Source organism: Lethenteron reissneri, chromosome 72, assembly GCF_015708825.2.
Source record: "Lethenteron reissneri isolate LAM-NWPU_2019-01 chromosome 72, ASM1570882v1, whole genome shotgun sequence".
Taxonomy (NCBI): domain Eukaryota; kingdom Metazoa; phylum Chordata; class Hyperoartia; order Petromyzontiformes; family Petromyzontidae; genus Lethenteron; species Lethenteron reissneri.
The window spans coordinates 3804428-3876516 of NC_083850.1; the positions used below are offsets into that span (position 1 = coordinate 3804428).

Consider the following 72089-nt stretch of genomic DNA (forward strand, 5'->3'; position numbering starts at 1 on the left):
ATAATATAGGTTTTTGGGTCAGATCGCGTTATTTATAAATGTGTCATAACCCTCCACCACCTGACACGGCCAAACAGTAAAAAATGTGTCACCTTATTCAAAATCCTATGTGCTAAATTATCCATTTTGTTATGGAAACCGATTCATTTATTTGAGCATTATTCTTTATAAATCAGTGCTGAAATGTAGAAATAACTATCTGTAATTAATAGCCAGTATACGTTTATTATGAACGATGTAAGCTGCCGGGCCAGATTCGTTGAATGGAAATAATGTGACTCAGCAGAACGTTCCATCAGTGGAAACTGTTTTACAGTTATTGTACCTTTTTTATAACAAGGAAATAAAATAAACCATTTGAGACATATTACACAATGCCTGTTTTGCAAAGGCGACCTGAGTAACATCAAAAACAATTAAAGTACACGAAAATATATATTTTACAAATTCATAATAAACGTTTTTGGGTTAGATCGCGTTATTTATAAATGTGTCGTAACCCTCCACCACCCGACACGGCCAATCAGCAAAACAGTGTCACGTTGACAAAAGAAAAATAGTTTACTGCTTTAGCCCACTGGTGTGTTGAAGAGTTAAACCACAACATTTACAATTTTTTAGTACGACGTTTCGCTGGTCATTACATCCAGCATCATCGGGCAATTTGCCAGAATGTTGAGACTCTGCTCTTGCTCCCGGTCTTAAATAGAGCTAAAATAGTGTTAAACTATTCAACAAATATAGACTAAGTTTAACCATATAGAGTACAATGTCAATAAGGCAAGCAAAAAGGTCACTTGCACTTAAAATGTAAAAATATTTTAAGAATGTAATATAGGTTTAGTAAAGTTTTGCATTAAACAATGTTCTACTAAAGTTTATATCAAGACTCTTCATTTATTCTAGATTTGAAGTTTTCGTGACTGCAAGGATTCATACTCTTAGGCTTTTTCGGTAAAGTCACGTAGGTAAAAAATAAAATGAATAATAAATAATAGAAATAATCATCTTGGTTCTTTCGGTAAAGTCACGTAGAAGGGAAGTAATAAAATAATAAAAATAAAACATAATAAAATAATTCTCACGACGTTTCGGCCACAACGCAAGCAGCCGTCCTCAGGTGAAGAATGAAACACCACCAAGCTTGGAGCGTATATTTAAGCTGGGTTGGAGAGGGGAAAAAGAGCGCCTTGACAAAAGATTTTGCATATCAAGATGAATTTAGCGTATTTATGGGAAATGCGTAGGAGGTGGGCGGGGGGTTTCAAAGTCATATTATGCCCGTGCATTATGCAGGATTAGCAGCATCAAAGGGAGGGGATGGGGGTAGCATTAACAAAGGGAAGGAATGTTAATAGTATGTAGCTGCAGTTACTAAACAACCACGTAACAAACTAAAGTATACACTACATAGTATCATCGGTATACTAAATATACTCTCCAATAAGCTGAGCTACTAACAGTAATACATTACAATTCTACATCGCAAAAAATATAATATGCTTCCAGCTAAACTTTTTTCTCTTACATCACACGGGTCTACCCCGTACTATATACTACCATAGACAAACCCAACATTAAATTACATACTGTATTACTATACACCACTCTATACCTTCGACTATAATATTACCCTAAGTATGATTCTACCCACCCTACTGTATACCACACTGCTGTATATTCACTATACATTTACGATACTGTATATTATATTATACATTATATTAAACATTACAATTTTATACTATTTATACAATCTGTTATACACTATACCAATGACCATCGCGTGAAAGATACTAAGAGGAAGCAACAAAATATGTCAATGGAAGAGTGGTGAAAGGAGACTTGCAGCGGAGCAAAGAATCCATTCCCTGTGGAGAATACAAGATATATAGTCAATGCCAGTGAGTGGACTCGCAGTCAGGGCTGCTTCAATCTGGAGTGGAACTCGTCATTACCGTCGTCGTTGTGACTCAATTTATCACTCGGCCTTAAGATTTGCATTGAACTGCCCATATAGGACCCGCCACTGCGATCTCTACATTGGGTTAAACTTAACTTATCTTATTGATCGACGGCTTGTGCATTAGATCATATTTATTCACGATGTACTTACAAAAAAATCAAAAGACTACCTGCTGGATCTCCTCACTGTTTCGAAGAACAAATGTGACCTAAGGTCTTCGCTTATTTACCAGCCTCACATTCCTTATTACCGTAAACATATTGGAGGAAGGGCCTTCCTATTGATGCCCCCAGAGTCTGGAATGCTATCGCCAATAAACTACAACTTGGATCACTACCAGTGAGATCTTCACTCAAAAACTGCTCTAGAGGAGTAGTACACCCCTAGCTGCAACTGCTATTCAGAATGGCCTGAAATCAAATGTATCTTTCCGGAATGACCGCTGCAAAGTATGGTCTTGAGTTTTGATTATAGTGTGCTGATCATTAAAGGTATATTGAAAATTTTAGATTCTGCTACTGATACTCTAGCTGTCATGGAGTGACTCATGCAGACAACTATGGCTGCAAAGTTTGGTCGTACATGTTATGTATATCGTTTATTGTTAAATTTGAATCACAGTTCCTATGATCACTGTTACATCGTTTTAATAGCTTTATTTTGGTGATTTTGAAAATGTTTTGGTTTAGCCATATTAGTTTTTTTGTAGTACAGAGTTAGCCTGATAACTTTAATCTACATTGTCTTATGGTTGTTATTATTTGACTTGCATCCCACTGGGATTTTTTGCACACAGCGTTGAAATATGGTGTTTTTTTCTGGAAGATTTTGCTGTTTTTTCCAGGATTTTTCTGTTGCGTGTAGTCACTTTAAGATGTTTCTTGTTCATGTTTTTGTTTTGTTGTGGTTGCACCCGAGTCAAGAGCCGCATGGCTCACAGGGTTATACCTAATAAATGAAAATTATCGTCTTTTCTCCATTGCCCCGAGCAGGCACCCTGGCTGTCAGGCCAGTGGCTGTTTTGCTATTTTTTTCCCAACCGGCATGGAGTTCAGCCGGGGTGCCGAGACAAGCAAGGACGATCAACCCCCGTCGATGACTGCTGAGGCGGAAACGGTCATGACTCGTCAACCGGGATGACGGAGATCAGTGCAGGAGGGCGATGCGGCGCAGGTGTCAACCTCGACGGGGAGGAGGCGGGCTGCGGAGGACGCTTGGAGGCAATGGACAAGGAGAGTTGAGGTACCAGCGTGGAGTGAGGTGGTTTCTGCCAGACCGAGCGAGGATGCTGTGGAAACTGGGGCCTTTTACTGGCCAGCAGGCGCAAGGCGATCTGAGCGAGACCATCAAGGCAGGTGCTGGACCTATAAGGGCAGGACGACACCAGGGACGTGTAGAACGGTGGCACGTTGGACCGGGGGTGAGTTTCACGCCGGTCCATGCCAGGAGGCACAACTGCATCCGGGTGGCCTTTAAAGATGATGTACCAGAGGAAGTATCCATGGACCGCCCGAGTTTTGTACGGACAGTGGTGGTCGGGATGCTAGAAGTTGAGCCAATGGACCTGTTTTATTTAATAGCCTTGCCGGGCGACAGGGCTTTCGATGTTAGCTTTAAGACAAGCAACTTATTGCAGCGTTTTCTGACTCATTTTGAGGATAAGGCAGGCGAGAGGCCTCTGTCGCTGCTTAAACTGCACGTATTATCAGAGCTAGACACGGAAATGGTGACGGTTTTTCTGTATAATTAGGCACTACTGGATCATGATGTGGAGGTGTGGTTGCGACAGCACTGCCACTTGTTGTCGGGTTGCAAGAGGGTCCAAGACTCGCTAGGTATTTTGACAGGTGCCAGGCCGTGGCAGGTGAGGTTGAGAGTGGCGGACCGGGCCCTGCAGCATATCCTAAGTGCCCTTAATTTTGGCGGTAGTATAGGCTACGTCGTTTATGAAGGACAACCCAAACTCTGCCGGAGATGCGGGGGAAGAGGCCACCTGGCAGCGGCATGTGATTCGCGAATGTGCTACCGCTGCAAAGCGCTGGACCACGTAGTGGAAGAATGCAGAGTCCCTGCGTTATGTAATCTGTGTGGAAGTGAGCTCCATCTATACCGGACTTGCCCAGAATCATACGCTAATATGGTCCGGGCACACGAGATCCAGACGGCTGAAGGAGAGGACAGAGGGACGACTGAGGCCGGGTCGGAGCATGCACCGATCGACCGGGCAACTGGTGGCATGAGTGGAGAGTAGACAGGACGGAAAACACCACCGCAGGACGAGAAGGAGGAGGGAGAGGCAACGTCCGAGGATGGGGAAACATCCGCGCGCCGGCGAAGAGATGACCCCGAAGCCACGGAGATGGAGGAGGCGGCGCCTGAACCATCCATGGTTGATTGGGCGGAAGAGGTGGAGGCGGGAGAAGACGAGGTGGTGAAATGGAAGAAAGGCGAAAAGAGGGAGTCGTCTGAGAGGACAACACAGAGGAAGCAGAGGACACCGGGCGCCCCCTCGAGATCGGTCCCCTTGCGTCAGATTCTTCAACAGACCCGGTGACATCTGAAGAGGTTAAAACAGCAAAGATGTGCCAAGGGAGGGGGTTTTCCCCGAAACCCAGGAGTGCAGAAAGTCTTCTGGACCTGGTCGACAGGAACTGTTATGCATTGCTGGAGGACGTCTCTGAGCCGGACTAGGCACTCTTGATCATGGAGCTCTCTGTTGCGTCGGTCAATGTGAGAGGGATCTGGGGTGCGGCCAGGCGGGGAGTAATGGAGCATTATTTTCGAACCTTAAAGAAAGACATTTACTTCTTGCAGGAGTGCCACCTGCCGTACTCTCTCGGCCGGGCAAAGCTGTTTGAGTCCTGGGATGAGCACTGCTTCTGGTCAGGGAGTAACGCCAATAAAACACTGGGGTAGTCATCATCCTGGGACGTAAAAGCGTCGTGGTACAGGAGACCCAAGAAGTGGTCCCTGGCCGTCTCCAATATGTGGACGCCACATATGATGAAACAACTTTTCGTCTCATTAATGGTTATGCCCCCACGTGCATACTGAGCGTCTAGAACTGCCTACTCTGCCTATCGGACATGCTGCCTGCATATGGGTGTCGGAGGATTGACCCCTCTTCCAGGGAACTTGGTGGCTTGGTTAAAGACTTTGATTTAATTCACACTTTTCGGTTGATGAACCCAACACGCCCGGGTTTTATTTGGACTAATTGTTTGGATTCTTTACATTCAAGAATATATTTTATTTTTGTCTTCGCTATAATTAAAGCAGAGTACGTGGAGATTGAACTTTATTTTTCGGACCACAAGCTGATTGCTGCGAGGTTCCAGGTGGACTGAGGTTGGGGAAAGGGATATGCAGGATGAACACGAGTATTTTAGCAGATGAAACGGTGATGAGGGTTTTATCAAATGTTATGCAGAATGGAGGACCCTGCGGTGCTGTTTTGTCACCATGGCAGAGTGGTGGGAAATTATCAAGAACCTTATCAATATTTTTTTCAGGCACACAATAACCGGAAGAGTGTCAGAAATGAGTTGAGGGGTTTGAACAATCAGTTAGAGATAATGTATATGTTGCTGGAGTTAGGTTTCTCGGTGATGAATGAGGTAAGGCGGCTGAAGGACAAAATATCTTTGTTGCTGGAAAAGCGGGCTGCACAGCTCATCTTCAGGGCATAGGTTAGGGCAGTGGAAGTGGGGGAAAAGTGCAAGAGTTATTTTTTTCAGAAAGTGCAGGAAGGCTGAAAGTACAATCCAAGAGCTGGTCAGCCCGACCTTGGGCAGACTGACGCAGACGTAGAATATAGGTGAGGCTGCGCGGGAATATTACGCAGAACTGTATGGAAGTAAGACGCCAGAGGCGGGGGCCCGAGACCTCTTCTTTAGGGAGGTTAAGCAGAAAATTAAGGATCCTGAGGAAATGAATAAACAAATTCAGATGGAGGAGCTGGGCGAGGCAGTGAGAGGACTACGTCGGCACAGGGCACCGGGGCAGGATGGAATACTGGCTGAGTTCAATGACACATTCTGGGACACCATCAAGCACGACTTGCTGCATTTGTATAGAGAGATCTTGGAAGAGGGTCCAGTGCTAGAGTCCATGATATATAAGGGGAATTGGGCTCGCAGCAAAATTGGGAGCTGGCGCCCAATTACGCTGTTGAACACGGACTACAAGATCCTAGCGAAATGCATCACAGCACGTTTAGGGAAAGTGGTAGGGGAGATAATACAAATGGACCAGACATGTGTGGTCCTGGGCAGACGCATTTCAGATAAATTTATCCTGCTGAGAGAGGTTATAGAATCCACAATAGAGGGGCGGGCGCTCTTGGGACTCCTTAGTTTGGACTAGGAGAAAGCATTCGATCTCATTTCACATGACTATTTGTTTTCAGTGCTGACACATATGGGGGTAGGTGAACTTTTAGCAGGGTGGGTAAAGAAACTATACCATAGGCTCTTGAAAAGACTTCTGATAAACGGGACTCTTTCGGAGGTAGTCCCAGTTAGGTCGGGGGTGAGACAAGGATGCCCCATGTCACCGGTTTTGTTTGTCATATGCATTGAGCCCTTTGCCCAGATGATCAGAGCTAACCAGAGGATCTGAAGGGTCACCATCACGGGGTGTAGCGACCAGGAAAAAATTGCCATGTACATGGACGACATCGTGGTTTTTTGCAGAGAGGTATCCTCGGTGTGGGAGGTGCTGGAGCTCGCAAGGCTTGTTTTATCTGGGCTCCGACTCCAGGGTTAACTTAAGAGCATGATGATGATCCTCGGGGATCCCAGGCTTCTTGAAGGACGCCCAAAAGAGCTAAGAATACTGACAGAAGGGATTAAAATCCTGGGCGTCACCTTCTCACTGGGATGGATCGACAAAAAATAACTGGCAAGAAAAGATAAAGACGGTGAAGGGCAGGCTGGCCAGGTGGACAGCAAAAAGCCTTACTATGGATGGGAGAATTTTAGTTTTGAAGGCGGAAATGCTACCTGCACTTAATTATTTGGCATATCTTTCCGCCGGGCGCGTGTATGATGCACAAGTTGGGAGCACTGTTTATCAAGTTGATCTGGGGAGGAGGGATTGACTGGGTAAAGAGGGAGACTGTGTTGATTTGAACCACCTCGATGGGGAGGGTTTCCACACATCTGTTAGAGCTTTTAACAGATAACGAGAAAAGAATGCTCACATGATCGAGTCTCTTACCTTTCAGAAGAGATGCCGCGACAACAAGGTAATACCAACCACATTTACACTCATATCTGCTTCTGTCACTTCTCCGAACTCTAAACGGATCTTATTCAGAGCTAGCCTATCTCTAATCTCAGAGAGGATAAAACTACCCCGTCTTGAACTTGATAATTTAGACAAATGTCTCCTACAATCACACCTAACATTAACAGAAAAAAATGTCCATATCTGTTTGGAACCTTGTAGATAACATGACTGCTTCTTCTGCCGCAACAATGCCTTCAAAATGCAAGGTTAACCTTATTGCTGAATTCAACAACTTGTCAAAAAAGAAACTCGTGCCACACATTAGAGAGCTAGAAGTTAACAAGACTGTTATCAATCAGAGTAACAGCACAATCTCAGATAGCCTAAAATCGGTACTAGCTAGAGGGCTAAATTGTACTGTCACCCCCAAACACATGCCAGTGGATAATATAATTGCCGAGGTAGATGTAGCCCTCAAAGGCTTGGGACACATCCCAGCAGACGTGGCAAGATTTGAAATTGCCACTATCCTTAAAAATGCTAAGAAACCCATTAGTAACATCAGCAAAGACGAGCGCTCTGAACTCGCCAAATTGAAAAAAGAGAGAGGACATAGTCATCCTCTTAGCCGACAAGGGCAATGCTGCTGTCATCATGGATAAAACCACATAAACAACAAAATCCAGGATCTTCTTAATGATTGCAATTACACCAAAATTAACAAAGATCCTACCAACCGCCTGACTACAAAAAACAACAAACCTTCGGCTGCTAGACCACCCAGATTTTATGGCCTTCCAAAATCCACAAAGTAGGTACCCAGCTCCATCCTATCATCTCCACCATTAACTCACCCACCAACAAACTGGCCCAATTTCTGTCTGAGACCCTGCTTCCTTTCACGGGCAAGACCACCTCAGCTGTACTTAACTCAGCTCACTTGAATTTCGATTTAAAGTTTTGGTGACTGCAGGGATTAATCTTCTTGGTTCTTTGGGTAAAGTCACGTAGAAGGAAAATAATAAGAAAATACAAATAAAACATAATCAAATAAAATTATCACGACGTTTCGGCCACAACAAAAGCAGCCGTCCTCAGGTGAAGAAACAGAGCTGTCGGAAAGACAGGGCTCCAATGAACACTGCTAAGCTTGGCAGCGTATTTAAGCTGGGTGGGAGGAGCAGAGCGCCTTGAAAAAGGGAGTTACATATCAACAGAATAATTTAGCATAGAAGTAGTTATGATAATGTGAGAGATTTGCATGATGTTAAAGTGAGAAATTAACCGGCTACCTTCACAGATTTGTTCATGAAGCCATCCAGATATATAAACACAGACACAACTGCAACCGAGAAGATGGGTACAAACTGAACAATCATTGGAAGGACGTTATTAACCAGGTAAAGTCTTAACTGACTGTGATGTTTCTATCCTACCTGCCTATATCAGCTGTTATTTCCGATTCTATATGTCTCTCTCTCTATGCCTCTCTCTTAGATCTCTCATATGTCCTTTGGATTGCACTCTCATGCTCACATGCCCTTTGGATTGCACTCTCATGCTCACATGTCCTTTGGATTGCACTCTCATGCTCACATGTCCTTTGGATTACACCTCTCAGGCTCACATGCCCGTGGGATTGCACTCTCATGTTCACGTCCTTTGGATTGCACTCTCATGGTGCTAATCTCTCATTAACACTGCTGTTGTGTGCATATTCGGGCATGATATTCTTACACGGCGACAGAGGCTCATTCATGCTAATCCCCCTCCCGAATCCCTCTCTCCCTAATCTCCCCCATTAACACAACTGACGTGCTTACGTCCGTGGATGGAATTCCCTTCCAGCTCAGACCCCGCTTGCTTGCCCATCGCCACATATATAACCTTTTGTTAACTGCTCTTTCGCTGATAATTGTTTTTTTACCCTTCGATCTGGCAACAAAACTGACACCTTTTTACAAGGAGTCATGTTTGCATAGACCGCAATACCTGCAGTCATAATACAAACAAAAGACATAACTCTGATAATGTGCACTGTCCTTGAAGTTTATTGGTCCACACCCGAGACAGCTTCCTTAGAGCCTAGTCTCACATGGGTTGGACCAGATGACGCCAAAAGGCGCATAACTCAAAGGCAATGCACCATCAGAGTATGAGAGCTCGGGGTAAGCCTTTACACTATGGGAACCTCATTTGCCAGTAAAAATATGATAATTGTTTTTTTACCCTTCTATCTGGCAACAAAACTGACACCTTTTTACAAGGAGTCATGTTTGCATAGACCGCTGCGTCGGCGGGGTCGTCCGTTGTCACATGGCACATTGATGGGGTGGAGGTGCGGGTACTGATCGACACGGGAGCTTCAGCGACTATCATTTCCGATTTGATTTATAATATCCTGCCCGTTCAGAGTCGCCCGTTGCTCCCCGTCGACATACCATGTTACGCTGCAAACGGGGGCTCGTTAGGTATTATCGGCCAAATTCGAGCGCAAATTTCTATCGGGGACATTAAACTATCTGGCCCGGTGTTGGTCTCCTCCTTGCTGGCAATTCCGTGCCTGTTGGGGACAGACTTTTTGGCCAAATTGCCTATCAAAATTTTGATTGACCAGGGATGCATCGAGCTTCCATCGGGCCGACGTATAACGTTCCTGCCTTCCACCGCTGCCTTGCGTACTGCCTGTGCAACGGTACAGGCGCTCGTTGCTCGAATGGTGCGCGTACCCCCGGGGGCACAGATGCTTGTGCCCCTGCGGTTGCGTCGACCGTTCGCTAAAGGGGTCTCAGACCGGGGCATTATGCTGGGGCCGTCTAGGGCCGGGGTGAATGGGCCAGATTTGGTGACGGCCCAGACTATTGTTAAAGGGGATGAGGACCCGTTTATCGCGGTCCTCAATGTCGGGACACGGACGGCGGTGGTTTCGCAGGGAACCGTGTTCGCACATGCGGTTCCGGTACCTGCGGAAACGCCGATCATTGGCCAGGTGGCCACCGATTCTCAGTCGCGACTGCCCTCAGACATTGACGAGGGTTGGCTGGAGGAGTCACCTGACCTGTCCGACTCACAACGTGCTAAATTGCGCACCCTTTTGCGAGAATTTTCCGACGTCTTTAGTAAACACAAATACGATATCGGATGTACCAATTTGCTGCGCCACCATATTGACACCGGTGACAACGCTCCTATCCGCCAAAATCCTTTTCGGTTAAGTCCCGCCGAAAAGGATCATGTCAAATCGGCTGCAGATGACATGCTGGCTTCTGACATTATTTCTCCCTCGACCAGCCCTTGGGGTGCACCCATAGTATTGGTTAAAAAGCAAGATGGGTCCCTAAGGTTCTGCGTTGATTTCCGGCGGTTAAATAAGATCTCGGTGGCCGATACTTACCCGCTTCCTCGAATGGACGAATCTCTGGATGCCCTAGCAGGATCACGATTCTTCTCCACCTTGGATTTGCTCTCAGGGTTTTGGCAACTTCCCTTGGACGACGAATTTTAGTATGCCTTTCTCCTAATTTTCAAGCTTGCGTGCCGTGCCACGCCGTGATCTTACTTGCAGCAGCAGCACGTTGCCGTCCACTCATTGATATGCTAATTTTCTCTGCCCCCTCCCTCTCTCCGTCCCCGCCCCCCCCTCTCTATATTTAAGGCACCGTCACAGAAACGACCCCTCTCTTTGTGCCGATATGTGTCCTCTCTCTGTGTGTCCTTGTGATGTCTGTCTGCTTGTATGTCTGTCTATAGTTTTCTAGTTAGATTTTTGTTGCTATTTCTTTTATGCCTGATGATGATTGCTTGTGTTGCAATCGAAACGTCGTAATATGCTATTATTTTAATTTATTATTTTTTCATTAGACGTGACTTAACCGAAAGAACCAAATAATAATTCCTGCAGTCAAGAAAGCTCCAAAATTAAGATTAAACCACTTCTACGGGGAAGTTTTAAGCTTACCTTTTTTCTCTCTCTGGCTATTTGTTATCTCTGCATGTGTCCTCTCTTTGGAATTTTCACACTTAAATTCTAACTTTGCAATCTTTGAAATACGTAATCAACCAGGCTATGCGTTAATTGTGTGTTGACCGACTCTCTGTGTTGCATTACATCACATTTCGATATTTTGCTAGGTTATTTAATTTTAGTGTGCCTTTCTCCTAATTTTCAAGCTTGCGTGCCGTGCCACGTCGTCATCTTACTTGCAGCAGCAGCAGCACGTTGCCGTCCACTCATTGATATGCTAATTTTCTCTTCCCCCTCCCTCTCTCCGTCCCCGCCCCCCTCTCTATATTTAAGGGACCGTCACAGAAACGACCCCTCTCTTTGTGCCGATATGTGTCCTCTCTCTGTGTGTCCTTGTGATGTCTGTCTGCTTGTATGTCTGTCTATAGTTTTCTAGTTAGATTTTTGTTGCTATTTCTTTTATGCCTGATGATGATTGCTTGTGTTGCAATCGAAACGTCGTAATATGCTATTATTTTAATTTATTATTTTATCTTTAGACGTGACTTAACCGAAAGAACCAAAGAATAATTCCTGCAGTCACGAAAGCTCCAAAATTAGGATATTGGAAGTCGTCACCTCTTGTGAGTGGCTGTCTGAGGTGCCATCTGTCTAGGAATTAATGAAGGTGATCCAGAGTCTGAGACCAGGACAGTGCCGGGCACAGATGATCTGCTAAGTGAACTGCTGAGGGAGGGTGGCGTTTGTTTTGCAGATTGCCTCATATAATATCATTATAATCGTGTGGACCACTGGATTCGTTCAACAAGATTGGAAGGATGCCCTGGATTGCCCCCCTCTTTACAAGGGAGACCGCACAGACTTAAAAAAAAACTACTACCTGGGCATCTCCTTCCTCACTGTGTGGGAAAGGTCCTGCCAATGATTATTCAACATCATCTTTCCAGGCATGCTGATGAGAGGCTTGCAGAGCCCCATTGTGGTTTCAAGCCAGGGCAGCACTGCACAGATGCCATATTTTCGGTCTGTCTGCTACAGCAGAGGTGTGGGGAATTCCAACACGACCTGCATCTCTGCTTCATTGACCTGGTCAAGATCTATTATACCTTCAATAGACATGGGCTATGGAATGTTTTTCGTGCATTCGGAGTCCCTAACTCTCTGCTCACAAACATTAATGACCATTACCTAGGTGGGCAGGTCTGACGTCACCACCACTTAGTGGCGATGGCATTTGTTGTTGTGTCCCTGTCTTTGTGTGTATCTCAGTGTCTGTGTGTATCCTGGTCATTGTGTATGTCTCTATCTTTGTGTATCTAGCGTGTGTTTTTTTCTGGCTCTGTTATGTCATGATTAATAGGAGTGCTGCCCATGCAATTGATTTAAATATAGCCCCTTATATTTATAATATATTTTAAAAAGTGTGGATTGGTCGGAGATGAAAGAATACTTTTTCCATGCAACTCCTGTTATCCATCGAAACGATGATCTTGGATAATAGGAATAATTGAACCCACAGATAATATAAGTTTTCACGGACTCTACAGCTATGGGCAATTGGCGGGGGGGGGGGGGGGCACGGGGAGGCATCACCACTCCAAACTGGACACCTTAATGAATTTTTTTTCAGTAGTTTACAGTTAAGGTAAATAATAAAGTAATTATATACAGCCACGATTCCAAATGTGAGGTACAGAGCGAACCGGAACCCAACTGCGCTTCCATTCCGCGGTAATTTCATATAGTGATGCAAAATATGCAACCGCATTCTTGTTCAAGTTCGACAGTAGCCTTCATGAAGAGAGTAGACACTCAAGTGTAAGTGATAATCTATGATGAGCCGTGCAGTAGGACGATAAACTAGGACGTAAGGCCGTGAAGTAGCTTCGTTTAATTTATCTAAGAATGTTTTTTGCAAATGTTGATGAGTGATAGCTGGAAAACATGTCAAATAATTAGGTTACAACAAAAAAATAAGGGTGATGAAATGATGGTCCTTATTCACAACGCGATTTTCGAACAGGAGTTTTGTGTTTCGGGCCCAATGTGAATAGGGGCCAATGAACGTAAACTATATTTGTGATTTCAAGTACAGTCTAACACTGTACACTAACTATAGCCAGTAACAAGCTGTAAATTCGGTAGCTAGAACTACACATTTTGAGTAAATTCCAGTGTTTCCCCTATCATTCTCCTGGCCAGGTAGCAAACCTGGCCTACTGATTATAAAAAAAAAGTGCTCGTGTGTAGTTTTTAAATGCTGTTTTACGATCGCAAAGACAAGGTAATGATACACAAAGTAAAAAGCAGAGAAAATCCCACTGCCTCCCTAAATATAAAAGTCAAACTTCGCCTATGCCTACAGCTGTCATGGACAATACAAGTCATAGGTAATAAGGGTCTTTTATGTAATGTGTGAACGTCTGAACTTTATGTCAAACTTGACGTAAAAAAATATGAATGTATTATATGCAAATTAATTAAAAATGTTGCGTGATTACAACTCACAGGGGCCAGTCAGGGTTATGCTGTTAATTTGCTTCACGGTAGATGTTTGCAGCACATGCTCTTTGAATTTTTTTGCAGCGTCTAAAAATGCAGGTCTAAGTTTATCATCAGCCACATTTTCCAGATTTTTTAAATTCTCCTCATCCACAGGTCTCTGGAACACAATACACTGGCGATTCTGTGAAAAGGACAAAAAAGTGCAAATAAATTATTTACAACTATATGCCACAAACGTGCCATTTTTTTTTTACAACGGAGCAAACGTAACATGAGCAGAGCGTTATTACATATGTAAATGTCCCAGATGATGAAAAAATATATATCCGGCACAAAATTGAATACATATTTAAAAGCATTAAACCTTATTTTGGCAACAGACATGAACAATAACTTTAAATCAAATAATAGCAATAACCATACGGGCATAAAAAAGAGTTTTTAAAACTAAACATGCATTGTCTCTGTAATGGATGAAACGTATGATTCCAATAAAACATGAAATGGCTTGTTCGGGTTTATGTTTTAAGCTGACCTTACAGTGTAAAATAATTCGGTAATAGAAAAAATATTGACTCCCATCTGTCACATATTACAAGACAGCACCATGTCATATTGTGTGTAAGGTCTGAAAGTGATTCTAGAATAAGTTCTGGGCTGCGAACTTCTGGAGAGCATTACTGACATTTCCAACGTTATATATTGTTAACATTTCTTACCTTCAAGTAGGTGCATAGCTTTTCTCGCTGCTTTCTCAGTTCCTCGTTTTTTGGCGGTTTCAGGGAGTGCTCCATGTACTCATCAGCTGTGCAGGACGTTTCATTTAGCTCAAGTTCCAGTGTGAAGTCCCGTAAGCACACGATGAAATTTGGGAAGTAGTTATGAACTTCCAATTCCTGTTCATTTTCTGCTTGTGTATTTTTTGTCTGCACATGCTCAGTGATGTTGGTTATAAAGCTGCAAGAAGGTGTAGTTAAGAAACGACTCTTAAATAATCGCCTTAATCCATGCTAGCCATTTATACAATGCAAACTATAAGTATTAGTTGCCATAATGTTGGTTTAATTTCAGTGAGACTTTAACACAGTTCATCATCGTTCACGATATCTACACTGCTAGATGAAGGTAAACCCAATCCACCACGACTTTTTGTGCACGGTTAGCTATGTATGGTACGAAAGAAGTTCAACATAGGCGTGCAATTTTAGATACATCTACCAATGTGTCCTGCCAAAGCCCACTTAATGTTGATAACAGTTTGAATGTGTATTATCTAATCCACGTGTTCCTCTTTCTGTCTCTCCATGCAATTCCAAGCATGAGTCTCTCCAAGTTTGATTGCACACTTTTCTTTTTTGTTCTATAAGTTTAGTTAATGACCATATTTCTGAACCATGTGTCAAAGCAGGGTTGTACCTGCTGATTAAAAATGTTTTTCCTTTGGTACATTGGTAGGTTGCCATCATAATCAATTTCAGCCTTTCAAAAGCACTTCAACCTGCTGTCCACTTTATTCCATCATGTTATCCTGGTCACATCCAACAGTTGTCCCAGATGCCCATTCTTGGCTCTGCTTTATAGTTTTATCCCTTTGACAAACCGCCATTGGTTTAGCAGACTTGTTGGATGAGACTTTGGCTTTGCTCATATCTACACTGAACCCAACTTCTCAGGCTTATTTATTAATGTATTATACTGCTCGGGGCTCCGAGAGAGAAGGATGGCTACCAAGTGCGTATGTGGTGCTGTGTAGAATTTATAATAATGTCCGTACCCAAAAATCACCGCAGATGGACTCCCTTCACAAACCCCTTACGTAAATTTAGCGATACATTGCACAATGTACAGTGATACTAAAATGTATTTACATTTTACTTTGTTATGTGGTTTGCTACAAAAAAACTGTGCAATTTGCTGAGAAAATATTTTTACTTATTGGCAAAATTGGCAGAAAAATTAAATGTACTGAAGTCTCGTCTGTTATTTATAGCCATGCCTTTTTCTGTCTATTTATGTCTCAGCCCAGTCATTTTAGCATAGTTTTGTTCTGAGATCCGTGCAGTGTCCCTTAGACAAATTGATTCCCTGCTCATATGAGCATTGAGGTGGTGCTCATGTCATGATTACAGCCTTTAGCCTGTGGTTAAAGTCCCACATTCCTATTCCAGGGATGAGAATCGGACAACCAACTGTTGACTTCACCGCATACTGGTATTTGCTTTATCTACTGCACAGGAATTATGGAATGAGTCAACCCTCAAAGAAGATTTAAACTCTCAATACTCATTAAAGAGTCACTCCATGATGTTTTATATGGGTAAGCAATTGTATTATTCATAAACGCATATATAGACACAAACAACATTTGTTCCGCAACTGAGAAAGATACTTGAGTTGCTCTAAGCTGTGATGATCAAGGGCCCCCATGATGTTCCACACCAGCGTGGTGCTCATCAGGACAGCCATGACAAAAATCCACATGTCATGGTGTTCATCTCCCTGCATGACAACACGTGTAAAATGTACAACCCCTCTGTTATGATTGTTACATCAGCGGTAGGTTGAGTAGTTACATGGCAGTTATCTCAATGCACTCTGAACTTGGCTCCTGAGTTTTATTCCATACTACAGTGTCAACTCAAACTTTAATTGGTACTTGGTGCAGTGTGTGAACATAATTTGAGAGATAAAGGCAGGGGGCATGGATCTGACCATACCACTCCATGGACCTCAATTTCGTCCTTCATATACAGTATGCTCACTAATACTGTGTATAATTGTCTAAATGAAATATATGCTCATGAAATACAACGGTTAGTCCTCATAGACAATCTATGGTATTATAATTTAGTAATATATATTTACAGCCTTTTGAAAAGCATCTATCTCCTGTCCCTTAGGTTCCAGGATGATGGCAATAAATGCCAGTTCTGGTGGGTCTTCACTTTGCTCCAGAGACCAATAGACAGCACTTCCACATTGGATGCTGCAAAGGAATGGAATCATGTGCAGTGCAGCAGGTGTGGTGTTATGGATGAGGAGGGTGTACACAAGACCAGAATGCTGTTGTCGTGTATATTTTAAAAAAACAAGCATGAGCAACAGACATGAAGAACACGGTGAGACAACAATTTATCATAAAGCTATATATGCGAGACAGCACATCAACACTCGAGGTGTGCACACACTCCTGCAAGTCCACGGTGACGCGAATTGTTTGGAAAATTCAATTATCAGAGCATTGTCTTTGTATCGAGGGCGTAGCTGGGTCTTCAGACGTTTCAAGCTGCTTTAGCACATCATTTTAATTACTTTAAATAATGTTTTCAAGTGCGCCGTCAGTGCACACTTAACAGCATAAAACGGCTACTGAATAATTGCTTCAGTGACCTTTGTGTTCACACGATCAAAGACCATTTTTGGTGGCATATGGAGACATTATCAGAAGAGGCACATAGTGCTTCTTCAAGCATCACAGTGAAGTCTAGACCGAAAAAGCTGGAAGCAAAGAACGCACAATTACTTCACCCCAATTTGACACTGATCCTGCCAGTGATGCCAATATGGGATTGGATTATGTTGATCAATTTATGGCGGCATACTTCCTGAAGGTCTCTGGTTCCAAAAACCATGTGCATAGTAGTCAGTTGAACAAGAAAGCTACAATGGGATTCAGAGTACTGTTGGTCAGAAGAATCCGTGCAAGAATCTTGCCAGCAAAAATGTCAAAGAAAACTACAATAGTTTCCGCAGATGCTCTTTGAAGATTTGTGTTCGTATATGGTGATGTTTGTATAAACAATTTGCATAATAATTTATCGAAGCCAAAGATGTGAAAAATAAAGAACTTTGTACTGCTCTTTGTCTGGCTCCTAAACGTTGACCTGTTGGGTTTTGACCCTACCAGGAGCTAAAGCTCGCGCTGCCATATCTCTCCAGGTCATTGAAGTACACAAGCTCCACCTTGGTAAGGAAAAAGTCTAGGGAGGAGCATACATCCACTTCTGCATGACAGCATCTGCACACCGTAAAGATAAGGGTTGTTTTTTTTTTATACTTCATTAAGTTGGTCCTTGTGGCTCGATGTAATTTCCTACATTAATTTCTTAAAAGGGACGCTATACATGTGTAGTGACTGACTCAGAGACACTAAGAGTAGGAGGCACCCTATTTATTAACCTGACCTGACAGTAACACTTACTAACTACAGGTCCCAGTCAGGACAGCTGGTAGACTGCCTGACTGGCAACACCGAGATGGTGAAGACGGAGACGGCAGTGAAGACTTTAGCAGCACGAAGGGGATTCCACTCCACAAAACAGCCTCGAGGTCCCCTCCCGGGGTCACTACACATGTGTAGTGACATAGAATCGCCAGACAGCAGTTGGCTGTCTTGGTCGGCACCGTCGGTGCAAGTAGTGGCGTGAACTCCCTAACAATAAAAGGGGAGGACGGTGCCTCCTGCTGTTGTATATGTCGGTGTTATGAAATTTTGATACAAATTCTAAAATCTTAAACAACTACGCTGGTTTGGTCGTCTGCGTGCGTATCTGGACGTTAATTTATTTACGGACCCGCCCAAACAGCTCGCTCTGATTCGATGAAAATAAAACAGCCGGCAAAAAGCCACAGCTCACTTTGATTCGATAAAAATAAATAATTAACACGCCCGGAAGAGAGCGACAGCATAGGTTTGGCAAGGTCTGCGCCGCAGTGGTGCAGTGAACTGTGGGCGCAGACCCTGCGCTGTGTGAGTGTGGTGTGTATGCAAGTGTGCGAATGGTAGTTACGCTAATATTACGTTTATTTATGTAAAAAATGGGTGCTGCGTGCTGCGATTAGTGGAGTCCCCAAACAATTTTACCTTACGAGTAGGCAGGGGTCGCTATACAGTGAGTCTTAGCGGACTGAGCTGCCAGCTTCACCTGCCGGGACCACGGCCAGTTGCGTAGCGCCCCCTACAGTTTCGCCCATGGGTCAATACTCCCATGGGGCAACCCAGCTGACTGTTTGATGGGTACAATGGGTACTATCCGGCTTATTACCATTATTATGTATTGACGTTCATCACGTCTCCATGGACGGCATGCTGCTGCTGGTAAGGGCATGTGTTGAATAATATGCAGCATGTGTCCGCGTATCATGTTTGCCACGGATGCAGTTGGCGTTACTGTACATTTATCATGTTTTGGAGTGCCAATCCCATGCACTTTGAAATGTAATAAGCTGTCTACAAAGGTTGCAGCCCGGCCCCCGCCGCTGTCACTCTCTGGCCGTTGCACAAGCCATATTGGAATTTGCGACATGCTAAGACAATGAGTACAGTGCGACACCACCCGGGTAACTCCCGGGATCAAAATGGCCATTGGAAAGTTATCGCTTTTTTTAGATGATTATGGTACTACCACAGGGTATTGTGAACGGTTCAGGAGGAGAGGTCTGGATTTGTAAGTCTCACAGTACCGGTAAGAAGCGCCGGGTGGGGGATGACCTCCACTGGGGTACAAATTCTGTCATTATTAGTATACGATCATGCAATGTTTCTATCTGCAAGCTGTCATAACTGAAACGATCCCCGTTATTGTTCGATTGAGAAATGGAGTGACCCACACCTCTGATACCATATGTGAGGAACCCAAAAATCGGATGCATGCGTAAAACACCCACAATGGTAATACGTAAACTTAAAAACACCAACTAAATATTTTTTCATAAGAAAACAATAGGTGGCCCCATAACGGATTTGTCTGTGTGTGTACATACAGACGGAGAATGCAGGGGCCAACCTGTGTGCGATCGGAACGGTGCAATTGCTGACCAATGTCACTGTGGATGGTGCACACGCTGACGCACACCGGAGCTGTGTCTTTGTGATGCAAGGGCATGGTGGATGGTGGAGTGCATATGGATGATGCGTTACGAATAAAATAAAACAAAACAAACCGCTGGAAGCAGCCATGCGAGCAGGCTACCTTGAGAGCGATCGCGAATAGGTTGCGTGTCTGGAAGAAGCCTCGCTCTTTCAGATGCCGTACCAGCTTCGTCAACTCTTCGCTACCATTCTGCTGTATTCCATGCCAGCAGATACGAAGGCTCTCTGGGATAAATTCTACGACGAATTGGCTCGCGATTACGAGTACCAGTACCGCCAGCTGACCAACAAAGAAGAAATGGTAAATCTTCTTGGTTCTTTCGGTAAAGTCACGTAGAAGGGAAGTAATAAAATAATAAAAATAAAACAACATAAGATAATTCTCACGACGTTTCGGCCACAACGCAAGCAGCCGTCCTCAGGTGAAAACCAGGTCTGTCGAGGCGACAGCGTCTGAATGAAACAGCACACGTGCTTGGAGCATATATATAAGCTGGGATGGAAGGGTGGGAAAGGGCGCCTTGACAAAATAATTTGCATATCAAGAGGAATTTAGCATATTTATGGGAAATGCAGGTATGTGATTACTGCTACTTATGCCCGTGCATTATGCAGGATTAGCAGCATCAATGGGAGGGGATATGGGAAATGCAGGTATGTGATTTGTACTACTTTTGCCCGTGCATTATGCACGATTAGCAGCATCAAAGGGAGGGGATATGGGAAATGCAGGTATGTGATTAGTACTACTTATACCCGTGCATTATGCAGGATTAGCAGCATCAAATAAAATAAAAGAAATGGTAAAGTTCAAGACCCTTCACAGCCTCCACGAGTTCCTCACGGCAGGTGGGATGGCTCTGTCGGACTTTGACGACCTCCCGCAGCTTTCCGAGTACCCACACTTGGTCTTGGACTCGCTGCTTGAGAACAACCATATCTGCCGCGAATTGGAAGGATATGATGGAAACGAGCTACAAGACATCCTAGAACGTACTGACAGACTCAACACGAACCAGAGAGAAATCTACGACGAAATTGTTGGCTCAGTCGATGACAGTCAACCCGATCAAAATCTGTTCTTCATCGATGGTCCGGGCGGCACGGGGAAGTCCATGCTGCTCAACCATGTGCTGGCGAAGATACGTCTTCAAGGCAAGATTGCGATTGCTGTTGCTTCCAGCGGCATTGCCTCGCTGCTGCTTCCAGGCGGCCGTACCGCCATTCCACGTTCAAGATCCCGTTGAAACCGACGAACATATCCATATGCTTCATTCGCAAACAGTCCAAGCTCTAAGCATTTATCAAGGAGGCAAGTCTTATCGTTTGGGATGAAGCCCCAATGATGCACCGGTTTGCCTTTAAAGCGGTGGATCGCACGCCTCGCGATATTTTGGACAATCTGCATGAACCGTTGAGGCAAAGTGGTTGTCCTGTCCGGTGACTTTCGACAGATTCTGCCAGTTGTCAAGAAAGGAACACCAGATGATACTGTGGATGCGTATTTCAAGTCGTCCTACCTGTGGTCCCACTTCAAGCAATTTCATCTGACTGTGAACATGAGAGTCCAGTGCGCAGAAAACCAAGAATCAGCCGCAGAACTTGCTGCCTTTTCAGAATTTTTTTTGGAAGTCGGAGAGGGTAGGCATGAAGTTGATCCAGACCTCGGTCCGGATTGCATGAAGATTCCGCGTGCCATGGTGATCGACAATCCTCAATACAACCCAGACATCGACGGAGATGAGGACGGCAGTCATCTGCCCGTTCCACTCGGGTTGAAGAGGATTGTCGATGTCATGTACAGTGTAGATGAAGTGAATTACCCTTTGGTGGCAAAGAACGACTACTTCGCTCGCCGCACTATTCTAACACCGACCAACGCCGCTGTGCAGCGAGTGAATGAGGCTGTCGCGGATCGCCTCAGAGAAGCGTCACAAGTGTACCTGTCTACAGATTCGGTTGAGGACGACGAGAGAGCAAGGTCAGCATTCTTTGAGACAGAGGTCCTCAACTCAGTGAACATCAACAGGGTTCCGCCACACAAGTTGATCCTCAACAAAGGCATCCCAGTGATGATGATGCGCAACTTGAACCCGGACGCTGGCCTGTGCAACGGAACACGGCTTCGCATCGTGGAAATGAAGCCACACGTCATTCGCGAGACATTCATGACAGGAACCCATAACGGTAAGGAGGTGTTGATCCCTCAGATCATCTTCATCAGCGACGACGACACGAAGGACTTCCCATTTTGACTTCGGCGCAAGCAGTTCCCCATTGTCCCAGCCTTCGCGATGACCATCAACAAGGCGCAAGGGCAAACTGTTCACAACCTGGGATTATATCTACCAACGCCATGCTTCTCGCACGGCCAACTGTACGTGGCACTATCGCGAGTCACGGCAAGATCCAACATCAAGGCGCTTATTGAGGGACCTGACGACGAGGAGGAAGACGGTGTGTACACGAAGAATATCGTGTATCGCCAGATATTTGAATAAGTTGCATTCTATATTTCAATTACTTGCATTCTTGAATATTGTCGATTGAGCGTCTCGTAAAAATACATATAACCTCACAAAAATAAACATTGAACAATCACCAAAACATGTCTATTGTGTACAGCCACTTTCAACTCCCCACCAACTAAGTATATACACACCGCCCGCGAAGCGGGCGGCAACTGCTAGTCTTAAACAACTACGCTGGTTTGGTCGTCTGCGTGCGTATCTGGACGTTAATTTATTTACGGACCCGCCCAAACAGCTCGCTCTGATTCGATGAAAATAAAACAGCCGGCAAAAAGCCACAGCTCACTTTGATTCGATAAAAATAAATAATTAACACGCCCGGAAGAGAGCGATAGCATAGGTTTGGCAAGGTCTGCGCCGCAGTGCTGCAGTGCACTGTGGGCGCAGACCCTGCGCTGTGTGAGTGTGGTGTGTATGCAAGTGTGCGAATGGTAGTTACGCTAATATTACGTATATTTATGTAAAAAATGGGTGCTGCGTGCTGCGATTAGTGGAGTCCCCAAACAACTTTACCTTACGAGTAGGCAGGGGTCGCTATACCGTAAGTCTTAGTGGACTGAGCTGGCAGCTTCACCTGCCGGGACCACGGCCAGTTGCGTAGCGCCCCCTACAGTTTCGCCCATGGGTCAATACCCCCATGGGGCAACCGAGCTGACTGTTTGATGGGTACAATGGGTACTATCCGGCTTATTACCATTATTATGTATTGACGTTGATCACGTCTCCATGAACGGCTTGCTGTCTACTTCGGTTGTCTAATTCAGATGTTGTGCATGCTGCTGGTGGTAAGGGCATGTGTTGCATAATATGCAGCATGTGTCTGCGTATCATGTTTGGCACTGATGCAGTTGGCGTTACTGTACATTTATGATGTTTTGGAGTGCCAATCCCATGCACTTTGAAATGTAATAAACTGTCTAAAAAGGTTGCAGCCCGGCCCCCGCCGCTGTCACTCTCTGGCCGTTGCACAAGCCATATCGGAATTTGCGACATGCTAAAACAATGAGTACAGTGTGACACCACCCCGGTAACTCCCGGGATCAAAATGGCCATAGGAAAGTGATCGCTTTTTTGAGATGATTATGGTACTGCCACAGGGTATTGTCAACGGTTCAGGAGGAGGAGAGGTCTGGATTTGTAAGTCTCACAGTACCGGTAAGAAGCGCCGGGTGGGGGATGCCCTCCACTGGGGTACAAATTCTGTCATTATTAATATACGATCATGCAATGTTTCTATCTGCAAGCTGTCATAACTCAAACGATCCCCGTTATTGTTCGATTGAGAAATGGAGTGACCCACACCTCTGATACCATATGTGAGGAACCCAAAAATCTGATGCATGCGTAAAACACCCACAATGGGAATACGTAAACGTAAACACACCAACAAAATACATTTTAACATAAGAAAAAAATAGGTGGCCCCATAGCGCATCTGTCTGTGTGTGTACATACAGACGGAGGATGCAGGGGCTAACCTGTGTGCGATCGGAACGGTGCGATTGCTGACCAATGTCACTGTGGATGGCGCACACGCTGACGCACACCGCAGCTGTGTCTTTGCCATGCAAGGGCATGGTGGATGGTGGAGCGCATATGGATGGTGCGTTACGATTAAAATTAAACAAAACAAACCGCTGAAAGCAGCCATGCGAGCAGGCTACCTTGAGAGCGATCGCGAATGGGTTGCGTGTCTGGAAGAAGCCTCGCTCTTTCAGATGCCGTACCAGCTTCGTCTACTCTTCGCTACGATTCTGCTGTATTCCATGCCAGCAGATACGAAGGCTCTCTGGGATAAATTCTACGACGAATTGGCTCGCGATTACGAGTACCAGTACCGCCAGCTGACCAACAAAGAAGAAATGGTAAATCTTCTTGGTTCTTTCGGTAAAGTCACGTAGAAGGGAAGTAATAAAATAATAAAAATAAAACAAAATAAAATAATTCTCACGACGTTTTGGCCACAACGCAAGCAGCCGTCCTGAGGTGAAAACCAGGTCTGTCGAGGCGACAGCGTTTGAATGAAACAGCACACGTGCTTGGAGCACATATATAAGCTGGGATGGAAGGGGGGGGAAGGGCGCCTTGAAAAAAAACATGTGCATATCAAGAGGAATTTAGCATATTTATGGGAAATGCAGATATGTGATTTGTACTACCTATGCCCGTGCATTATGCATGATTAGCAGCATCAAAGGGAGGGGATATGGGAAATGCAGGTATGTGATTAGTACTACCTATGCCCGTGCATTATGCAGTATTAGCAGCATCAAAGGGAGGGGATATGGGAAATGCAGGTATGTGATTAGTACTACTTATACCCGTGCATTATGCAGGATTAGCAGCATCAAAGAAAATAAAATAAATGGTAAAGTTCAAGACCCTTCACAGCCTCCACGAGTTCCTCACGGCAGGTGCGATGGCTCTGTCGGACTTTGATGACCTCCCGCAGCTTTCCGAGTACCCACACTTGGTCTTGGACTCGCTGCTTGAGAACAACAATATCCGCCGCGAATTGGACACGAAGGACTTCCCATTTCGATTTCGGCGCAAACAGTTCCCCATTGTCCCAGCCTTCGCGATGACCATCAACAAGGCGCAAGGCCAAACTGTTCACAACCTGGGATTATATCTACCAACGCCATGCTTCTCGCACGGCCAACTGTACGTGGCACTATTGCGAGTCACGGCAAGATCCAACATCAAGGCGCTTATTGAGGGACCTGACGACGAGGAGGAAGACGGAGTGTACACGAAGAATATCGTGTATCGCCAGATATTTCAATAAGTTGCATTCTATATTTGAATAAGTTGCATTCTTTAAATTGTCGATTGAGCGTCTCATAAAAATTCATATAACCTCACAAAAATAAACATAAAACAATCACCAAAACATATCTATTGTGTCCAGCCACTTTCAACCCCCCACCATCCAAGCATATACACACCGCCCGCGAAGCGGGCGGCGACTGCTAGTTAAATAAGAATTGGAAAAAAGTGCGTAAAGCGCGAATATTATGTTAATGTATGTTATTATATGCATAAATTATGATAATCATGGAGATAATCGTATTCATTTATGCGAATGTTTGCGATTATGTTAATGTGGGCAGTTATGATAATTAGGCTTAGCTTCGTAATCCAGAGTGGTATCAATCGGGATAAAACAATTATCTTTGATTAAACATTTATTGATTATCTTAGTGTGTTTATGTCATGTTAGATCTCCAAATTCATATCTCAACGCAGGATACAGTTCTTATAATTAAGACGGTTATGCATGTGTAGTGGTGGTGTTGACGTGCGCCGACAGTGATGGATCACGGGGCGGCACGGGGTGCGGGGTTGGGCACGCGATGTGGGCGTGGTGTGGACGCGCGCGCCGGGGGTGAGGGATTACGGGGCGGCGCGACTGGGGTCGTGAGACGCGCTGACACGAGGTGGGAAAAGAGGATCGTAGCCAGCGCCCAGTGATTGGTCAAATGGAATGGGTGCTCTCAGCGACGTCCGCAGGAGGTGCATAAAGGGTGACGCGCGAGAGCACTCGGGGTTGTTGTTAACCAGTTGAAGATCGAAGACGGAGTTGAGGAGGTAGTGGCCCGAGACCCCTAGTCCCGCTGTCCTTGTCAGGACCGGGGCCCTGTGTGGCTCGGAGGAGAGACTGTGGGACCCGTGGTCCGACGCCCATGTGGGTCGGGACTGTGGGATCCAGAGTCGAGACGGACACCCCGGCCGGGTGTGTTCCGAGAGGCTACGGGGCGTAAGAGCCCGTGTTGGTGTAGCCAGGAGAACCGTGTGGGTTAGGCTGGTGTTAGCCACCCGTGTAACTAAGTGGGTGTTAGTCACCCGTGTAACCATAGTTGGTGAAATAAAAGAGTGTGCTACCTGTGAAGTCGTCTCCCGCCGAGTTATTACATTACAACTGGCGTCAGAAGTAAACCTGTCTTCAAGAAGAATGGATACTAGGAAGACTACCCGTACCCACGAACGAGATCGGGAAGACGATGGCGTACCGGAGACACCAACCTCGGGAGGAGAGGACGAGGAGTTGCCGCCGATGCAGCACTTCGCGGCGATGGCCGACGCTCCGCTTGCCTCCGACACCAGCCTACAGGACGCACACTCCCGCCTGGCGGAGTTGCTGCTCGCCGCCGCTGCAATTTTGGCGGAAATCTCCGTTCCAGCGGGCGGAGGGACGGCTTTGGGGTTGGAGGAGGGAGCGCGGCTGGAGGGATCCCGCCAGAAGGCGCTTCGCGCCAAAAGTTTTGAAGTTGGCGCCGTTTTTGAGGGTCCGCCACCAATTGGCGGGAAGCGCGGACACCACGTGGCCGGAGATCTCCACTCAGCGCAGCCCGCGTCATCGGCGCGCGCCGGAGCTCTCCATTATGCGCCTGCAGACGGAGCCGACATTTTCTACAACCACAGCGGCGCGCGGGAAAATCGTTCCGACGACGACGACGACCGGGTCCTCCAGCAACGATTGCCCGCGCTGTCGGCGTTCAAGGCAGACGGGGGCGACTGGGGAGCCTTCCAACGAAGGTTCCTCGCACATCAAGAAATGTCGGGGTGGTCCAACACCACTGCCCTGCGCGCGCTGCCAGCGATGCTCGACGACGACGCGCTTGCAGCCTTCACATCTGCCCCAAGGTCGTCCCGCTCAACGCTCCAGGCCGCGCTACACTTAATGACTAAGGTGTTCGGGCCGCCCTCGACCTGTCGCCACCATTTCTACGATCGGCGAAAGGTGGTTGGAGAAACAACGCTCGCCTATCGCACGGCGCTGCTCGCCCTGGCGGACGCAGCTTTTTCCCGCATGGACAAGGAGGGGAAGGACGCCATGGTGACGGAGCAGCTGCTGGCGTTGGCTCACGACTTGGGAGTCCCCATCAATACGGCGGACGAAATGGACATCTGCTCCCTGGGGATCGCCACGAGTATTCACGCATACGAAGTCCTCAAGCGCAAGCCGATGGTCATCTGCGCATCGGCGGGGAACGGGGCACCGGCCGCCACGGTCGCCGGGCCTCAGCCTGCTGCGGCTCGGGAGGAGGCCTTCACCGTATCGAGACCGGGGGAGTGGAGAACGGGAGGTCGTTCGCCCACACGTTCATCCCGCAAGCTGGAGCAACCGAAACCTACGACGTCCCTCGTCGTCTGCTACAACTGCGGCCTTCGGGGTCACGTCGCGTCCGGGTTTCGGGCTCCGCGTCAGCGTGCCACGGGACCACGTCCGGACGACGACCAGGGCCACAAGTCATCCCAGCTAAACCCGGCAAGTCGCGGCACCTCACACGCTCGGTCCACATACACGGCACGTTCGGGTCGCCGCTTGGTGGTGGGGGGACCGCGTATGGGCACCGGGGGTTCGGTTCGGCGAGGGGGGTTCGTACACGGCCCGAAAGCAGTCGAATGGTCCGAATTGGCCCACAGGATAGTGGCTGCGTCGGCCGGGTCGTCCGTGGTAAAAAGGTTTATTGACGGGGTTGAGGTCCGGGTGCTTGTGGACACGGGTGCGTCGGCCACTATCATTTCGGACCTTATTTATAATATTCTTCCCGTCCAATGTCGACCCCTTCTGCCGGTGGACGTACCATTTTACGCGGCGAACGGGGGATCCTTGGGAATCATTGGCCAGATTCGGGCGACTATTTGTATTGGCGATATCAAATTGGCGGGTCCTATTTTTGTATCATCATCGCTGGCCGTTCCTTGTTTACTAGGTACGGACTTTCTGTCTAAAATGCCCATCAAAATTCTCATAGATCAGACCTGCATTGAGCTTCCATCGGGACGGCGGGTTGTGTTTTTGACGAGTCCTACTAAAATACGCACGGTTTGTGCGACGGTGCAGGCGCTGGCAACTCAGACTGTACGGGTGCCCCTGGGATCGCAAATGTTGGTACCCCTTCGGTTGAGAAAACCCCTCGGGGTGGATGCGGGGGCACAGGGAGTTCTGTTGGGGCCGTCTAACAGAGCCAAAGGGGGCCTCGACTTAGCGGTAGCTCAGACCATGGTGAGGGGGGACAGTGAGCCGTTCGTTATGGTCCTGAATACGGGGTCGCGGCCGGCCGTAATTACACAGGGAACGGTGCTGGCTCACGCCGCGCCGCTACCCGTCGAGGAACAGCTCGTTGCTCACGCGGATTCGAGTGTCGATACGCATCCTCAAAGTGAGGAGGGGACAGGGTGGTTGGACTCGTTGTGTGCCGGGTCTAGTAACTTGTCCAGTGTGCAGTTGGGAGCATTGAGGGGCTTGCTACTCGAGTTCGCTGACGTGTTTAGCAGACACAAGTACGATATTGGCTGCACAGACCTGTTGCGCCACCACATAGCTACAGGGGACGCGGCCCCTATTCGACAGAATCCCTTCCGGCTCAGCCCAGCCGAGAAGGAGCATGTGCAGTCGGCGGTTAATGACATGTTGGCGGCCGACATCATTTCGCCCTCTTCCAGTCCATGGGGTGCTCCTATCGTCCTGGTTAAAAAACAGGACGGGTCCTTGCGGTTCTGTGTCGATTTCCGCCGCCTAAACAAAATCTCAATGGCCGATGCGTATCCGCTCCCCAGGATGGATGAGTCGCTGGATGCCTTGGCGGGAGCACAGTTTTTTTCGACGCTCGATCTGCTTTCGGGATTTTGGCAATTGCCCCTCGATGACGAATCGAAACCAAAAACCGCTTTCCGGACACCGGGAGGCCTATTTGAATTCAACCGATTGCCCATGGGCTTACATTCCGCTCCCGCCACGTTCCAGAGGCTCATGGAATTGGTTTTGTCAGGCCTCCAATGGGACACCTGTTTGATTTACCTCGATGATATCATCGTTTTCAGCCGGACTTTTGAGGAGCACCTCCAGCGACTGAGAGCGGTGTTCCTCAGGATGCGTTCCGCTAAGCTTAAATTTAAACCGGCTAAATGTTATCTGCTTCGGGAATCGGTCAGGTACTTGGGCCATATCGTTAGTCGTTCAGGGATCCCTACAGACCCTGCTAAGACGCACTGCGTCAGCTCATGGCCAACGCCAACCTCGGTCACTGAAGTCCGCAGCTTCATAGGATTCGCCTCCTATTACCGTCGTTTTGTCAAGCAGTTTGCCACTATAGCCAGGCCCCTGCACGCTTTGACGGCTAAAGGTGTGCGGTTTCACTGGGGGCCGGAAGAGGAGGCTGCGTTCTGCTCCCTTCGTGACGCCTTGGTGCAGGCTCCCCCCTTGTGTTACCCCGATTTCACACAACCGTTTTTGCTCGACACGGATGCCAGTAACACGGGTATCGGGGGAGTGCTCTCACAGGTGGTCGGGGGGGTCGAACGGGTGGTCGCCTACGGTAGCAGGGTTCTGTCCCCTGCGGAACAACGCTACTGCGTGACACGTCGTGAATTGCTGGCGATTGTTTTTTTTATACAGCAATTCAGGCCGTATCTTTACGGTCGTCATTTTACGGTTCGTACGGACCATGCGGCTCTCCAATACGCTATGCGGGTGGCGCAGCCATCCGGCCAATTGTCCCGATGGTTGGAGGTCCTTCAGGACTACCAATTCACGACGATTTACCGCAAGGGATTGCGCCACTCGAATGCGGATGCCTTGTCGCGGTTGCCGCCGCGCAAGGAATGCGCATGTCTGCTGGGATCGGCGCGGTGTAAACCCCCTGTCGCCGTCCCCGCGGAAGTTGTGCTCGCCGCCACTGATACTACGGGGGTCGACGCTCCCACGGGGAGGGACTCGCTGTTAGCGTTGCCTCTCATCGAGTGGGGCCGTCTCCAAATGGCCGACAGCTCCCTACTCACGCTACGTCGGAAGGTTGACGCTCCCGAGGGAGGGGAAACGCGGGTCGGTTCCTGGGTGTGCAGACAGGGCCTCTTGATGAAGTGGGACAACATGTCCCGGCGTCACGCGCTCGTTGTGCCATTTGCTATGCGGGGTAGGGTCGTTCTGGCTGCTCATGAACGACTCATGCATCTGGGTTTTCACAAAACGCTCGCCCTAATCCAGCGAGACTATTATTGGCCGGGGATGGGCAACGACGTGGCGAACATTCTTAAGGGATGTGTAGGGTGCGCCCAAAGAAAACCGCCACCAATAGCGGCTAATCCACCGCTGCAATCCATTCAGGTTTCGCGCACAAACGAATTGGTTGCGTTAGACATCTTGGGGCCCTTTCCCGCTACACCTAGGGGAAATAAGTTCCTGCTGGTTGGCGTAGAGTACTTCACCCGCTGGCCCATGGCATGGCCACTCGCCAACCAGTCGGCTGCGGCAGTGGCGGACGCCTATGTCCAAGGTTATGTTTTGGACAAGGGCGCCCCCGAACGCTTGCTGACGGACCAAGGGAAAAATTTTTCGAGCGTTTTGTTGCGCGAGGTGTGCGACCTGTTGGGTACAAAGAAAGTGCGTACCTCCCCGTACCACGCGCAGACTGACGGAATGGTTGAACATCTGAACAGGACGATTACGTCTATGCTGTGCCAACAGGTCTGCGATGATCAGGTGGATTGGGACTTACAGGTACCGGGGGTACTCGCTGCCTATCGAATGGCCCCTCATGCGGCGACGGGGTTTTCTCCATTTTTTCCTATGTATGGGCGGGAGGCTGATCCGGCCATGGACGTCCAACTGGGGATTTCCCAGCCACGTGCAAAATCTAAATTGGCAGACCACATCAAGTTTAATATCGCCAAATTGGCTGAAGCGCGAGAGGCTGCGAGATTGAATTCGCGGTCTCGGCAGATCGCGAACGAGAGATTGCATGGACGGAGGGTGCATACGCACGATTGGGAACCAGGCGATAAGGCCTGGCTGCATTGTCCACATGCACCGTTGGCTACGTCCCCCAAATTGTTGAGACCATGGAGGGGACCGGTGGAAATTGTGCGGGTTGCACGACCCCAGAGTATACAGATTAAATGGAAAAAACGCCGTTGGTACGTGCACCCCTCCCGACTGAAACCCTACGCGGCACCGCGTGACCCCGTTTTGTGCCGTAACGACCGAGCGTGTGATTTGACCGTCGACTCGGGGAGGGATGTGTCGCAGGCTGATCCTCACGTGTCTCCACCTGACCCACCCCCAGGTGTCTCGGACCTGACGGCTGTTGACCGTCGGGAACCGGAACCCCGCGGCACGCGCGGAGCCCCGATGCCTGGCCCATGCCTTCCTGAACTGCCGGCACCACCGGACGGTCAACCGCGTCTGGTGCCGTACGACGGACCGGCAAGGCGGACTCGGGCTAGGACACAACACTTTTCATGAAAAAAAATGTTTTTCAAACCCGACCTCGCCGCCGTGTTCCCCCTCTGCCGGGGTAATGTCCCGTTCAAGGGACGCTCAGAAAGAATGGGACGCTGCACGAGTCGGAAAGAAGAAAGAATTTTTTTTTTTTTGCATACACATTTATTGTTGTCACTCGCCGGATTGTACATATTGTTCTTGCTGTTGTAGTGGCATTTGCTGATTTTTGCGGATGGCGGTGTTCGTGTTGTGTTGTGTTGTTATGTTGTTGTTGTGTTACGGGGCACACATGGGGGGGAGGGGTGTTGTATATTTTTATAGCAGCCGGGTCGGCTGCGAGCTATGTGGTAGGGAGTGATGTAGTGGTGGTGTTGACGTGCGCCGACAGTGATGGATCACGGGGCGGCACGGGGTGCGGGGTTGGGCACGCGATGTTGGCGTGGTGTGGACGCGCGCGCCGGGGGTGAGGGATTACGGGGCGGCGCGGCGGGGGTGGTGAGGCGCGCTGACACGAGGTGGGAAAAGAGGATCGTAGCCAGCGCCCAGTGATTGGTCAAATGGGATGGGTGCTCTCAGCGACGTCCGCAGGAGGTGCATAAAGGGTGACGCGCGAGAGCACTCGGGGTTGTTGTTAACCAGTTGAAGATCGAAGACGGAGTTGAGGAGGTAGTGGCCCGAGACCCCTAGTCCCGCTGTCCTTGTCAGGACCGGGGCCCTGTGTGGCTCGGAGGAGAGACTGTGGGACCCGTGGTCCGACGCCCATGTGGGTCGGGACTGTGGGATCCAGGGTCGAGACGGACACCCCGGCCGGGTGTGTTCCGAGAGGCTACGGGGCGTAAGAGCCCGTGTTGGTGTAGCCAGGAGAACCGTGTGGGTTAGGCTGGTGTTAGCCACCCGTGTAACTAAGTGGGTGTTAGTCACCTGTGTAACCATAGTTGGTGAAATAAAAGAGTGTGCTACCCGTGAAGTCGTCTCCTGCCGAGTTATTACATTACACATGGACTTGGAAAGAAACACTCAAACACTTCTATGTTAAGCAATTTTAATTCTAAACAAAAATATGACACTCTAATATGCGAACTCTCATGCTCGGAATTATCCACGGTACCATCGGGGAGAATTCTCTCAGTTAACAGCACACTTAACCATAAATGTTTTTTTTCTTTGCAACCACACATATCATTAATTCCACCGCGCAACGAGCATATCCAGCGACAGGTAGAGTATTTAAAACAGGCATACAACGATATTCATATGAAGGGCAATAAAAGCACTTATTATACCCCAAAGGCGAAAGCATACGTCAATAGATTCGTGATGAGGATTTCAAGAGTTTAGTTTGCATCGACGAATATATTGGTCGTATATGCGATTAAAAAGATACGAAAGAAAACAAAATTAGAAAAAGAAAAACTAAGGCACATATAAATGACTTATTCTAATCACGCGATGAGCCGCGATGCCTTCACGGCCGGCTGATGATTCATACTTTATAATTGGTCTTTTTATGATCGGCTAGGGTTGATTCCATTGTGTGGGTGTGTGGGATTGTCCCTTGGTAAATTCTTACGTGAGTAACGCCGGCGTGTTTCGTGGATTTGTGAGTGTGGGGGAGGGGAAACGAACAGCTTCGGAGAGGTTCCCTCTCGCTCAGGCGTGGCAGCAGCAGGAGGGACTGCAGCAGCAGCAGGACCCTACTGACTTTCTCTCTCTGCTGCTAGCTGAGCGGCGTTGGCACGATGTTGTCCTTGAAGAGGCTCGGTCGCTTGGCGCTTGATGGCGCCCGGGGCTTGGTGCTGCTAGTGCACTCGTGCACTGGCGGCGCTCGGCGGCGCTCGGCGGCGCTCGTGCGCTGGTGGCTGGCACCTTTGTGCTCTATGGCCATTGCAGCTGTTTGTCTGCAGCTGGATGACGAGTCGGCACGACGCTAGCCGTCGTGGTGCGCGTTAATTCCGTCGTCAGATAGCGCGCAGCTCATCCGCTGCTGGATGTCTTGTCTGTTCTCAACGGGTGCTGGTCGATGTGTGTGTGTATTAAACACACGGCGCATTCGATGGCGCTCTCCTCTTCCTCACGGGCGGCCGGTCAGGCTTTTTCCACTGCTCCGTTCTCTCTCCTTGCTTTCACCTTTGGCGTGCAGCTGACAGCTTCACACGGGCATCCGCTGATGCCTCTACCGCCCTCACTTCAGGGCTGCGATGGAACCACACATCGTCACTTCATTCTGCGAGAATCGACACCGACCATCGGTGTCGGTGTTTGCTCCCTCGCGACGGCACCGCAAGCCGGAGCAAGGCTGAAAACCAGCCTCGACCCAGACTGAACTCAGACTCTCTCAGACTGAACTGCGTGATGTGCGTTTGTGCTTAAAAACCCAAAAACGTGAAACCCCCTCCCCTCTCTGCGCGTCTCTTGCGAGAGAAAAACAAACAAAAACAGACGCCCTCCGCGGCCCCTCCCCGCGGCCTCTCCCCGCGGCCAGACCCCTCTATACGTATTTATGGCTGGCATGTGTTTGTGCCGAACCATTTGAAGACAAAGGTGGCCGGGGAGGCTTTGGTTCGATGGAATACATTTATGTGATCCTGTGTGTTAGATTTATTCCTTGCATCTCTTATGAGTTACCCCCGGTCTTAATATATCGTGGTTATTATTCGGTTCATGTTTAATCAATTATCATAATGCTCCTCGTTACGTTCTTATTTTGAGGGTTTTGCCAAGCTTCGTTATGAGTCTGTCTCCATGGATTAGTGTTTTATTTTGAGTTATATTTCGATGCTGGGGAATTGTTTGTTTGGATTTAAGTTTTTCGTGATAGCAGGGGCTCGTGTATTTGGTTCATTTGGTGAGGTTACCTAGATAGAAAGATACAATATTAAATAATATATATGTGGTGAATACGAGTAAAATAAGGGAAGTAATAATAAGGCCACTATTGTAGACTGCAGTCTTATCACGTTGATTTGTTCTTTTTGCTGAGTTTCAACTTTTACCGTTAAGGAAATCCGTTAAAGAAAACGCGAGTAGTAACGTTGTTGTCTCTGCTCTGCACATTATCCGTGCACCTCCAGACGCCTTAGGAATGTCAGGTCACAGACCTTTCGTCAATCTGGAGATTTCCAGATAGTTTGTAACCTCTCTTTGCCCCAAGCTTGTTGTTCAATGGCATTTTACGACCTCCAGATGCTTGGTGTGGCTTGTGAGGGGTAGATTTGAGAATTTTGGGGATATCTGTTTATATATATATATGTTTCTATTATTATAAAATTATTGGCCGAATTATTCTTAATATGAATTTGGCAAAATGGGCATAAATACAACACTGCGACCACCTCGTCTCCAACTTAATGTGTGTGCGACGCACGCCACCTGAACGCACACACAAGCCTCGAGAGTCGAGCAGCAGAGAGAACAAGTAGTAGAGATGCATCGACACTACACATGTGTAGTGACATAGAAGCGGTCACGTAGCAGCATAGCACTGGCTGTTGGCAGGGAAGGGGATCTGCATCTCACAACAGCCCTGACTAGCAGCAGGCCACGTGATAGACTGAAGAGGGATCTAGGGGAAAGGTTACAGAAGGGTCACATCGAGAACCCGCTGGAAGGTTCCAGAAGGGGGGGTGACCGGGGGTGGAGCCAGGCCATGCTGACAGTATAAGAGGGACCCCGAGAGGGGACCTCGGGGCTGTCGTTTAGAGTGGGATCCCGTCGTGCTATTGGACTCTTCACCGTCTTTTCCATCTTCGCCATCTCGGCATCGCCAGTCAAGAAAGCTACCAGCTGTCCTGACTGGAAACCGTAGTTGCTAAGTGTTACTGTCAGGCCGTGTTAATAAACCAGAGTGCCTCATACTCTTAGTGTCTCTTAGTCAGTCACTACACATGTATGAAAACTTTCCCAATGTGATCTTCATATGACCAATTTATATATTGGTCGTAACTAAATAGTTGTTACCAAATATCAGTGCAGTAAAAATTAGCTGGCAAGACTAATAGGGGGCGAGCCCTTGTCTGCCAAACTGAAAAGTCGGGCTATTTGCAAAACTAATTAGAAATAACTTTCCCCGGGGCTCCTCCTCCTCCTCCTGTCACTCTCCTGGGTGCCCCTGCCCCGTCTGTCACTCTCGTCTTTCTCCAGATTCGCCTCTCCCTCTCTCAAAACATAGCACTGAACCAGAAGAAGGGGCACAACTCAGGGGATGGGGGGAGGTGTGGCTCACACTTTAACTACATTATATACATCTTAGAGTGCAATATTCGTATTACATTATTCTAAGATAATGACTTTTTATTTAATAGCTCATCGAATTCTTGCAGTCAAAATAAAGATTACGATACTTAAAAAAATAGACGATTTTGGGCCTGACCACAGAAAAGCTGTATAAAGCCTACCAATCAGCGATTTGCATAGGCTTTAAACTTGCAAAGCATGAAACGTGGAATAATTGAAGACATCCCAGCAACGAGTATGTTGTTGATATGGTCTTCGTCAGCAGTTTCTTGGGGTTCGAGGATGATGCCCATCAGGTTTGAAGGTCGCTCTTGAGGTGGCTGAGGAGCCCAATTCTGGATCCGCAGATCTTAGGGCATTGGGGTTACCAGGGCTGGATTAAGATCATTGTAGGCCCTAGGCCCTTCTGTTTCCTAGGCCTTCAGTGATACATTTCTACATTTTGTATGGCTGCTGGCCATGTACTACCGCCACTGCCACTCTCTTGTTTCACACATATTTCATCCAGCCGCTGGAGAAATGTCGTCACCGACTATTTAGTCTGTGCCCTAATTCGATGGGAGTGTGCTGTGTGCTGCAGATAAGCAGATTTAATTCGAAATTATTGAAAAAAAAAAGACAAAAAATATTACAAGCGAGTCCAACTGAGTCGCAGACGTTAGCTTAGGAGCAACACTATTTATTTACACAACGGTACGTAACATGACACAATCTACACTCGGGCCTCGAATGCCCACCTAACCATGCTATGGCAGAACTAGATACGGTTCGCTATCCCGGTCCAGACCACAAGCTGGGTCCCGGACCGTGTGGCTAGAAGCTTCTTCTCTCCAACGTAGATCTTCTTCACACCAGCACACGAAGAACCTCGAGCTCCGCCCTTCGCCCCGCCCACCTTCCAGGTCTCTTGAGCTAAAATATTGCCGTTCATTTTCATCGATAACGTTATGACAGGACGACCGCGTCGCGAGCGCCATATTGCTTTACTTTTGTCTAACATTAAAGATTTATTCGACTGTTATTTTAGTTGTAATATATAACAAATCAACTGTTTGTTACCATTGGAAATAAATTGTAAAGAGCAGCCAATAAATTATCTAAAATTCTAATTTCACTTCATAAAAATATAAGTTGCTATATTCCCCCCGTTTTCCTTATATATTATCACTAGCTGTACTACCCGGCTTCGCCCGGGACTTGGATCCACCTCGTCCGGCCGCCTTTGTCTCCCCAGTGGGGATGTTCACACACCACAGCAGTTACGGTGGTGGTGAGTGGGAATCTAACTCGGGTCGCCGGGTTCGTAGCGCAGCGCGCGAATCACTACACAGTCGCTGCCCCCCCCCACCCCACACACACAGGATAAAGATCCCCCGTGTAGCCTGTGAGACTGTAGGGGGCAAGTGCTGTTAGCGAGCACCTATGAAGGCCGGCACGGCACACGAGGGGGTGGGTGGCCAGCACCACACCTTTGTCCCCCCAGTGTCGATGTTCACACACCGCAGCAGTTACTCGTTTGAGGCTGAGTCGACCATGGGGAGGCCCAGGACCGGTTAAAATAATCGTCACCGGTGGTGGCTATGAGCGGGAATCGAACTCGGGTCGTCGGGTTCATAGCGCAGCGCGCTAACCACTACACTACAATGCGTTACGCTTCCACATGCGCGGGTCACATGACAGATTTGACGTAACAGCTCACTTGCTGTGCAAAAAATATATGCTTTACTGAGCCCCCCACCCCCGAAAAAGTGTATTTTTCAAATTCTTGCATGGTGTACAGTCTGGAAAGTACCCACATGGCAAATTTCAAATTTGTTGCATGTCGGAAATTTCAGAAGTGGCAGGGACTAGGACTACTTGGCTGCTTTTTTAGGCTAAATTAGAAAAAAAGATTGTTACGCATTCGCCCTTCAGTTCATGCTTACTAGAATTCTAGTATAATTGTGTAATGAGAGCCTATGTACGGCTCACATGGTGATTGGCTCTGCCGGTCCTGCTCTACAGCCAATGGGGGGAGAGCCTGGGAGCATGGCCCTGGAGGGATCGAGGGATGTCAGCTAGGATGATTGGTTCTGCTACTCTTGGCCTCAGCCAATGGGAAGACAAGTCAGGGGCGTGGTCCCGGGAGTTGATGGAGGAATCTGGAACATTCAGCGCAGGCTATTAAGGATTGGCTGGAGCATACCACGTGACCCAGGCATTAAATAAGGGAAGAGCCGAGGGACACGTGGTCAGACAAGGAACGAAGAGAGAGAGGGGCCACGCGCGAGCGGGGCTCCGAGTGCCACGTGGCGGTGCGTCTCTTGCGATCTGTCTGCCCACTTCCCGTTGCCTACCAGCAACGGGGAGTGCTTGTGAACTGAGATAAGTAAATAAAAGGACCGATTCCACAAGCCGTCTCCAAGAGTATTATTACAATAGCATCTTTTCTTTCTTAGTAATCTGCCTAATATTTTGTTTGGTCTAGCTGTTCAGAGATTGTTACTGGTTTCTTGATTTATGTATTTATGTATTTATTATTTTAAATAATTCGCTCGTATACAAATTATTATTGAAATTTTGCAATTTTTTTGAGAATTTAGAATAATTTTTGTATTGTAGAAATTAGAGAAAAAAACATGTAGCATTGAACAAGGTTGTGAAGAGTGATGGTGCAAAACCTCCAATGCAATCATCAGCAATAATAATACAGCTGGATCATAATAATAGTGAACCTTGTAAAATTGTTCTTGAAGCTGAATTTTATTCGTACATAGAGGGTAGATCAAGTGAAAAACAGGCGAATGTGGGACAATGCATCGGTTGCTGCATTGCCAGCAGATTTTGATAAATAATTCACTGATTGATTCCTGTTGTTCCTGCATTTGTATGCAGAGATACAAAAAAACAGTGGCAGATTTGCTAAAAACCCAAATGTCTGACAAGCTGATTAGCAGGTTTCCGGATGTTTACATTTCTTTAAGGATGTATCTTGTTATCTTGGGAACGAATTGTGAAGGGGAGTGTTCTTTTTCGAAGCATAAACTGCTTTAAAAAAACCTGTCTCCAATTAAACATAGGACAACAACGCTTGTCTTCCCTTGCACTACCCTCTATTGAGAATGGGATCGTGCGAAGAACACCATTTGAAGATGTTATTGCTCATTTTGCAATTAATACATCTCTAAATGTTCATCTCCCGTGATAATTTCTCTCACCTTATGAAAAAAAAGATTGACATGACTCTGCCTATTTTTATATACACTCTGTCTATTCTTGCTTCATGACTATACAAATAACTTTACATGAAGACAACTGCATGAAAGCCAATATAAGTAAATGCATGTATGTGTTTAGGTGAGAACTCAAGATTCGAGTATAGTCTCAGTTTAAGTGACCATGAAGATTCATGATATCTGCCACTTTAAATCACGTAAGTCGTTTTTGAGCACCTGAGCCTTTGTGAATTCGGGCCCCGTCGTATAAGGGAAATCGTGACTGATTTGGGCCAACACAAGTATATTTTGAACAAGCTCCGAATCACAAATTTCATTTAAAAAAATGGTGGCAAAAAGCAGCACTAAACGTATTATCCTTACCGACTAAGGCAAGCAAAGCTCTACTCCAAATGCCGTAATGTACGTTTATTTTACAATCACACCATGTGTAGTGACATAGCGCTGTCTGCTGTCCAGCAAAGGCAATTGCGGTGGACAGTTAGCGCACACGCCGTCGAGCATATACACGGGTGTGCCGGCAGGGTGGAGGAACTTGTCACGGAAGACCTCATCTGGAAGCCTCTGGAACCCGCTAGTGGGTTCGAGAAGGGAGGCATGGCCAGGGCAGAGCAGTGCTGCGCTGAGTAGGATAAAAGCAGCGAAGAGCAAGAGCTCCGGACTGCCGGTTCTGGGAGTGGACTTTTCTCATCATCTTTGTTGTCTTCACTGCCTTCGTTGCTGCCGCCTTCACTCGATAATTGCGCGGTGGGATAGCTGTAGGCTGTCTCGATCAATGCGGTCAGGGTTGTGTCTAGGCTGGGCTATACAACTTGGAAGGAACGAATGAGGGCGAACCTGTGAACCTAAGAGTGTTAATAAAGAAGGTGCCTCCTCAAGAATTCTGTTTCCCCGCCCCGTTGACACTGCACACGTATCAAGTGTAGTCTATTTCCTTATTCGACACCTTACTAACGTGTGTAGTGAAAGATGATCGCAACCAAAAATGGTCTCGTAACAATAATATGCTTTCATAATAATGAAAAACAGGAACAACCACAAAACACAACTTTCCCCAACTCACACCAAAACCGCGGGAAGAGAATGGCTCTGCCCCTTTTACAATGATGACAAATGTAAGTTGTCTGCAGAAATTACGTCAGGTCTTAAAACGAACAGTTGTTTTGCTAATTCGATGCTTCCGATGACAAATTTACATTGGAAAGAGTTACATAATCCATGCACATCAATGATGTTTCCTCCTTGTTAAATATTTTGCCCTCCTACTGAAAACATTGCAATGTTCAGACTGGTGATATATGTATGTTGAACTTCTTTCGCACTGTACATAGCAGGTGATGCTGTTTTGCATCCTCCACACTGGATGCCGTAATGCATGAGAATCAAAGTTTTTACCTTCTGTACATCACCCAGTCCCTCTGTGTCCAGCAGCAAGAGGTACTTGTCATTATCAGGGTGGGGTCTTGGCCATACCCAGATGCCTTTGGTTTTTGCTTCTATACCCCGTCCCAGTGAGAAACCTGTAGATTTAGAGGAAATATATGAACAAAATTACAACCGTGTTTTTTACAACAATGTTAATACGATACATTGCTCGTATTAGGTATCTTTCACAATTTCTCAAGGCAACATGCATGGCAAGGACAAAGATAATAATTAAATAAATAAACTGGTGGAAAAATAAGGGCAAGAGAGGAACAAAGCTAATTAGAGGAAAGATTTTTTTTTTAAATGTCTTTTAGTCGGGACTCAAATTACAATTGCAGTGACATAGCCAACATTTCAGCCGAATATTTTTAGTCAGGGAGGATTCAGCATGTCAGCAAAATATGTTCAGCAAAACTTATACAAATACTTAAATTGGTGAAATCTCATTACCATCTGTTCTTGAGGACCGTGTATTTTAATACTATCTAATATCAAATACTTTAACCTGCAATTACAATTAAAAAATACGAGAAAAAAACTACTTTAACAAACGATGACTGAACTTTTGAAAGTAATTTTTTACAATTATTACGATCTAATCCAACCTAAATTTATATTTATAGAGCACCTTCACTCAAGGGGTGCACAAGTTTTGACGAACGAGTAACAGCGATAGAGGCGTACTTAGGGATCATGAAAGGGCTATAGGGGAGGGACAGCAAGGAGTGAAGGAGTGAGGGGAGGGAAGAGGAGAAGAATGGGCAAGAAATAATAGGTGAGATTTAAAAATCAGAATTGTAGTACCGGAGTAAATAACCCATCGAGCGAGAGAGGTATTTTTCAAGGGTGACTCGGCCAGCAGACAAACACGGCAGCAAGTGTTACATATTAATACATAAACATAATATAAAATGTACAAATAAACGAATTATAATATGATCTTACGAAACAATTATGTATATTCACAACTTGTATTGTCGTGAATGCAGAAACGTCTGTTTTTAAAAGAGTACAGAAAAGGAGATCCACAGAGAAGACACCAGTTGGTTCCTAAACGTTGGAGCAGCTACATGGAATGCTTTTGAACCAAGTTGCGTACAAAATCTGAGAATCGTGAAAAAAACAAGCAGAAACAAATCGCAGATTCTGTATTTTGTAATGGTATTAACAAATCTGATGAATAATGTTCAGAACTTTGGGTAATTGTCTTGTAAATGAATATTCCCCAATGACTTCTTCGTTCTTCTAGGGACATTAGCCCAACCATAGAATAGAGGTTACGGTGGTGCGTCCATACGGAGCATCCTCTGCAAATAGTAAATTTGTTTAAGAGTGAAGACAAAGCAGCCAGGTATGCTACTGCGTCACAGTACAGTTGAGAAATAACGGAATAAGTGTAGCTTTAATAAGATTATAAAAAATGTAATCTTTAAACAAATTAAATCAGGAAAACAGTGCATATTTCTGTACAAAGACAATTTTACATTTAACTTTTTAGATTAATTTATCAATATGCATCTGAAAATATAAAGAAGGACCAATAAAAAAACCCGAAGTAAAATAATGGTAAGTCTGATCAATACTTTGTCCATTCAGTGCCACAATGGACATCATAGGAAAAACACCACACTTCTCTTTAGGATAAAAGCCATGAATTTAGTTTTACGAATGTTAAGAACGAGTTCTAATGTAAACAGTTATTTTTGAAAAACTTTCAAATCGTTTTGAAAAATTGTATTGCAAAATAATTACATCATCTGCAAAAATGTATGTAACACAATCTATTAGATCATTAACCTAAATTATTTATACGTAAAGATAATAGTATTGGTTCCAATATCGAAGCCTTTGGCACTCTGATTAGATATGTTATCAAAATAACGAACCTGGCGTCGATCAGATTGATCGTTTTACCCAAGACAAGGCATCTGCTGAAAATTGTAACTGTTCAAGAGATGCCAATTATAAATTGTGATCAACGTTGTCAAAGGATTTTGAAAAATCAAAGAATAATGCTGCACAATATTGTTTATTATTGAAGCTATTGAAATTTAGTTTAATGCATTATATGTTTTTGTATTGTATTTTCACGAAATCCTGATTGTGGAAGGTTTAGAAGATTATAGTTTGAAATAAAATTAGTCAATTGTATTTTAATATTTTCCCAGAGACCTTGACAAGTGTTGACGAAATCGATATCAGAATTAACCACTTTATGTAACGGGCGTACAAATGCGGTTTTCTATGCAAAGGTAATTTAGATTTCTTGAAAGGACATTGAATAAGTGCACCATAGTTTCACAAATAATATCCTCAGCAGCAATTAGATAAAATGCAAGGATACCATCAATCCCTGGCGATATTGAGGTTAATAATACATCTCCCACAAAATATCCAGCTCTGTAATGGATTTAAAGATGTATTTTGGAAATTCGAACGTCGTATGTGTATCACCTTAATTTACTGAAATGTGTGGTGTTAAAGACGCACCATTGTTTGCTTTAATTGATCAAATCTATATCCTGCAGTAGGGAAGCGAGCATTCAAACCATTAATATATTATTCATCCTGAAGAATAGTATTGTGACAAATCATTTAACAGGTAAACCATTCACTTGAACATTATTTTATAAGAGCTTAACAGAGATCCAAAATAATTTGTGATTGTTATTTTAATCAATAAAGGCTTTACAGAAAAAGGAAGCCTCTACATTCGAGTCAGTCAAGTACAACGATTTCTTAATCGTCTATAAGACAGCCAATCAGCATTGAGGTTTGAAATGTTAGCAAGCGACCAAGCTTAATCTCTTGATTTCATACATATGGAAATTTGCATATATATAAAGGTCAAAAAAATGTAAATAAGGGCCGACATGATCTAAGAACGCAATTTTACAACTAAGATTTCGATCGAAGTTAGACATATCGTGTCTAAAAGCCTGCATTCGAGAGGAACGGAAGGAGTTTAATGGGGAACTGTTGAAAGTTTAGGGGGAGTTCATTCCTGTGGATAGGTGTAAGGAGGGAAAGTTCTACATGAAGCGAACACGATGCGATGAACATGACCCACCCTGGAACTGAATAGCAAGCGATGCACATGACATAGTTTAGACAGGCTATCTAAGTACCCACTAGTATTTCCAGGTACCTGACCCGACACTGAACTATATTTGTAGCGATAAGAACAAATAATTGCAAGAGTTAATGCCGGGTGATAGGCACACGCCTGTGATTGAGCACTGTGGAGGCAGCCAGCGCTCGTCGAATGGACAATGACAAATATTGCGAGACTCCATTCCCGTGGGCATCACGGTGCAATACCATGGCTTGCCAGCAGAATGCAGTACGGTCAAGTGTCAGTTTTGTATGCGATAGAGTGCAGACCATGTCTTGGCGCCGGCTCAGCACTTTGCAGCCTGTGATTCCTCAGCAATTGTGAGATTTAATTTGCGTTAATGACGTTATACAAAAAAATAAATGGATTACATTACAGCTACAAAATTACGTCCATCTGAAATGCACGTTATTATCTTAAACAACTACGCTGGTTTGGTCTTCTGCGTGCGTGTCTGGACGTTTATTTATTTATTTACGGCCCCACCCTGACAGCTCACTCTGATTCGATAAAAATAAAACAGCTGGCAAAAAGCCAAAGCTCACTTTGATTCGATAAAAATAAATAAATAAAACTGCCGGAAGAGAGCGAAAGCATAGGTCTGGCAAGGTCTGCGCCGCAGTGGTGCAGTGCACTGTGGGCGCACACCCTGCGCTGTGTGAGTGTGGTGTGTATGCAAGTGTGCAAATGGTAGTTACGCTAATATTACGTATATTTATGTAAAAAATGGGTGCTGCGTGCTGCGATTAGTGGAGTCCCCAAACAACTTTACCTTACGAGTAGGCAGGGGTCGCTATACAGTGAGTCTTAGCGGACTGAGCTGGCAGCTTCACCTGCCGGGACAACGGCCAGTTGCGTAGCGCCCCCTACAGTTTCGCCCATGGGTCAATACCCCCATGGGGCAACCGAGCTGACTGTTTGATGGGTACAATGGGTACTATCCGGCTTATTACCATTATTATGTATTGACGTTCATCACGTCTCCATGGACGGCTTGCTGTCTACTTCCGTTGTGTAATTAAGATTTTGTGCATGCTGGTGATGGTAAGGGCATGTGTTGCATAATATGCAGCATGTGTCTGCGTATCATGTTTGCCACGGATGCAGTTGGCGTTACTGTACATTTATGATGTTTTGGAGTGCCAATCCCATGCACTTGGAAATGTAATAAACTGTCTAAAAAGGTTGCAGCCCAGGCCCACGCTGCTGTCACACTCTGGCCGTTGCTCAAGCCATATCGGAATTTTGCGACATGCTAAAACAATGAGTACAGTGTGACACCACCCGGGTAACTCCCGGGATCAAAATGGCCATTGGAAAGTGATCGCTTTTTTGAGATGATTATGGTACTACCACAGGGTATTGTGAACGGCTCAGGAGGAGGAGAGGTCTGGATTTGTAAGTCTCACAGTACTGGTAAGAAGCGCCGGGTGGGGGATGCCCTCCACTGGGGTACAAATTCTGTCAATATTAGTATACGATCATGCAATGTTTCTATCTGCAAGCTGTCATAACTCAAACGATCCCCGTTATTGTTCGATTGAGAAATGGAGTGACCCACACCTCTGATACCATATGTGAGGAACCCAAAAATCTGATGCATGCGTAAAACACCCACAATGGGAATACGTAAACGTAAACGTAAAAACACCAACAAAATACATTTTAATATAAGAAAAAAATAGGTGGCCCCATAACGCATCTGTCTGTGTGTGTACATACAGACGGAGGATGCAGGGGCCAACCTGTGTGCGATCGAAACGGTGCAATTGCTGACCAATGTCACTGTGGATGGCGCACACGCTGACGCACACCGGAGCTGTGTCTTTGCGATGCAAGGGCATGGTGGATGGTGGAGCGCATATGGATGGTGCGTTACGAATAAAATAAAACAAAACAAACCGCTGGAAGCAGCCATGCGAGCAGGCTACCTTGAGAGCGATCGCGAATGGGTTGCATGTCTGGAAGAAGCCTCGCTCTTTCAGATGCCGTACCAGCTTCGTCAACTCTTCGCTACGATTCTGTTGTATTCCATGCCAGCAGATACGAAGGGTCTCTGGGATAAATTCTACGACGAATTAGCTCGCGATTACGAGTACCAGTACCGCCAGCTGACCAACAAAGAAGAAATGGTAAATCTTCTTGGTTCTTTCGGTAAAGTCACGTAGAAGGGAAGTAATAAAATAATAAAAATAAAACATGATAAAATAATTCTCACGACGTTTTGGCAACAACGCAAGCAGCCGTCCTCAGGTGAAAACCAGTCTGTCGAGGCGACAGCGTCTGAATGAAACAGCACACGTGCTTGGAGCATATATATAAGCTGGTTTGGAAGGGGGGGAAAGGGCGCCTTGACAAAAAAAATTTGCATATCAAGAGGAATTTAGCATATTTATGGGAAATGCAGGTATGTGATTAGTACTACTTATGCCCGTGCATTATGCATGATTAGCAGCATCAAAAGGAGGGGTTTTGGGAAATGCAGGTATATGATTAGTACTACTTATGCCCGGGAATTATGCAGGATTAGCAGCATCAAAGAGAGGGGATATGGGAAATGCAGGTATGTGATTAGTACTACTTATACCCGTGCATTATGCAGGATTAGCAGCATCAAAGAAAATAAAAGAAATGGTAAAGTTCAAGACCCTTCACAGCCTCCACGAGTTCCTCACGGCAGGTGGGATGGCTCTGTCGGACTTTGACGACCTCCCGCAGCTTTCCGAGTACCCACACTTGGTCTTGGACTCGCTGCTTGAGAACAACCATATCCGCCGCGAATTGGACACGAAGGACTTCCCATTTCGACTTCGGCGCAAACAGTTCCCCATTGTCCCAGCCTTCGCGATGACCATCAACAAGGCGCAAGGGCGAACTGTTCACAACCTGGGATTATATCTACCAACGCCATGCTTCTCGCACGGCCAACTGTACGTGGCACTATCGCGAGTCACGGCAAGATCCAACATCAAGGCGCTTTTTGAGGGACCTGACGACGAGGAGGAAGACGGAGTGTACACGAAGAATATCGTGTATCGCCAGATATTTGAATAAGTTGCATTCTATATTTGAATAAGTTGCATTATTGAATATTGTCGATTGAGCGTCTCATTAAAATACATATAACCTCACGAGAATAAACATAAAACAATCACCAAAACATGTCGATTGTGTCCAGCCACTTTCAACTCCCCACAAACCAAGTATGTACACACAGCCCTCGAAGCGGGCGGCGACTGCTAGTAAACTATATTAGAGGCCATCCATTTCGTACTTATGCAAAATCTGTCAAAACTTGACCCCTCCCTCCCTCCCTGTAAGCACGCGTACTGTATACCCCCCCACCTGCGTATGTAAGCTTGACTCCCCCCCCCCTCCGAATCCTATAGAACTGCCGATATTACTGGTAGGAACGAAGTGAACCAGCCTACAATAGATTATATTGTCCGTCCATCCGTCCGATGTCCGATTAGGTGTAGCAACATCGCCCCCTACTGCAAACACTTGGCAGGACCCTACAAAAACCTTTAGACTCAGTGACGCTTTCCTGGCTAAACAAGTGTAACATTCCCTTTTAATTCCCTGAGATAGCTTTTAATTAAAACATTTAAATAAAAAATTAACTTACAGCGGCCTAAAGCCTACAGCTAGGCCTAAAGCCTAGAACTAGGCCTCAAACTCTCCCTTCGTATCGTACCCCCGCGTGTGTGAAAAGGAGTTAATGTTTAACAATGTTACATTCCCTGATGTTTAAAAATAGAAACATTTACATTTAAAGCTTTTACATTAATAATTAAAACATTTAAATTATAAATTTACTCACAGCGGCCTAAAGCCTACATCTAGGCCCAAAGCCTAGAACTAGGCCTCAAACTTTCCCTTCGTATCGTCCGATTAGGTGTAGCAACATCGCCCCTTACTGCAAACACTTGGCAGGACCCTACAAAAACCTTTACACTCAGTGAGGCTTTCCTGGCTAAATAAGTGTAATAATACATTATGTTTATATTCTTTGGTTATTCGTTCCTACCAGCCCACCCCGCAGGGACCTGTTTAATCCACGCAGAAACGATCAAGGATTACAAATATTAACGTGTTTAAGCATACAGATAGTCCACCGCCGGCTGCATTATTATTATAGAGACTTCACCACCCCCCCCCTCCTTGTTTCCTATGAGTACGTACATTGTCAGTAGACCCCCCCATACGCAAGCGTATTAATTTGGGTTAACCCCCCCTCCCCTCTCCATGCGTACATACTAAATGGATGGCCCCTTAGTTTATAAATTAAGCCAGGTGTAATTAATAGTGTCACGGATAATCACTATGTGTGCTTGAGAAAGTGTGGGCATTGACTGTGCCTGAGTCAAGAGTCAGTATCGGGTGTGCTCAATTCAGAATCAGAATATGTATTTATGGTGGAGGGATCCGATGAGATATGAAGCTGTTTCACAGATGTCCAGTAGGGGCGAGTGAGAAAGTTTACAACAACAAAAAACAAATTACTAGAGGAGTGCAAAGTATATGAAAGGTAAATAAATCACTATTTCTATTTTAGCAAGTAAAGCCCACTTAGCGATTATCTTATTTTAATGAAAGCTCAAAGAAGTGACTTATGATGTGCAATATGAAGCAGGAGCTAAATACTGTACTAGAAATAACTAGCCTTGTGCCCGTCCTAGAACGGAAAAAAATTAGCACAGTAGAAATAGTATCTTGTGTAAGTTTAATGGCAGTGAATCTTATACGAAATAATATCATCAAACACTCCACTGCATTCCACTGTAGCACTGTATTAATGGCAGTTAATCTTGCACAAAACTATGTCATAAAACATCTCACTTACATGTCACTGTAGCACTGTATTTTACTGACCTTAAATTAGCCTTTTGCCCGTCCTAGGACGGAAGCTGTATTATTAAAGATGTACATTTACGTTTTCTTGTGTGATTGTAAATTTTTTAAAGAGTGTTTGCACCTAAATACATTTTTCTTAACTTAAAAAAATGAAACATCGGTATACGATATTTTGCGTGATTCTCTTGTACTGTATTAATGGCAGTGATTCTTGCGCAAAGCTACGTCATAAAACACCTCACTCATGTCACTGTAGCACTGCATTTAACTCACCTTCAATTAGTTCTAAATCACTGCACTAATACTTTATTTTGTTCTGCTTTCGCTCGCTGGGGTTGTAATCAATTTGAGTTGGATACAATGTCTGGAAAATCACGGAGAAATGTATATATAGTATCATAATTTAGAAGCAAAAATTAGACTTAACTTTTGTTTCAAGTGCTGAAAAAATAAATAAAGACACCAAATACACTATGTTGCTGCGTAGAATTATATATTTGATTAACTTTCAATAAAGAAACGTCAAATTTAAAGCTAATTTGCGTAAAAAAATGTCTTTCCGCTCGACCTGCGGGAGTGTAAAAATCCACCTGTTCACGATTATTAATGAGGGGGGGGGGGGCTCTTTTGCAGTGACGTCACGTACGGATGTAGCACTGTGCTGCGTGTATTTTTTTTTGACCGTCACTTTCTGTAAAGAAACGTCATATTTGAAGCGACTATGCGAAGAAATTATCTGTCCACTGAGTGTGAAAATCCACCCGTTTATGATGACGGGGGGTGCAGCATGTGGGGTAACGTCACGCGCGTTACACACATTTCTGGGCTATTTTAGTACAGTAGTAGTTTAAACACCTGTTAACGTGGGGTCGCCTTAAGATTGCCTCATCACTAGAAATCCACTAGAGCTGTGCACTTTTACATCATCTAAATTGAAAACTCATTGCTTTAGAACGGCTGCTTGCTGTTGTGTTTCGTTTGTTTTATTTTCCCGACACCTCCGATTAGCCACGGATGGCTACGTACGGTGCCAAATAACTTTAACATAGATAAACATATACATTACACTACTACACAGTTAACTACAGCACTATATAATATACTACACTACTATACACTCCACTATTACACACTACACTACTGCACTATTATACACTACAACACTATACAGTACTACATCTAAAACGAATTTCTTTAGAACTGCTTTATGAGTTTAGTTTGTCGTCCTTCTCCCACACATCCAATTATCACGGTTGACTACGCACGGTGCTAAAGAGTTTCAACAAACATACAACACACACTACACTACACACGACACTAGTACACACTATACCACTATACTATTTGTATACAATAGACTACTCTATTATACACTACTATATACTACACTAATACACTACACTGTTAAAGACGACACTAGTATACACGACACTATACCAAATTGAAAACTCTTTTCTTTAAAACTGCTTTTTGAGTTTAGTTTGTCGTCCTTCCCCCACACCTCTGATGAACGTGGTTGCCTACGTATGGTGCTAAAGAAGTTCAACATTCATACAATTTGGGCCGAAACGACAGCATGAGTCTAATTGCTCAGGCACACCCTGGAGCAATGAATGCTGTCTGTCACCCATTATTTAATTAGCCGCAGGTCCGAATCAATAGAGCTGAATACAATTACACACTCCCACAGAAACCAATGTACAACGAATGGTGCTGGTCACCCCACCCCGTCTCGGCCTACATACAGTGAGGGAAAAAAGTATTTGATCCCCTGCTGATTTTGTACGTTTTCCCACTGACAAAGAAATGATCAGTCTATAATTTTAATGGTAGGTTTATTTGAACAGTGAGAGACAGAATAACAACAACAAAATCCAGAAAAACGCATGTCAACAATGTTATAAATTGATTTGCATTTTAATGAGGGAAATAAGTATTTGACCCCCTCTCAATCAGAACGATTTCTGGCTCCCAGGTGTCTTTTATACAGGTAACGAGCTGAGATTAGGAGCACACTCTTAAATGGAGTGCTCCTAATCTTAGCTTGTTACCTGTATAAAAGACACCTGTTCACAGAAGCAATCAATCAGATTCCAAACTCCCCACCATGGCCAAGACCAAAGAGCTCTCCAAGGATGTCAGGGACAAGATTGTAGACCTACACACGGCTGGAATGGGCTACAAGACCATCGCCAAGCAGCTTGGTGAGGTGACAACAGTTGGTGCGATTATTCGCAAATGGAAGAAACACAAAAGAACTGTCAATCTCCCTCGGCCTGGTGCTCCATGCAAGATCTCACCTCGTGAAGTTGCAATGATCATGAGAACGGTGAGGAATCAGCCTAGAACTACACGGGAGGATCTTGTCAATGACCTCAAGGCAGCTGGGACCATAGTCACCAAGAAAACAGTTGGTAACACACTACGCCGTGAAGGACTGAAATCCTGCAGCGCCCGCAAGGTCCCCCTGCTCAAGAAAGCACATATACATGCCCGTCTAAAGTTTGCCAATGAACATCTGAATGATTCAGAGGACAACTGGGTGAAAGTGTTGTGGTCAGATGAGACCAAAATGGAGCTCTTTGGCATCAACTCAACTCGCCGTGTTTGGAGGAGGAGGAATGCTGCCTATGACCCCAAGAACACCATCCCCACCGTCAAACATGGAGGTGGAAACATTATGCGTTGGGGGTGTTTTTCTGCTAAGGGGACAGGACAACTTCACTGCATTAAAGGGACGATGGATGGGGCCATGTACCGTCAAATCTTGGGTGAGCACCTCCTTCCCTCAGCCAGGGCATTGAAAATGGGTCATGGATGGGTATTCCAGCATGACAATGACCCAAAACACACGGCCAAGGCAACAAAGGAGTGGCTCAAGAAGAAAAACATTAAGGTCCTGGAGTGGCCTAGCCAGCCTCCAGACCTTAATCCCATAGATAATATGTGGAGGGAGCTGAAGGTTCGAGTTGCCAAACGTCAGCCTCGAAACCTTAATGACTTGGAGAAGATCTGCAAAGAGGAGTGGGACAAAATTCCTCCTGAGATGTGTGCAAACCTGGTGGCCAACTACAAGAAACGTCTGACCTCTGTGATTGCCAACAAGGGTTTTGCCACCAAGTACTAAGTCATGTTTTGCAGAGGGGTCAAATACTTATTCCCTTCATTAAAATGCAAATCAATTCATAACATTGTTGACATGCGTTTTTCTGGATTTTGTTGTTATTCTGTCTCGCACTGTTCAAATAAACCTACCATTAAAATTATAGACTGATAATTTTTTTGTCAGTGGGCAAACGTACAAAATCAGCAGGGGATCAAATACTTTTTTCCCTCACTGTAGGTATTCACTAACAGCACTTTCCTTAATAGTCTGTACGCTTATAGACGCACGTTGTGTAAGTTTAGGTTTGTGTAAGTAAACACCTCATAGTCAAAAGATGCTAAACTGAGCAAACAATTACAAACTGTCGTCTGAGGTTTGTATATATGTTACATTTCTTTCGCACCGTACATAGACAAACCGTGCTAACCGAGTGTTTATTAGTGTAATGTATAATAGCGTAATGTAGAAGTGCATTGTAGTGTATTAATGTTGAACTTTCACACCGTACGTAGCCAGCCAACTATGCTGATCGGAGGTGTGGTGAAAGGACAAACGAAACACAACAAAAAGCAGTTCTAAGGAAATGCGTTTTCAATCTAGATTTGTGAATTTTTGATAAACCCGGATCTTGCCGATTCACTTACCGGTGTTTGACCCCGCCAGGCGGTTCATGAAGAAAGATTTGCCGGTTCGGTACTTGCCCACGATGGAAACGACGACGAGCGGCTTGTTGATGGCTGCGATGATCTTTGCCGTATCAGGGTCGACATAAAACATGCCTTTCTCATCTGTCACTATAAATGGTAGAGGTTTAGAAGTCCCGTACTTGAGTAACTCATCAACATCTAGTGGCAGTGGCTGCTGCGTGGTTGCAGGAGCAGGACTTGCCATGTCACTGGGTTAATGATAAAAACAACACCAGATTATTAAACACGATCACCAAATGTCGTCTGGCTCGTGCACTCTACGGCGCGCCTCTTATATATGCCGACAGGAGGGATTGCATCATCACTTCTTTACGTCATGCAGAAACGTTTCTGCCCCATCCATAGTTGGTTATGTTAAATACCTTGCCTGGTATACAGGAGGTCGTGAGTTTCAATCCGGTCCTTGTTGCCTGTATATTTGGAGTTTGCGTTTTCTCTATCTCCCCATGGTCGCGTGGATTTTTCTTAGGGTCTTCGGGTTTTTCATTCACATTTATAATCAATATCACGCATTTAGAGTAACTGGCTGCTATACATTTCCACATGATAAGCCACTTCGACGAGCTATTATTTGTGATAGCCAGGTCGCTTCTGAAAAAGAGCTACAATTCTAAATCTCTCTATGAATTATGAATGTGGCTACTATGTCATGTACCACCTAATTTAGTCTACCAGCGACCCTGATAACACTTAGCGGTAACTTGAACCCTGGTTACACATACAATTTACAGACATTTTAAATAAAAACACTGCTGGATAAGGGAAGACCTCCGCGCCACACACGCCATGTAGGTCGTAGGGGTCGTTTGACCATACTTCACCACGCTGCTCAGTGTGTAATCGGAAAAATGATCACGGTTGCAAGATTTTAATTTTGAGTGCCGTGCCGGTCCTCGCTAACAGTACTTGCTTCAACAATTTGTCAATTTACGTAAGCAATTGTGTCCGCGAGTAACAAAAAGTTACATCATCTTTTGGAGAGTGAAATGAACATTGTAGATTCCTCATTCAAACGCAAAAAATTGACACAGTGGGGAGCACAGGTGGTGCATCTGCCAGTCACTTGAGTTAACTCATGGCATTGGAGTCTGTCAAGTAACCTACTGTCAGCACGGAGAGCTTACCATACTTCTCGTGACAACCTGCAAGTGGTTCACGTTAGTCACTGAGACTTACCCCCCTGCCTTTTGAAAAGGGAACTGAAATTTTTCAGTTCTTCATTTTGTTCCGAGATTTTTTGCACAAACATTTTACATCAATGCAGTACATTGAGTAAATTATACATACAATTAAAAAAAGATTAGAAATTGTACTTAAAACTCCGAAATCCATATATTTGAATCCAAAATGCAATCACAACAAAAACAACAACCGTTACCATGCACCAACACGACCCGTTCATGTATATTGACTGTCGGATCCACTTTGTGCACGCTTAGGGCATATACAGTCAACACATTTTTAACAATCCTTGCTACTCTGTACCAGTAATCTGTTTAAAGAATGTGTGTCCAGTATTTACAGTATATATGTTCCAATACATCTAAATGTGTTGTTATCATTTCCCATATGAAATACATGTAATAGTTGAAATCCTTCAAGTGTGGTTTATGTAGTTTTAGCGTTCATGTGTAGGGGACTGGACAAAGAACGTTCTGGAACGTCTAACATTCCAACAAGAAAACTGTAGTTTAGGTTCATATAAACTTAAGGCTATATATTAATTGTAGAAAGGTGATTGGTCATGAAATATATATATGATGTTTTTTGTCACGAACAACAAATACTAGTTTTGCAAACAGTACTCTATTGAGCATTAAGCGGGTGTGTTCGCGTTTAGCTCACTGGGCAGACGGGTTTTTTTGGCTAATGCTGAGAAGAACCACTGACACCTGAATGGATCTGCAGAAGACTCCCTGTAATCGTCGAAGCTGGTTTGAGTTGCAAATACTAAACACATTTCTCACTAACACTGCCCTAAAATAAATAACAAACATATAATTGATGACGTTTAGGGCAATGACCTTCACATGCGATGAAGTAGAACCATTGTCCTAAATGTCTAAGATTATATTTAGTTTTTTTCTCTTAAGGCAGTGTCATTGACGAATGTGCTGTCTTTTGTTAATTGTTCATGTGCACGACTGCCAATGCAGCATCACGTATGAAACCTGCAACCTTTAACTGGTAGTATTTTGACTTAAAACATTCGTGACTGCAGGAATTGAAATTATTTGTTTTTTTCGGTAAAGTCACATAGATAGAAATAATAATAATAATAAATTACAAAAATATCACGACGTTTCGATCGCAACACAATTGGTCATCATCAGAAACAGGGAGGTTAGCCTCTGAGGGCAAGCTGTTTATAAAGGTTTAGGGATGGGTGGGGCAGCTAATGTTAATGTAGGAGAAGGCTCCGACACCGGCAGTAGGTCTAAACCAATCAAAGCATTGTACCTTGCTTCACACACCCACACTGCTAACGGTGGAGGTGGACAAGAAAACACTAATCAAATCATGACGCAAAGTGGTTGATGACTTATTTCTAATGATTGCCGAGTTTAAAACCGACATCTCGGTTGAAATTGTGTGTGTCTGTATATATGGATGCCTTCGTAAACGAATATTTGTTGATAGCCAGTCGGCTTGCAAATAACCATCGTCTTAGAGAAATCAATTTCACGTGAGCCAGCTGCATTAAAGTAATTATCAGCCATGGCAGAAGTATTGGTCCTGCCATGTTTCAGATCTGCCTTATGTTCATAAACACAGTCTGAGACATGTCTTTTGGTTTCCCCAATGTAACTGCTGCCGCAGATACAGCTTAGTTTGTAGACGCTGGGATATTGCATGTCAGGCATCATGCACCATGTTAAGTTGGACCTGGATCTTGTGTTTGTTCAAGATTTTGGAAATCTTTTTGGTTATCCCTGCTATGTAAGATAAGGTGATGATTTCGATTGGATCTTCAGATGGCTCCTTCCTCACGGTTGGGGTGATGGCTTTTGCGGATTGTGTAGTTAGAATATTCAATCAAAACCATCACCTTACATTACATAGCAGGGATAACCAAAAATATTTCAAAAATCTTGAACAAACACAAGATCCAGCTCCGAATTAACACAGTGCATGAAATTCGTGACCTGATCCCATCTGTGAAGGACAAAATTCCTGACATACAAACTGAGTTGTGGCTGCGGCAGCAGTTACATTGGGGAAACGAAACGACATGTCTCGGACCGCGTTCGCGAACACAAGGCAGATCTGAAACACGGTAGGACCAATACCTGTGCCGTTGCTGATCATTGTTTTAACGCAGTGGGCTCACACGAAATTGACTTTTCCAAGACGAAGGTACTCTGCAAACCCACCGGCTATTATCAGAGATTTGTTCATGAAGCCATCCAGATATATAAACACAGACGCAACTTCAACCGAGAAGATGGATACAAACTGAGTAATTATTGGAAGGACGTTATTAACCAGGTAAAGTCTTAACTGACTGTGATGTCTCCATCCGACCTGCTGTGATTTCCGACTCTCTGTGTGTCTTTCTCTCTCTGTGCTGCCCTGCTGCCTCCCCCACCCCCTACTCTCTCCCCCCTGCAGCCGACCTCTTCAGTGCTGCTGCGGAGGCCCACTTTACTGCTGCGCGGTCCACTTTCTGCCCCGCCTCCCCCCCCCTTCTCTCTCCCTTCCTACTGCCGAGGCCTTTATAACCTCGTGCCACGGCAGATCTCTCGCCTACTTCAGCAGTTTTTTTCTTGCTGTGGATAATCCACCTGATGACGATTGCTTGTGTTGCGATCGAAACGTCGTGATCTATTATTTTTCTACCTACGTGACTTTCCCGAAAGAACCAAAGATTATTTATTATATCCTTCAATTTCTATTAGGCTAGGAGTTATATGTGAGGTAAGCCATATTTCAGACAGACATAAGATGCCCGGGCAAAAATTATTGAATCAAATTTTTAATTGTTCACATCTATAAGGCCTCTAATATTGACATGGACAATGCAAATACTATGTGTTTTTCATATGTTGAGTTAATGGTGAGTGATGGAGAAGATGTAGCAGTGATGTGACCAGGATTAGTTTCAACACATGATCTATCCACAATATAAATATAATGACTAAGGCAACTGAACACTTACCTAACATAAGCATACGTATGAATGCAAAAGCCTACAAAAGAATCCACTGGTGACGTCTGACGAGGAGGTGGTCGCGGCAGTGCTAGTGGTGATAGGAAAGGGGTAGTCGCAGCAACCGGAATGCCCACTCACCCGAGAGTCGCTGGTAACTAAAGGATGGGAGTGGCTGGAATGGCAATTGACCGTCTCACGGATGCCATCACCCGGCTTGTGCTGCAGGTCACCAAGAACGAGGGGAGGTCAGGAACCATGGAACTGGCAGTTCGAACCATCCAGCTGACAACATTAGGTGCCAGGGAACTGGGGAGATTCGTATCAGTGGCGGTACGTGAGAAAACAATCGACAGTCCTCGCCGGCTGAGGCCAGTCAAGGAGTTCATGGCAGAATACCAAGCCTTGGACTGGTCCGAAGAAGAGGCACTGAAGGCACTACCAATGGCCTTAGAAGATGGAGCCCTTGGCATCTTCCAAGCCCTACCAGCGGAGCGGCAGACTACACTGCAAGCAGCCTGTCACGAGATGGCAGAAGTTTTTGAAACTGCCATCCAACACAAAAAGATAATTCCAAGAGTGCAAGCGAGAGGAAGCTGAGTCACCCATCGCTGACTGCATCACTCTGCTGGAGCTCGGATAGGAGGCTTACCCTCGGCTGGATGAAGCGGCACTGAACTTACTAGTGATGGAAACGATGCTGGCACTGGTACACGAGATGGCCGTGGTACTGCCCATAGTGGAAGAAGAAGCACATACCTTCTTATGGATAGCCTGGTGTCTCCAGGGACAATAAAAAATGAACCGGAGGATCTGAGTTGTGGCACATATAGATGAGGTCGTGGAGAATGGTGTCTGCAATGCCTGCCCGAGCTGCAAAACAAGGGTCATCATTGGTGGGGCCCTGCCCATCGTGGTGGGAGTTGGAGGAAGGGGAGAATCACTGGAAGGAGTTTCGGTGGCAGTTCAAGGGTGGATGGGGCACAGAGGGACAACTCAACAACGACCTCAAGGATGGAGGCCGAGAGGGAAGATGGCGTTTCCACAGCAGGACCCACCCATCCCCTGCCATCGCTGCGGCCAGCCTGGGCACATTGCATGTGGGTGCAGAAGTGACCAACTGCGGTCAGCGCCGACAGCATCCACCTCCCCATCGGCGGCTGTGGCTCAACAACATATGGCGATTCGCAACACCCCGGACATCTGGCTAGATAGCTCACCTCTCACATCTAGGGACTCACATCCATCGCCATCTCATATGTACCATCTAAATTGATGAGCATCGTGGATAACGAGGTCCCAAAATCCCCTAAAGGTCGGAACTTGCTTCTCCACTGATGGCCCGAGTCGGGCAACCAGTGGCAGAAGCTGGTTCGGTGGGTTGTAGCGACAGCCGCGCAGACCTTGGTCATGATGGGTTCAGTTTAAATTGATACGGGTGCGTCGGTCACTATTATTTCCAACTTTATATTTGTATTTGATTTTCTAGCGTCCAGTGGCCGTTCTCAAGATGTAATTTAGGTTCAGAAAGGCTGAGTCCGGGCGTGTCGTGCTGAAAGCTGGGGAAAAAGGCACCCTCCTCAGAAAATACTGCTCCCACACTCTCTTCCCCTCTTCTCAGGAACGACCACAATGATGATCGGCAGGATGGGGGAGGCCGACGGGGTCATCTGAGAAAGCGCCAGGGAGGAATGTCACCGGGACGGACATGTCATTCAACCACGCACACACACATTGACGGGTTGCAGTAGATATGAGGTATACAGCGATCATTTTGGGTCATAGCGACTTCCTCCCCTTGCTTAAAGGGCATATGTTATGCATTGACCTAGAAGTTAAATGTTAAGCATTTCATATTCCCAGGAAAAATTCCCTTGTGAGATTCCATGGTTCTCATGTGTTCAGTCCCCTATCATCAAAATTTTAGTTGTAGCCAGGGATTGCTATGTTTTTCGATGGGGGGGGGGGGACACACGTGTTACAGTAAAGTGGGGGGCATCAATGTCCGATAGGGGTGGGGCCGACCGAATCTATAAGGGGGAGCGAGCCGCGCGATCGACGTGCTTGCTCGGTGACTTATCGACGACCAAAGGTGGACGACATTTGAGCTGACTGTTCGAGAACCCCCTGGGTGGAAAACATCAGGACTGAAGATAGCCGTTGCAATTTCCAGTCTTGCAGTCTTTACACTCGGACTGTATAGATATATATACATTGGGAGAAATACAGTTCTACTCCCCTGAAAATGGATGTCTCCAAGGAGTTTTTTTTAAGACATACATTCATATTTCACTGAAAATTACCCCTGTCTTTGGAAAAGAAACGAAACATTACGGTATTTGACCAGCATATGGAGAGAAACGTCTGACATTCCAACAAGAAAACTGTACTTCAGGTGCATTCATATAAACGTAAGGCTATACATTAATTATAGTCAAGTGATTTTCATGAAATGTATATGGTAAGATGGTATTTATAACGAGCAACAAATAGTAGTATTTTATACAGTACTCTATTGAGCATTAAGCAGGTGTGTTGGCGTGTCGCTCACTGGGCAGACGGGTTTTTTCGCTATCGCTGAGAAGAGCCGCTGACACCTGAAAGGATCTGTAGAAGACTGGATGCAACCAGTGGAAGCTGGTTTATGTTCCAAAAATATTGAACACATTTCTCACAAACACTGCCTTAAAAGGATGAATAAAAATATAATCGGTGACGTTTAGGGCAATGGCCTTCTTCACATGCAATGAATTAGGACCATTGACCTAAATGTTACTGATTATATATATATTTTTTTCTTGTAAGGCCGTATCACTGGCGAATGTGTTAAAAAAATCGCTATCATAGATGACTTCATGGTGTTTGCAGTGGATGTGAAAGAATGAGTCCGTGGGAGTGTGGGACTGACCGCACATAGCAGGGCTCATGTAGCTCGTCAGTCCTGTCTCCTGTTGAAATTGTAACGAGAGAACAGATTGGCTAAAAAACACCAAACACATAAATACTCCGCTCACTCTAAACACTCATAATCTTTGCTCACACCAAGCATTTATGATTCCGATCACACCAAACACTTACTAATCTCTGCTCAAACCAAACACCTACAATCTCTGCTCACGTAAAAACATATCTCTGCTCACACCAAACACTTATAAAATCTACTCACATTGAACACTTATAGTCTATGCTCACACCAAACACCTACAATCTTTTCTCACGTAATAACGTATCTCTGCTCACACCAAATACTTATAAACTCTGCTCATTTCAAACATTTATGATCTCTGCTTACATCACTTATAATCTCCTGCTAACCAAAACACGTATAATCTCTGCTCAAATCAAAGATGTATTATCTCTGCTCACACCAAACACTTATAATCTCTGCTCACACCAAAAATCACTGCAAAGCAGACGTAAAATAGGCTGGAGTGTCTTTAGAAGAAAACTGGTCTCGAAACTGTCGGACTCACAGAGTGTTCTGTAGATCTGCCAATCAACTAATTATTGAGTCTCACAGATTGTAGTATGCTCTGCACATCAATGAGTCGGATTGCGACCCCCGTGCTCTGTGTTGTGTCGTGAAGTGTCTGCTGCATTCCAACCACCCATCTATTAGCCATCCCGTCTCTGCACAGTACTTGCGATGTTCTTCACCAATACAATATCGACGATCAAAACGGCAGTTTCTAACTTGATCAACCTGGAACAAATTGCAAACTTGAAACCCTGGAAACAACTTCGGTGACAGAGGTGTTGATGTTCACCACACGGCTGCCAAATAAGACATCGCCGCTTGACCACATCCACATGTCGATTCTCAAATAATGCTCCGGCGTGCTTGTACCGCTGATTGTCCACCTGACAAAGATTTTGTTCAGCGAGGGCTGTTTTTTGCAAGATCTGTTCAAAACGGCACAGATAACACCGCTACTTAAAAAGTTGACTTGAGCCATAGTGACGCCACAAACTATCGGCCGATCTCAAACCTGTGTACCATTTCAAAGGTCATAGAGTGCCTTTGTCTGATCCGGTTATTTCCTCACGCTGCTGCGACGGGCAGATTTAGCCCGTTGTAGTCAGCGTACAGAACGTTCCACAGCACTGAGACAGCTCTACTAAAGATCCCTGGTGACCTCTATCATGGATGACCGGTGTGCTACAGCATTGGTTGGCCTAAATCTCTCAGCTACCTTCGACATCCTCGACCATAAAATACTCATGAGCCTTGGCACCATACTCAACAAGAATATGTCGTTTGATAACCACATGCAAAATATATGGTCAGTACTCGACTAACGAACATAATTCGTTCCAAGAACCGTTCGTAGGTAGGAAGGTCTGTAAGTCGGCACACATTTACATGTTCTACAACCATACATATTGTATATTAAACAAATTAAGTTACATGAATAGAAACAAAACTCGGTTTAATTTTCGCATACCTTGATTCCTGATGGTGGCTTAAGAATTATAATATTTATTTTTACAGGAGAAATCCGATGAGCAACAAAGCACTTTTTCACATTTGTCCAGTAGAACAAGTCAGAATATTACAATAACAAACAATGCAATGCAAAACACGATGCGAGTGCAAGTATAGGAAACGTTAACAAATCATACTCTTTGGTTCTTTCAGTAAAGTAACGTAGAAAAAAAGATCACGACGTTTCAATCACAACACAAGCAACCGTCATCAGGTGTGAAACAAACACAGCAGGCGGACTGCTGATGTAGGAGAAAGAGCTGCTGCAAGAAGAGTTTATATAGGATTTTTGGGCCCAACCCAAAGGCAGGTGGGTGCAGCTAGAAAAGGAATGTGTATGTAAATCTTGATTTTATCTTAAACAACTACGCTGGTTTGGTCGTCTGCGTGCGTATCTGGACGTTAATTTATTTACGGACCCGCCCAAACAGCTCGCTCTGATTCGTCGATAAAAATTAATAAAACAGCCGGCAAAAAGCCACAGCTCACTTTCATTCGACAAATATAAATAAATAACCCTGCCGCACAACAGCGTCTCTTCGGTCAACAATTGCACCTACATTCACGCAACACCATATTCACAGTGATGGTCGCAACGCAAAATCTTAAACAACTACGCTGGTTTGGTCGTCTGCGTGCGTATCTGGACGTTAATTTATTTACGGCCCCCCCCAAACAGCTCGCTCTGATTCGATGAAAATCTTAAACAACTACGCTGGTTTGGTCGTCTGCGTGCGTATCTGGACGTTAATTTATTTACGGACCCGCCCAAACAGCTCGCTCTGATTCGATGAAAATAAAACAGCCGGCAAAAAGCCACAGCTCACTTTGATTCGATAACAATAAATAATTAACACGCCCAGAAGAGAGCGATAGCATAGGTCTGGCAAGGTCTGCGCCGCAGTGCTGCAGTGCACTGTGGGCGCAGACCCTGCGCTGTGCGAGTGTGGTGTGTATGCAAGTGTGCGAATGGTAGTTACGCTAATATTAAGTTTATTTATGTAAAAAATGGGTGCTGCGTGCTGCGATTAGTGGAGTCCCCAAACAACTTTACCCTACGAGTAGGCAGGGGTCGCTATACAGTGAGTCTTAGCGGACTGAGCTGGCAGCTTCACCTGCCGGAACCACGGCCAGTTGCGTAGCGCCCCCTACAGTTTCGCCCATGGGTCAATACCCCCATGGGACAACCCAGCTGACTGTTTGATGGGTACAATGGGTAATTTTTGGTTTATCCGGCTTATTACCATTATTATGTATTGACGTTGATCACGTCTCCATGGACGGCTTGCTGTCTACTTCGGTTGTGTAATTCAGATGTTGTGCATGCTGCTGCTGGTAAGGGCATGTGTTGCATAATATGCAGCATGTGTCCGCGTATCATGTTTGGCACGGATGCAGTTGGCGTTACTGTACATTTATCATGTTTTGGAGTGCCAATCCCATACACTTTGAAATGTAATAAACTGTCAAAAAAGGTTGCAGCCCGGCCCCCGCCGCTGTCACTCTCTGGCCGTTGCACAAGCCATATCGGAATTTGCGACATGCTAAAACAATCAGTACAGTGTGACACCACCCGGGTAACTCCCGGGATCAAAATGGCCATTGGAAAGTGTTCGCTTTATTGAGATGATTATGGTACTACCACAGGGTATTGTGAACGGTTCAGGAGGAGGAGAGGTCTGGATTTGTAAGTCTCACAGTACCAGTAAAAGCGCCGGTTGGGGGATGCCCTCCACTGGGGTACAAATTCTGTCATTATTAGTATACGATCATGCAATGTTTCTATCTGCAAGCTGTCATAACTCAAACGATCCCCGTTATTGTTCGATTGAGAGTAACCCATACCTCTGATACCATATGTGAGGAACCCAAAAATCTGATGCATGCGTAAAACACCCACTATGGGAATACGTAAACGTAAAAACACCAACTAAATACATTTTAATATAAGAAAAAAATAGGTGGCCCCATAACGGATATGTCTGCGTGTGTACATACAGATGGAGGATGCAGGGGCCAACCTGTGTACGATCGGAACGGTGCAATTGCTGACCAATGTCACTGTGGATGGCGCACACGCTCACGCACACCGGAGCTGTGTCTTTGCGATGCAAGGCCATGGTGGATGGTGGAGCGCATATGGATAGTGAGTTACGAATAAAATAAAACAAACCGCTGGAAGCAGCCATGCGAGCAGGCTACCTTGACAGCGATCGCCAATGGGTTGCGTGTCTGGAAGAAGCCTCACTCTTTCAGATGCCGTACCAGCTTCGTCTACTCTTCACTACGATTCTGCTGTATTCCATGCCAGCAGATACGAAGACTCTCTGGGATAAATTCTACGACGAATTGGCTCGCGATTACGAGTACCAGTACCGCCAGCTGACCAACAAAGAAGAAATGGTAAATCTTCTTGGTTCTTTCGGTAAAGTAACTTAGAAGGGAAGTAATAAAATAAAAAAATAAAACCTAATAACATAATTCTCACGACGTTTCGGCCACAACGCAAGCAGCCGTCCTCAGGTGAAAACCAGGTCTGTCGAGGCGACAGCGTCTGAATGAAACAGCACACGTGCTTGGAGCATATATATAAGCTGGGTTGGAAGGGGGGGGGGGGAAGGGCGCCTTGACAAAAAATGTGCATATCAAGAGGAATTTAGCATATTTATGGGAATTGCAGGTATGTGATTAGTACTACTTATGTCCGTGCATTATGCAGGATTAACAGCATCAAAGGGAGGGGATGTGGGAAATGCAGGTATGTGATTAGCACTACTTATGCCCGTGCATTATGCAGGATTAGCAGCATCAAAGAAAAAAAAATGGTAAAGTTCAAGACCCTTCACAGCCTCCACGAGTTCCTCACGGCAGGTGGGATGGCTCTGTCGGACTTTGACGACCTCCCGCAGCTTTCCGAGTACCCACACTTGGTCTTGGACTCGCTGCTTGAGAACAACCATATCCGCCGCGAATTGGACACGAAGGACTTCCCATTTCGACTTCGGCGCAAACAGTTCCCCATTGTCCCAGCCTTCGCGATGACCATCAACAAGGCGCAAGGGCAAACTGTTCACAACCTGGGATTATATCTACCGACGCCATGCTTCTCGCACGGCCAACTGTACGTGGCACTATCGCGAGTCACGGCAAGATCCAACATCAAGGCGCTTATTGAGGGACCTGACGACGAGGAGGAAGACGGAGTGTACACGAAGAATATTGTGTATCGCCAGATATTTCAATAAGTTGAATTCTATTTTTGAATAACTTGGATTCTTTAATATTGGCGATTGAGCGTCTCATAAAAATGCGTATAACCTCACAAAAATAAACATAAAACAATCACCAAAACATGTCTATTGTGTCCAGCCACTTTCAACTCCCCACCAACAAAGTATATACACACCGCCCGCGAAGCGGGCGGCGACTGCTAGTCTTCTTAAACAACTACTCTGGTTTGGTCGTCTGCGTGCGTATCTGGACGTTAATTTATGTACGGACCCGCCCAAACAGCTCGCTCTGATTCGATGAAAATAAAACAGCCGGCAAAAAGCCACAGCTCACTTTGATTCGATAAAAATAAATAATTAACACGCCCGCAAGAGAGCGATAGCATAGGTTTGGCAAGGTCTGCGCCGCTGTGCTGCAGTGCACTGTGGGCGCACACCCTGCGCTGTGTGACTGTGGTGTGTATGCAAGTGTGCGAATGGTAGTTACGCTAATATTACGTTTATTTATGTAAAAAAATGGGTACTGCGTGCTGCGATTAGTGGAGTCCCCAAACAACTTTACCTTACGAGTAGGCAGGGGTCGCTATACAGTAAGTCTTAGCGGACCGAGCTGGCAGCTTCACCTGCCGGGACCACGGCCAGCTGCGTAGATCACCCCTACAGTTTCGCCCATGGGTCAATACCCCCATGGGGCAACCCAGCTGACTGTTTGATGGGTACAATGGGTACTTTTCGGTTTATCCGGCTTATTACCATTATTATGTATTGACGTTGATCACGTCTCCATGGACGGCTTGCTGTCTACTTCGGTTGTGTAATTGAGATGTTGTGCATGCTGCTGCTGGTAAGGGCATGTGTTGCATAATATGCAGCATGTGTCCGCGTATCATTTTTGCCACGGATGCAGTTGGCGTTACTGTACATTTATCATGTTTTGGAGTGTCAATCCCATGCACTTTGAAATGTAATAAACTGTCTAAAAAGGTTGCAGCCCGGCCCCCGCCGCTGTCACTCTCTGGCCGTTGCACAAGCCATATCGGAATTTGCGACATGCTAAAACAATGAGTACAGTGTGACACCACCCGGGTAACTCCCGGGATCAAAATGGGCATTGGAAAGTGATCGCTTTATTGAGATAATTATGGTACTACCACAGGGTATTGTGAACGGTTCAGGAGGAGGAGAGGTCTGGATTTGTAAGTATCACAGTACCGGTAAGAAGCGCCTGGTGGCGGATGCCCTCCACTCGGGTACAAATTCTGTCATTATTAGTATACGATCATGCAATGTTTCTATCTGCAAGCTGTCATAACTGAAACGATCGCTGTTATTGTTCGATTGAGAGTGACCCACACCTCTGATACCATATGTGAGGAACCCAAAAATCTGATGCATGCGTAAAAGACCCACAATGGGAATACGTAAACGTAAAAACACCAACAAAATACATTTTAATAAAATAAAAAAATAGGTGGCCCCATAGCGGATCTGTCTGTGTGTGTACATACAGACGGAGGATGCAGGGGCCAACCTGTGTGCGATCGGAACGGTGCAATTGCTGACCAATGTCACTGTGGATGGCGCACACGCTGACGCACACCGGAGCTGTGTCTTTGCGATGCAAGGGCATGGTGGATGGTGGAGCGCATATGGATGGTGTATTACGAATAAAATAAAACAAAACAAACCGCTGGAAGCAGCCATGCGAGCAGGCTACATTGAGAGCGATCGCGAATGGGTTGCGTGTCTGGAAGAAGCCTCGCTCTTTCAGATGCCGTACCAGCTTCGTCAACTCTTCGCTACGATTCTGCTGTATTCCATGCCAGCAGATACGAAGGCTCTCTGGGATAACTTCTACGACGAATTGGCTCGCGATTACGAGTACCAGTACTGCCAGCTGACCAACAAAGAAGAAATGGTAAATCTTCTTCGTTCTTTCGGCAAAGTCACGTAGAAGGGAGATAATAAAATAATAAAAATAAAACAAAATAAAATAATTCTCACGACGTTTCTGCCACAACGCAAGCAGCCGTCCTCAGGTTAAAACCAGGTCTGTCGAGGCGACAGCGTCTGAATGAAACAGCACACGTGCTTGGAGCATATATATAAGCTGGGTTGGAAGGGGGGGAAAGGGCGCCTTGACAAAAAAAATTGCATATCAAGAGGAATTTAGCATATTTATGGGAAATGCAGGTATGTGATTAGTACTACTTATGCCCGTGCATTATGTATGATTAGCAGCATCAAAGGGAGGGGATATGGGAAATGCAGGTATGTGATTAGTACTACTTATGTCCGTGCATTACTAGCAGTCGCCGCCCGCTTCGCGGGCGGTGTATATATGCTTGGTTGGTGGGGAGTTGAAAGTGGCTGGACACAATAGACATGTTTTGGTGATTGTTTTATGTTTATTTTTGTGAGGTTATATGTATTTTTATGAGAATGCAACTTATTCAAATATCTTGCGATTCATGATATTCTTCGTGTACACTCCGTTTTCCTCCTCGTCGTCAGGTCCCTCAATAAGCGCCTTGATGTTGGATCTTGCCGTGACTCGCGATAGTGCCACGTACAGTTGGCCGTGCGAGAAGCATGGCGTTGGTAGATATAATCCCAGGTTGTGAACAGTTTGCCCTTGCGCCTTGTTGATGGTCATCGCGAAGGCTGGGACAATGGGGAACTGTTTGCGCCGAAGTCGAAATGGGAAGTCCTTCGTGTCCAATTCGCGGCGGATATGGTTGTTCTCAAGCAGCGAGTCCAAGACCAAGTGTGGGTACTCGGAAAGCTGCGGGAGGTCGTCAAAGTCCGACAGAGCCATCCCACCTGCCGTGAGGAACTCGTGGAGGCTGTGAAGGGTCTTGAACTTTACCATTTTTTTTCTTTGATGCTGCTAATCCTGCATAATGCACGGGTATAAGAAGTACTAATCACATACCTGCATTTCCCATATCCCCTCCCTTTGATGCTGTTAATCCTGCATAATGCACGGGCATAAGTAGTACTAATCACATACCTGCATTTCCCATAAATATGCTAAATCCCTCTTGATATGCACATTTTATCGTGTGGTCGCCATTTCCCCCCCTTCCAACCCAGCTTATATATATGCTCCAAGCACGTGTGCTGTTTCATTCAGACGTTGTCGCCTCGACAGACCTGGTTTTCACCTGAGGACGGCTGCTTGCGTTGTGGCCGAAACGTGGTGAGAATTATTTTATTATGTTTAATTTTTTTTTATTTTATTACTTCCCTTCTACGTGACTTTACCGAAAGAACCAAGAAAATTTAACATTTCTTCTTTGTTGGTCAGCTGGCGGTACTGGTACTCGTAATCGCGAGCCAATTCGTCGTAGAATTTATCCCAGAGAGCCTTCGTATCTGCTGGCATGGAATACAGCAGAATCGTAGCGAAGCTGGTATGGCATCTGAAAGAGCGAGGCTTTTTCCAGACACGCAACCCATTCGCCATCGCTCTCAAGGTAGCCTGCTCGCATGGCTGCTTCCAGCGGTTTGTTTTGTTTGATTTTATTCGTAACGCACCATCCATTTGCACTCCACCATCCACCATGCCCTTGCATTGCAAAGACACAGCTCCGGTGTGCGTCAGCGTGTGCGCCATCCACAGTGACATTGGTCAGCAATTGCACCGTTCCGATCGCACACAGGTTAGCCCCTGCATCCTCCGTCTGTATGTACACACACAGACAAATCCGTGATGGGGCCACCTATTTGTTTCTTATTAAAAAATATTGTGATGGTGTTTTTACGTTTACGTATTCCCATTGTGGGTGTTTTACGCATGCATCAGATTTTTGGGTTCCTCACATATGGCATCAGAGGTGTGGGTCACTCCATTTCTCAATCGAACAATAACGGGGATCGTTTCAGTTATGACAGCTTGCAGATAGAAACATTGCATGATCGTATACTAATAATGACAGAATTAGTACCCCAGTGGAGGGCATCCCCCACCCGGCGCTTCTTACCGGTACTGTGAGACTTACAAATCCAGACCTCTCCTCCTCCTGAACCGTTCACAATACCATGTTGTAGTACCATAATCATCTCAATAAAGCGATCACTTTCCAATGCCCATTTTGATCCCGGGAGTTACCCGGGTGGTGTCACACTGTACTGATCGTTTTAGCATGTCGCAAATTCCGATATGGCTTGTGCAACGGCCAGAGAGTGACAGCGGCGGGGGCCGGGCTGCAACCTTTTTTGACAGTTTATTAAATTTCAAAGTGCATGGGATTGGCACTCCAAAACATGATAAATGTACAGTAACGCCAACTGCATCCGTGCCAAACATGATACGCGGACACATGCTGCATATTATGCAACACATGCCATTACCAGCAGCAGCATGCACAACATCTGAATTACACAACCGAAGTAGACAGCAAGCCGTCCATGGAGACGTGATCAACGTCAATACATAATAATGGTAATAAGCCGGATAAACCGAAAAGTACCCATTGTACCCATCAAACAGTCAGCTGGGTTGCCCCATGGGGGTATTGACCCATGGGCGAAACTGTAGGGGTGCGCTACGCAACTGGCCGTGGTCCCGGCAGGTGAAGCTGCCAGCTCAGTCCGCTAAGACTTACTGTATAGCGACCCCTGCCTACTCATAAGGTAAATGTGTTTGGGGACTCCACTAATCGCAGCATGCAGCACCCATTTTTTACATAAATAAACGTAATATTAGCGTAACTACCATTCACACACTTGCATACACACCACACTCACACAGCGCAGGGTCTGCGCCCACAGTGCACTGCAGCACTGCGGCGCAGACCTTGCCAAACCTATGCTATCGCTCTCTTCCGGGCGTGTTAATTATTTATTTTTATCGAATCAAAGTGAGCTGTGGCTTTTTGCCGGCTGTTTTATTTTCATCGAATCATAGCGAGCTGTTTGGGCGGGTCCGTAAATAAATTAACGTCCAGATACGCACGCAGACGACCAAACCAGCGTAGTTGTTTAAGATTCTTATCCTGCATATCCTACCCCTGGTTCGCATATTCACTTACCATACGTACGACCAGTGTGAGAGATAAGCATGATGTTAATGTAAGAAATAAGCATGTAACTGTAGAATAGGAGGAGAGCGGCCTCCTCGACGAGGGAGTGCAACCCAACGGGTGCAATCCAAAGGGCATGAGAGCATGATTTATAATAGTAAATGTTTGAGTTTAACATGTGAGCGTTTACAATGTCAGAGGTGATCAAATGCGACAATCAAGGGCGTTAATCGGGTGCGTTTGATCGGAGTCTTTTATCAAAGGCGTCATCCCATCACGGACCACCACCTCCCTGCGTATATAACTTCAAAAGAAGCAACAACAGCAGCAACAACACATTTCGAGGGCGACGCTGCTACTTATGATTCTGCTGCTTCTGCTGCCCGGCTATTTGTAGCCGGGCACTGCTCTCGCGGGACCGCACACGTCTTTGGAAATGATTGCGATGATCATGTCTGAACTGAGAATTAAGTGACTAAATATTACTTTGTTTAACCATAACTGTGTGTAGGTTAGTGTCATCATGGCTCAGCGAATACTACTCATGAATGAACTCACACTGTTTAATGACAGAAATTGTAATCATTTGGCTGCCCGTGTAGAACAAGTCACCTTCCTTGTCTAGACGCATTCTAAACACAACACTGTACTTAAATATATTGCTAAAATAACGTCTACACCCGATTCAACACGCAGTTCCACCTCGGCCATGAGCAACCCACAGCACGCGCAGAGGGAGGAGACCACGAGGGAGACGGCCTCAACTTGAAGAGAAAGTTGACAAACTCACGGATGCCATCACCCAGCTGCTGCAACGCCTGTCGGATGAGACGCTGCGTCCCGCGGCACCAACCAGGCGAGTAAATGAAGAGCTGAGCCAGAATCGGAGGCCGCCACCCGAACATCAGCAGCAGTAGATAGCGTGATTCTTATAGGACCACGTTGTTATTATAATAATTTTAATGCGATCAAAACCGCACACCTCCCAGGTTGCATTCGCGACTCCCGATGTGCATCTACATATAACATACATTCTAGCTCAGTGTAATTCTAATACGACCATAGTGTAATTCGAATAATTTTAATCCGATTCTAATCCCCCAGTTCGCATATCCGACCCCCGGTTCGCATGTCCAACGGACATACATATCACATACGAACGACCATAGTATGTATGTATGTAATATGCATACATATGTGCAGATTCTATTACGATCACATTGCGATTATAAAACTTCTAATGATATTCTAATATTGATTTTAAGCTTTTGTGACTGCAGGAATTAATACTCGTTGGTTCTTTCGGTAAAGTCACGTAGGTAGAAATGAAACAAGGTAAATCACGTCTCGGACGAAACACAAGCGCCCGTCTTCAGGTGAGAATCGCGATGTCCGCGATGTCTGCTGCGAGCAGCACGATGTCTGCTGCAGACATCGTTTCGGGCGCTTGTGTTGCGTCCGAAACGTCGTTATTTATTTTGCTTTATTTATACCTACGTGACTTTGCCGAAAGAACCAAAGAGTATAGATATTGTAATACTGTCCCTCCGTTTAGGTCTTATAAATTATATAAAAAAAACTAGTTTATATTCGTTTAATGTTTAATGTTATCTTTAAAGCGTTACAGTTTACATGTTTTAGAGTACAAGTGATCTCCAGTATACTTCGGAATTAGCGAAAGGAACGTTGCTAAACTATTTATAACGGGGACCTTCCCCCTCTAGGAACACATGTTGATGGTGGAGACAGCCAAGACGTTGCCGGTTAAGGTCAGACTTGTGTTGCTGCAGTTGCTGCTGCTGCAGTTGCTGCTCCTGCAGTTGCTGCTGCTGCAGTTGCTGCTGCTGCAGTTGCTGCTGCTGCAGTTTCTGCTGCTGCAGTTGCTGCTGTTGCTGCTGCTGCTGTTGTTGCTGCTTAATATGCTTTAGTTCCAGTGGTGTTCCGTGATGGGATAACAAACTTTGATTAAATACTTTTATCAAACGAGTCATTACAATTGTAACGATTCATTATTGCACGGGCTTGTTGGGTTTGTGCGATTATTGTATATATACACTAGCTGTACTACCCGGCTTCGCCCGGGACTTGTATCCACCACGGCCGGCCGCCTTTGTCTCCCCAGTGGCGATGTTAATACGCCACACCAGTTACTCGTTTGAGGCTGAGTCGACCTAGGGGAGGTTCAAATAATCGTCACCGGTGGTGGCCGTGAGCGGGAATGGAACTCGGTTCGCCGGGTTGGTAGCGCAGCTTAGCGTTAACCACTACACCCACCGCTCCTCACATACCACACACGCACAGACACACACACAGACACACACACAGACACACACACAGACACACACACAGACACACACACAGACACACACACACAGACACAGACAGCACGCTAAGCACTACACTACCGTTCCCCCTACACAACACACGCGCGCGCGTCCATAGGTACACATACACGCGCTTGCTGCAGACACACACGACTGTCAGGGTGCGTACGGCAGTAAACGACTGAAAAAAGAAAGCGGCAATGCTGCGCGAGGAACGCCTTAGACCTGCAACACATTTGTGTAATGCGAGCGTAAACACACAAACACATACAAACACATACACACATACATACACACATACACACAAACACATACACACACATACACACACATACATACACACAGACATACACATACACACAAACACACACATACATACACACAAAAACAGCAGCGCTGTTATCGAGTCAAAAGTACGCTATCGGCCGCAAGGATGTTTAGCGTTGAGTTTTAGATTTTGTTAACAGCTAAAACGAGAACGACACTCGCGTCTAACCGAGACGCCAAAAAATCCCGCTAATTTGACGACGAACACGTTTAAGAGTTTATCCGCGAAAATAGACACCTACTTGGAGATTCACGGTATATCGATGTCTGGAACCCGTCTGAAGATGTCGCCACGAACGCTCCCGACGCAAAGTCGCCTAACTGTCGACACAGCAATTGTGCTCGCCAGGCTGCGTTGTCTCGCGGTTGAAGGGCGATCAGCAGAGCGACGAGTCGAGCGTCCAACCTCATCAAGTTCCCTCTCAAAATGACATTGAGCTCTGCTTCTGAGCCGCCTTATAACTCCCCCCATAGGATCCAATCCTTTGTCTTTCAGGATATTTGCATTCGATTGTTAATTTTGGAAGGTACAATCCGCATGTCTATTAACATACCGAAGAGTAATGTGTCCATTGTACTTCATGC

General features: G+C 45.7%; 1 protein-coding gene across 1 annotated transcript; it reads right to left on the bottom strand.

Annotated features, from left to right (window-relative positions):
- Positions 1–4653: 4653 nt before the first annotated feature.
- Positions 4654–52189, bottom strand: LOC133361328 (guanylate-binding protein 3-like). The gene is made up of 5 exons (XM_061580262.1): positions 51898–52189; positions 40143–40267; positions 16057–16166; positions 14387–14624; positions 4654–4707 (listed from the first exon to the last, which is right to left on the bottom strand). Exons 1-5 carry the CDS (start codon positions 52142–52144, stop codon positions 4654–4656), a joined length of 774 nt encoding a protein of 257 aa, XP_061436246.1. The 5' UTR covers positions 52145–52189.
- Positions 52190–72089: the final 19900 nt, after the last annotated feature.

What these genes read in the sequence shown, in the direction of transcription:
- LOC133361328 (XM_061580262.1), bottom strand. Translation starts at nt 52,144, where the DNA reads ATGGCAAGTCCTGCTCCTGCAACCACGCAGCAGCCACTGCCACTAGAT. An exon ending in CCTGGCGGGGTCAAACACCG is followed by an intron (nt 40,268 to 51,897) that starts GTAAGTGAATCG and finishes CTAAATCTACAG; the next exon opens with GTTTCTCACTGGGACGGGGT. An exon ending in CACAGCTTAGAGCAACTCAA is followed by an intron (nt 14,625 to 16,056) that starts GTATCTTTCTCA and finishes ACCTTCTTGCAG; the next exon opens with CTTTATAACCAACATCACTG.